Below are 71242 nucleotides of genomic sequence, written 5' to 3'. Positions count from 1 at the left end.
GCAAAAGTCGGATATCCCTCGAGAGACGCTATGCGTGCGCCATCGAGAAAGCTCTCATGGGGAAGACCGTGAGCCTAAGGACAACGGATGTGGTGCTTGCATGAGTGCTATGAAGTCGGGCCAAAGTGACATGGTTAGGGACCTCTCGAGAGGCGCTATGCGTGTGCTGGCTGCACTCCCACCCTGCAATTAAAACACAAAACAAAACACAATAAAAATTTTATATTTTTTTCTTTATTTAGGTGAGAGGTTTATACTCGTCAGTGTACGAGTGCAGTTGTAGTCTAAACTTAAATTTATATTTTCTGAATGAGTACAAGTCGTCCACTGAGAGATTTATTTATGGCAAAATAAAAAGAATGTCACACAAGCACACATGCATTTGGACAAATTGGCAACAAGGTTTTTTATGGTTTTTTAAACAACAGATACTAGGAAATAAATTAAGGCAGTAATTGAAATAAATACTTTAAGTGAGAATATAAAATTGGATAGTACTTGAGTTAAGACAATTTCAGTGCCAACCCGTTGATTCCCAAATTTTAACAGATAAGGTTAGTAACATTAATTTAATTTCAGATATGAAGATTTGTTATTAAATGCAATTAGAGATTATGATAGTTCTAGTTTAAGCAATCCCCATACATGATATGTGAGATTTTAATTTAAGCAACTACTATAAATCCAATTACAATTAATATACAATACAACTAAATTAATCATCTGGGTTTGGGTATGATAGCGTTTCCAGTTCTAGTAACTCTCATACGTGACATGAAAGCTCTAAGTTAGACTTACGCTCCAATCCAAACCTAGTGATTTCTCAATAATTAAGATACACTCATACTGAAATTTAAATTAATGTTACTCATTTGAAGCGCAGCTTTCTTTGGGAATCATTGGCGTTGGACACTGTCATTGCCTTAACCCAAGATTAGATTTAGCTACTCATTTCCATTTAAAAGTTAATTGACATGAATTTAAACGACGTAATTTAAATAATAGAATTTAAATGACAAGAATTAAAATAGCAGAAACTAACCGGCCATTTAAGCGGTGGATAATTAAAAGACAAGAATTAAAATTGCAGAAATTTAAAGGCATAAACTAACCGGCCATTTAGGCGGTGAATAATAAAGTAATAATAAATGACATAAGAATTTAAAAGAAGAAATGAAGAAATAAGATCACAAGAGAAAAAATTAAAGAAAATGAGAGAAAACAAAAGCAATTCTCAAAGAGAGAATTATAAGGAAATAACTAAACTTTGATTCAAGAATAATAATCACACTTACAAATGCAATCAAGTGAGCTATTTATAGGCCACAAGATGTAATACAAACCACACAATTTCAATTATTCAATTAGACATAATTATATCTAATGGGCACTCACACACTTAAAGTTAAATGGATTTTAGCTATAATACACACCTAATATTAAATGAATTTTAGTTAAAATACATACCTAATAAAGCACTCATAAAGTTAAATGGATTTTAACTATAATACCCACCTAATAGTTAAATAAATTTTAGCTAAAAAACACACCTAATAAAGCTCTCACATAAAAAATAAAAATAGATTTCTATAAATTGGTTTTTTAATCTTCATTAGGATTAAAAATAATCCTTGGGCCTTCTCCAAATAATATCTTCCATGGGTTGCTCAAATTGGGCCTTAATTCTTCATGGGCCTGATTTCTTCATGGGTTTGATTTCTTCCATAGGCCTGATTTCTTCATGGGTTTGATTTTTTCATGGATTTGAATTCTTCATGGACTTTAAGTCTTCATGGGCTTGAATTCTTCATGTCTAAAAAAAATAAATAAATAATTTAATGTTATTAATAAATTATATATTATATATATATTACACATGGCACACACATATATATTAGATTATATTATATATATATTACATGCATGCATATAATAATGTATATGTATTATATATAATTTTATATATTATTATTATTTACTTTAGAACTTCATTTCATTCATCTTTCAATTTAAACTTGCATATAACCATAAAATATATATTAATATCTAATTTAAGCCATTTTTAAGATCAAAAGAAGGGTATAATTATAACAAAATTTTTACAAAATTAACCACTAATCATGCGCCATTGAGAAAGCTCTCGTTGGAGGAGGCTGACGTGTTCACGAGTCACTTTAGAGTAGTTCTCCTCGTCTTCTCATACATTTATACCTGATCATGCATCGATATAAACTGTTTTTGGAGTTTCTCAGTAGAAGACTCATCTTCTAATTAGACTATGTCTCTAGAATATTCAAACGTTCCAGGTTCGACGAGCGGCTCTAAGAGAAATGAGGTACCTGAAGAATAAGTTTAGTTTACTGCCTGTAGCATGTTTAACATATTTTTGTTTATGTGCGAACCTATGTAATTTTGGATATGTTTAAGATGTTCAGTTATCGTTTGATGATGTCCATGTAATATATTTTGTAGACATCTTGAACAATTTTATGATAAATAAAGTATTATGGTTGTGAACCATATCAGGTTCGATCTAGCTTTCGCATTCAAGATTTTAACGCCTGTCTTAGCTATTTGATTATTGGTTTGTTAAGTTGAGAATGTGAAAATTAGGGTTTTTGGGATATTGTGTGATGTATAACAGCTATTGTGATATGAAAATTTTTATATTCCCGAAATCCTAAGTTATAACACGCTCAAGAAAATTGGGGTGTTACAGTTGGTATCAGAGCGAACCTAAGAAAAAGTTCGCATGTGGCTAGATGAGTAAAGCCACCGTAAGTTTTGGGAATTAGGTTAGGATTTTTGAAATATTTAGTGGCATACTCTTGTTTCTTATTTAAATTGAACTGTGCCATGCCGTGATGATTTAATAGATCGCCCTGTCTTCTTGCCAGATGGTGAATACAAGAAGGAACAGGCGCGAGAGAGGCAATGGCGAAGAAAGCAACACCAACCCGCACCTAGGAGGTGGTGTGGGAGGTCAAAGAGATGCACGAGCATATCCCGGTGAAGGCTGGATTGATAGGATCGAGAGAATCATAGAAGGCATGGCTGGGCGAATTTTGGAGTTGCAGCCCGAGCAAAGAAGAGTAGATTCCTTGGAAAGGTATCTACGACAAAATCTGCCAGTGTTTTGAGGAAAGCCGGGAGATGACCCCGCAATCAGTGAATACTGGTTGGACTAAATCAAAAAGATCCTACAAAGATTAAGAATCCTGAATGAGGACAAGGTCGAGTGTGCGACCTATATGCTGGAAGAGGAAGCGGCCCAATGGTGGAGGTCTATGCAACAAGCAATACCTAACCGGACAGGATCTCAAGGGTCGGCAACGGATGTAGAATTGGGGGAGGCACCCCAGATGTTGTAGGAACGGTTTAAGGAACTATTCAACTGAAAATTCTTTCCCACTTGCTAGAAGTTGGCTAGAGTTCGAGAGTTTATGAACTTACGTCAAGGACCAAATATGTCTGTGGCCCAATACGAGGCTGAATTTTTGCGATTAATCAAGTATATGCCGCTGTACGGGATTGACGATGTGAAAAAAGGACGAAAATTTTTGCAAGGCTTGCCAATTGAATTTCAACAGTTAATGAGGCTGGTCCATGTGGAGTCTTATGCAGACATAGTTTTTAAGGCTATGATCGCCAAAGAGAATTGTAATAAAAATCAAAATATAATGACTAATTTATTACATAATACAAAATTTAAGAATTAACAATATAATTTATCCTCTATATATAACTAATGAGGATGTAACAAGAACAATATATATGTGTGTGTATGTGTGTGTGTGTGTGTGTGTGTGTGTGTGTGTGTTTGACTTCATTGCTATGCAAGAGGAAGGTGCCAAGGAATTAAAGCCATCTTAATCTTAATCTTAATCTTAATTTTTTTTAAGTAGTAGAATTCTTGTACACATTTTTTTGCCAAAAAATTGTTTCTAAAATTTGCATCGATTTTCCAATGTTATTAATTAATAAAAAGTAAATAGTTTCTATCATATCTTCTCATTAATTAATCCCTCAATTAATCAAAAATAAATATTATTTTTGAGAAATATGAATAGACAACTTAAACTATTAATTAAGTAATAAAAAATCATCCATTTGTATAAAATCTTATCTTTTCTTTATATAATATATTAAATAAACTATAATAATTTGCAAATATTTTTTCCCACCAAAAATTAATCTGCCAAAATATTTTTTGTCTCTAAAATTTGCATATTTTTAAAGCTTTGTTGCCATTGCAAAAATTAAATTTCAATATCAAAAATAAAAAATTTCAAGAGAATAAATAAATGCAAGACTAGTGGATGGGTTTTCAATACTAATTAAGATTTAAGATATCACATTTTTAAGACTAATGCATAGGCTTTCCGATACTAATTAGGATGTAAGATATCACATTTTTAAGATTATGAAAGAAAATTAATGTATAGTGAAAGAAAAATAAGTCAAAGTTCATATTTTTAAAATTTTGTTATTATTACAAAAATTAAATTTCAAAATTAAAAATTAAAAAATTTAAGAGAATTTTTAATTAGTATTAGAAAACTAATATGTTTAGGAATTTTAATTTATATTTATATTTATTATAAATTTATAAATAAATATATAATATAACAAATAATTTTACTTTAATAATTAATTAATCATTACCTTTAATTTAATGCAAGACTAATGCATGAGTTTTTCAATACTAATTAAGATTTAAGATATCACATTTTCAAAACTAATGCATGGCTTTTTCAATACTAATTAAGATTTAATATCATATTTTCAAGATCATAGAAGAAAATTAATGCATTGTGAAAGAAAAATAAGTTAAAATTCATATTTTCAATATTGTTTTGTTATTATTGCATAAATTAACTTTCAAAAGCAGAAATTAAAAATTTCAAGAGTAATTAATTTATAAATAAATATATAATATAAATAAATAATTTTACTTCAATATTTAATTTAATGTAAATATTTAATAATTTTTTGTTCCAATGTAATAGTTTTTGTATATAAATAGGAAGTTCATGTTGATAGATTTGAAATGTCATGGCACATACCAAGAGGGGGGTGAATTGGTATATAAAAATTATTTTTACTTAAAAATTCTTTTGATAAAAAAGAGATGTAGTCTATGAAATTGATATTTTACTCTTAGAAATAAAATGGTTTTGATAATGACTATATGAAAATCAATCTCTACTATATGGATTATATGAATGAGAAAATAAATTTTTCATATATGAATTTTGTAGCAAAGTATGAAAACCTATAGAAGAAATATTGAGTATGGATTGAGTGTGGTTTATTTCAAAATATATTTTTGATAATCTCAACTTGCTTTCAAAAGAATCAAAATGAAGAGTTGTTAAATTTTCATGTTTTCAAAAGAATAGTCGGCTATGTGGTTTAATGCTGTTGACTATGACTGAATATAGTCGACTATGTTATAAGGATAGTCGGCTATACTTGTTAAGTCTGTCGACTATTGATTAGTGGTTAATTTTATAAAAATTTTGTTATAATTATACCCTTCTTTTGATCTTAAAAATAGTTTAAATTAGATATTAATATATATTTTATGGTTATATGCAAGTTTAAATTGAAAAATGAATGAAATGAAATTTTAAAGTAAAATTTAATAATAATAATAATAATATATAAAATTATATATAATACATATACATCATTATATGCATTCATGTAATATATATAATATAATATAATATATATATATATGTGCCATGTGTAATACATATATATAATATATAATTTATTAATAATATTAAATTATTTTTATTTTTTTTAGGCATGAAGAATTAAAGCCCATGAAGACTTAAAGTCCATGAAGACTTAAAGTCCATGAAGAATTCAAGTCCATGAAGAAATCAAACCCATGGAAAAATCAAGCCCATGAAGAATTTAAGTCCATGAAGAAATCAAACCCATGGAAAAATCAAGCCCATGAAGAATTCAAGTCCATGAAGAAATCAAGCCCATGAAGAATTAAGGCCCAATTTGAGCAACCCATGGAAGATATTATTTGGAGAAGGCCCAAGGATTATTTTTAATCCTAATAAAGATTAAAAACCAATTTATAGAAATCTATTTTTATTTTTTATGTGAGAGCTTTATTAGGTGTGTTTTTTAGCTAAAATCCATTTAACTATTAGGTGGATATTATAGCTAAAATCCATTTAACTTTATGAGTGCTTTATTAGGTATGTATTTTAGCTAAAATCCATTTAATATTAGGTGTGTATTATAACTAAAATCCATTTAACTTTAAGTGTGTGAGTGCCCATTAGATATAATTATGTCTAATTGAATAATTGAAATTGTGTGGTTTGTATTGCATCTTGTGGCCTATAAATAGGTCACTTGATTGCATTTGTAAGTGTGATTATTATTCTTGAATAAAAGTTTAGTTGTTTCCTTATAATTCTCTCTTTGAGAATTGTTCTTGTTCTTTCTCATTTTTTTTAGTACTTTCTCTTATAATCTTACTTTTTTCTTTCTTCTTTTAAATTCTTATGTCATTTATTATTACTTTATTATTCACCGCCTAAATGGCCGGTTAATTTGTGCCTTTAAATTTCTGTAATTTTAATTCTTGTCATTTAATTATTCACCGCCTAAATGGCCGGTTAGTTTATGCCTTTAAATTTCTGCAATTTTAATTCTTGTCATTTAATTATCCACCGCCTAAATGGCCGGTTAGTTTATGCTTTTAAATTTCTTGTCATTTAAATTCTGTTATTTAAATTACGTCATTTAAATTTCTGTCAATTAACTTTCAAATAAAAATGAGTAGTTAAATCTAATCTTGGGTTAAGGCAAGGACAGTGTCCAATGCCAATGATTCCCAAAGAAAGCTGCGCTTTAAATAAGTAACATTAATTTAAATTTCAGTATGAGTGTGTATTAATTATTAAAAAATCACTAGGTTTGGATTGGAGCGTAAGCCTAACTTAGAGCTTTCATGCCATGTATGAGAGTTACTAGAACTGGAAACGCTATCATACCTAAACCCAGATGATTAATTTAGTTGTTTTGTGTATTAATTGCAATTGGATTTATGGTGGTTGCTTAAATTAGAATCTCGCATATCATGTATGGGGATTGCTTAACCTAGAACTATCATCATCTCTAATTGCATTTAATAACAAACCTTCATATCTGAAATTAAATTAATGTTGCTAATCTTATATGCTAAAATTTGGGAATCAACGGGTTGGTACTGAAATTGTCTTAACTCAAGCACTATCCAAATTCATATTTTTACGTTTAATGTTTATTTCAATTTTTGCCTTACTTTATTTTCTAGTATCTGTTGTCTAAAAAACAAAACCATAAAAAATCTTGTTGTCAATTTGTCCAAATGCGTGTGCGTGTGTGTGACATTCTTTTTCTTTTGCCATAAATAAATCTCTCAGTGGACGACCTGGATTCATCCAGAAAATATAAATTTAAATTTGGACTACAACTGCACTCGTACACTGGCGAGTATAAACCTCTCACTAAAATAAAAAAAAATATAAAAGTTTTATTATGATTTGTTTTTATTGTGTTTTAATTGCAGGGTGAGAGTGCAGTCAAATTTTGGCGCCGTTGCCGGGGAGATTAAGGCAAAAACAAAAAGAAAAAAATAAAAAAAAAAGAAAAAAAGAATAAGCATCTCTTGATAAAATCGGTAACTCTATTTCTCTTTTACTTTATTTTTGTTTGTGCATTGTATATGAGACTGAGATCAGGTAGAATTTTGAAACAGTATTTTCATATCATTCTGAGTCTTTACCTGCAATTAGATTGTCAACTTTACACTCATGTCTCAAAATTACTACAATCTGTCTGCACAAGATACTTATCATGATGAAAATTATCATTTTGAATCTGATTTGTCTAGACCTCTTAAGGATTATCTATACCCTCTTAGGCAAATCACTTTTGATTTGCAATCAGACACTACCCATTTGTTACCCACTTACCATGAAATTGAGGTTTGGTGTGCTGTGTGTGAGACTTCAGCTCATTTAACGGATGACTGCCCTATAATACCTGCTTTTAAGGAGGTATTGTATGGTCAATCCAGTTACACACACACACACAACTATGAGAGAATGTATTACCAGAACCATGAGGAAAACTACCATTCGGACTTTGATGCATATCACCTTAATTCACACTTTCATCCAAATTTCTCATGGGAAAATGATTTTGTAGCCCAACCACATGAGCACTTCCTTTCCCAGCCTCAATCATTTCAAACTAATGAAGGGTCTACATTCGATGCATATCAACCCCCTCATGGGAGTTCATTAGAAGATACCTTCAATCTATTTATGCAAGGCCAAATGGAAATTTTTACACAAATGTCCAAATGTCAAGAACATACTATTAGAGTTACAGAGGACATTAGGAACCAATTGACACAGCTAACACAGACTTTGAGCATGTCAGAGCCTGTCCATCCCAACTCACTCCAAATCCCATTAATAAAACCCATCATCAAAAGTGAAAGTCAGGAGCAGGACATAGGAGTGACTGTCTTAAGGAATGGAGAAATAATTGAGAAACTTGATGCCCCTAGGACAATACACCCTTTGGTGCAAGAAGAGAGAGTGGTTGATCACAGTGAGGTAGATGTCAATGAAGCCTTGGAGGAAGAAAAAGACCAAAATGATGTAAGAAAAGAAGAAACCTGGGAGGAAGAAGAGGATAAAATTCGAGAGCCAAAATGTGAAAAAATCATAAGTTTATCCACATTTACCCCTCAATTTCTATCTTTTAGGTTAGTCAATATTATTGAGGATCAAATTAAACCAAACACGTGTGAGATGTTTGTGCAAATTAATGTGCCATACGCGGATATAATAAAACCAACACCTCCGGATGATATATTTTCAAAATATATATGTGCATTCATGAGAAAAATCAATTTATATAATTTTGAAAATAACTTTAAAAGTGGTGTAGTGAATGGGAGATATTATACGATTAGGTGGGCAACCACTCATTTGATCCTTAATTGGAAGAAAAGAAAAAAAAAATTCTAAAAAAAAAAATAAATAAATAAAAATATAATAAAATAATTTTATATATATATATATATACATATAAGTTGTTCCTTTTCTTCATTACTTAACTAGTGTTTCTCTATGTGCAGTCTAAATAAAATTTCTCCATACGAGTTTATGTATTGAAGACCGCCAGGTATGCCTATCTTCTATCCTTTTATTGCCAATTGAGGACAATACGCAATTTAAGTTGGGGGGTAAGGTGTCTACAAAATTTTACCTAAAAAAAAAAAAAAATTAAAACAAAATTAATTAAAAAAAAAATTGAATTGAGAGAGACAGAATTGACGCTGGTGGTAGCCATCTTTTCTTGGGCAGTGCAATCACACTGCCCTATAAAGAAAGAAGGCACACTGCCAAATGTTGAAAACAGAGGCGCCGAGCGTTGAAAAAAAAAAAAGGCACACTGCCAAATGTTGAAAAATGAGACGCTAAACGACGTCAAGTCTGACGGTGCAATTATGGCATGCCTCGAGTCGAGTGTAGAATAGTGATGCCCATTGCTCTATAAGAGACTCCATATCTGTATGAGGCAAGTCACCCCTCTTGAGCTCAATCTTCTCTCCTTTGTGTTATTCTCCGATCAGGTACTCTCATCCCTTTTATAAAGTTTATAGTTCTTTACTTTCTTCTTAGTATAATTTTTTTTTTTTTTTTTTTTAAAAAAAATGGATCTTTATCTCTCAAAAATTCACAAGTACTATCCATCTCTCCCGCAGAATGATTTGAAAAAAATTTATGTTGCTAGGTGTGAAAGACTTAGGTTGTTGATGCTTAATAACATCCCTGAAGATATTCGTTGGCTGATCGAAGCAAAAGTTCGATTAGCTGGTGAAACTTCACCTAGTTTTAAGCATTTTCCAGGCTTAGGGAAGAGTAGTTTTGCGAAGAAAAGAAGAGCGAAAAGAGTGAATGGTTGTTACAAATGTGCTCGATGGACCTGTAACACACGATGCAAATCTGTGGGGTTTACGTCCATAAATCGAGAAGATAAAATTAGTTTCATAAAGGATGGACTGAGTAAGGAGTCTCTGGATGATATCCGATTGACTCTTGAGACGCATCCGTGTGGAATAGTGCAAAGAGAACTTCTTGCTTTATGGACCCAGTTCAGAAGTGACCACCAACGCTATAGTCTTGGGAATCTGACTAAAAACGACCCTGTTTGCCAATCTATAAGAAAATTGGATGGGAAGCTTATCCCCACTTCATAGAAAGTGTTTAAGCCGTTTCTGGACGTAAAACCAGAGGAAGATGTGAGCCACAATCACAACTACTTATATATACGCAAGATTTTTGTTTGTATTTATTTCTTGTTGAATTGTTGTATAGCTACTTTTGATCTCCAAACTTCTTTTCAGGACATACAAAAGAAACAAACATGGAAGGGCAGTTCGTTCGTCAAATTAAAACCATATGTGTACTTTGTGGCTCTCAACTTGGGAGTGATATTTGTTACGCACTTGCAGCGAACGAACTTGGTAAAAAATTAGGAGAGAAAAAAATTAATTTGGTATATGGAGGGGGAAGTCGTGGATTGAATGGTTATGTTTCACAAGCTGTACATCTTGGAAATTCATCTGTGGTAGGTATAATGCCAATCCCTTTAGCTGAACCACATATTTCCGGGATTACACGCGGTCAACTTATAGAAACGACTTCTATGTCTGAGCGCATGGCTTGTAAGATTTATCAGTCAGATGCCTTCATTGCTTTACCAGGAGGTTTTGGAACACTTGAAGAAATCTTTTGTATAATCTCCTGGGCCAAGAGTAATCTCCATACCAAACCCATTGGACTTTTAAATGTTAACCATTTTTTCGATGGGTTACTCTCTTTTCTTGATCAGGCTGTGGACCAACAGTTCATTTCTCGTTCAGCAAGAAAGATTCTCATTTCTGCATCCACCATTGATAAGCTGCTAGAGAAATTATATGCTTATGTTCCACAGTACGATCCTCATGAGCCTCGAATAGACTGGTCTAAGGCAATTAGTAACAAGCGCCAAAGGGGTCCGATTAATTTAGATTTATCACTGTGAGAAATGCTCTTTATTAAGATGGCTGAGTAAGGAGTACTTTTTGTACTCTTGAGATGCATCTAGTTATTGTACAACTCGCAGAATTTTTCTTGATTGTGTTCTTTAAAACAAAAAAAAAAAAAAAAAAAAAAAAAAAACAAAACAAAACTGTGGAATGTTGTTAGCAAAGTCTTTGATAAGATGGCTGAGTAAGGAGTACTTTTTGTACTCTTGAGACGCATTTTGCTTATCTTATGACTTGCATAAAATTTTTATTTTGGTGTGAAAATATAAATATATATATATATGGTGTGCTCATTTGTTGTTTAAGTTTTAGCAGTTCACAGCAAATCTATGGACTTGTGGAGTTACAGGTATTCTTAACAACCCTAATTTATTACTGCAATTCAAGTTGGGGGGTATAAGGTTTAGTTATGAATTATTTGGTTCATATTTAACTGTGAGTTTGCTATTGCTAGTTTGTTGTCTTGTGTGAATTGATTATCTTTATCTACTCTTATTAAAAAAAAAAAATTGTGTTTTAAATAATGCTATTCCTAAAGTTTTGAAGTTATGCACTGATAGCCAGTCAAGTTTGCAATACGAAACATGAATGCATTGATTTCTTATTTGAAAACGTATATGCATTAGAATAAGTAATTTGCATTCATCGAGGATTCAAAATTTAAAAATTGATTATCGGTCATAAAGTCAAAGGTAACAGTAATTAGCTGATTAGTACACTGTATGATCCCTCAACAGAAGTGGAGACTATTACCCAAGTGAGTGTTTGAGCCTAATAACCGTTAATTCTAAGTGAAATAACACTTACTCTAAATATGCTTTATTGTTTATCTTATCTTTTCAATGGCTTCAAAACATCAATTTGCTTTGAATGTCTAGTATGATAGCGGATAAGTTTGACTGGTTTCAAACTCTGAATTAGATGACTGAGTATCATCGTTTTGTAGAAGCATGATAGAGGGATCAATTTCTTTCATTTTGAGCTTATTAAACCTTTTTTCTTTCTTTACCTTAACCTCACTTGCTATCCCATTTGAGCCATTTGTAGTATAATTTCTTTCGTTATCCTCGTTTAACCCATAACCATATGAATTTTATCCAACCTGGTGTGATTTTGGGAATTAGTCTGTTTATCTATTTTCATATTTAATGAGAAAAAGAAAAAAAAAGAGAAAAAAAAAAGAGAAAAAAAAAAGAAGAAAAAGAAAAAAAAAAAGGGGGCAAATTCTCTTAGCTATTCAGCATAACTGTTTCAAAATAAATGCTAAAAAAAAAAAAATCCCGACACACCCTTTGCACACTCTACCTTTTCTTTGACAACCCGTATTAACCTTATAGCCCCATTACAACCCATTTTGGTCCCTTTTTGATGCTATAAATCATGTGATCTCAGAATTCGAGTTTGGAGTAGGGAATCATGTTTAAATTCAGAAGTTACTCATCTAGAGCATTATTCCAATCATGAAGCTATGTCAATTTCCTTGTTCTTTCATGAAAATACGTTCCTTGTATTTGGGATGGCACCGAGTTTTGAACTTGTTCTGCATTTACTCTTATAACGGTGCACCCCTTTGTGTGTACACCTGAGGAATCCTTTTTATTGGAGAGAAAATCCATAGTAAGATTTGAAGTCAAAACTTCGAGGGAGTAAGTCTGTGTGTTGGTTATCCTAATTTCCATTCCTGAGATTGTATGACCTTTAACCAAAAATCTGATTTAGAATGCTAAATTATTTATTTAATTTTATGCATTTCGGTTTCGAATTTGAAATTTTTACATTCATACAGTTATTGTGAATAAAGTTTGGCAGGTGTATAATCTGATTGCTAAGGGACTAGCAATGTTTAAGTTGGGGGGTATGATTAGTGGTTAATTTTATAAAAATTTTGTTATAATTATACCCTTCTTTTGATCTTAAAAATAGTTTAAATTAGATATTAATATATATTTTATGGTTATATGCAAGTTTAAATTGAAAAATGAATGAAATGAAATTTTAAAGTAAAATTTAATAATAATAATAATAATATATAAAATTATATATAATACATATACATCATTATATGCATTCATGTAATATATATAATATAATATAATATATATATATATATATGTGCCATGTGTAATACATATATATAATATATAATTTATTAATAATATTAAATTATTTTTATTTTTTTTAGGCATGAAGAATTAAAGCCCATGAAGACTTAAAGCCCATGAAGACTTAAAGTCCATGAAGAATTCAAGTCCATGAAGAAATCAAACCCATGGAAAAATCAAGCCCATGAAGAATTTAAGTCCATGAAGAAATCAAACCCATGGAAAAATCAAGCCCATGAAGAATTCAAGTCCATGAAGAAATCAAGCCCATGAAGAATTAAGGCCCAATTTGAGCAACCCATGGAAGATATTATTTGGAGAAGGCCCAAGGATTATTTTTAATCCTAATAAAGATTAAAAACCAATTTATAGAAATCTATTTTTATTTTTTATGTGAGAGCTTTATTAGGTGTGTTTTTTAGCTAAAATCCATTTAACTATTAGGTGGATATTATAGCTAAAATCCATTTAACTTTATGAGTGCTTTATTAGGTATGTATTTTAGCTAAAATCCATTTAATATTAGGTGTGTATTATAGCTAAAATCCATTTAACTTTAAGTGTGTGAGTACCCATTAGATATAATTATGTCTAATTGAATAATTGAAATTGTGTGGTTTGTATTGCATCTTGTGGCCTATAAATAGGTCACTTGATTGCATTTGTAAGTGTGATTATTATTCTTGAATAAAAGTTTAGTTGTTTCCTTATAATTCTCTCTTTGAGAATTGTTCTTGTTCTTTCTCATTTTTTTTAGTACTTTCTCTTATAATCTTACTTTTTTCTTTCTTCTTTTAAATTCTTATGTCATTTATTATTACTTTATTATTCACCGCCTAAATGGCCGGTTAATTTGTGCCTTTAAATTTCTGTAATTTTAATTCTTGTCATTTAATTATTCACCGCCTAAATGGCCGGTTAGTTTATGTCTTTAAATTTCTGCAATTTTAATTCTTGTCATTTAATTATCCACCGCCTAAATGGCCGGTTAGTTTATGCTTTTAAATTTCTTGTCATTTAAATTCTGTTATTTAAATTACGTCATTTAAATTTCTGTCAATTAACTTTCAAATAAAAATGAGTAGTTAAATCTAATCTTGGGTTAAGGCAAGGACAGTGTCCAATGCCAATGATTCCCAAAGAAAGCTGCGCTTTAAATAAGTAACATTAATTTAAATTTCAGTATGAGTGTGTATTAATTATTAAAAAATCACTAGGTTTGGATTGGAGCGTAAGCCTAACTTAGAGCTTTCATGCCATGTATGAGAGTTACTAGAACTGGAAACGCTATCATACCTAAACCCAGATGATTAATTTAGTTGTTTTGTGTATTAATTGCAATTGGATTTATGGTGGTTGCTTAAATTAGAATCTCGCATATCATGTATGGGGATTGCTTAACCTAGAACTATCATCATCTCTAATTGCATTTAATAACAAACCTTCATATCTGAAATTAAATTAATGTTGCTAATCTTATATGCTAAAATTTGGGAATCAACGGGTTGGTACTGAAATTGTCTTAACTCAAGCACTATCCAAATTCATATTTTTACGTTTAATGTTTATTTCAATTTTTGCCTTACTTTATTTTCTAGTATCTGTTGTCTAAAAAACAAAACCATAAAAAATCTTGTTGTCAATTTGTCCAAATGCGTGTGCGTGTGTGTGACATTCTTTTTCTTTTGCCATAAATAAATCTCTCAGTGGACGACCTGGATTCATCCAGAAAATATAAATTTAAATTTGGACTACAACTGCACTCGTACACTGGCGAGTATAAACCTCTCACTAAAATAAAAAAAAATATAAAAGTTTTATTATGATTTGTTTTTATTGTGTTTTAATTGCAGGGTGAGAGTGCAGTCAACTATATCTTGTATCTATCGATTATTTTTGGATCTGTCGACTATCAATCATGTAAAGATAGTCGACTATGGCTTTTCATCTGTCGACTATTTTTATTTATAAAATTCTAAATCCACTTTATATTTTTATATTTGTCGACTATGTCTATGTATCTGTCGACTATGGGAAATTTGTGTTAGAAATAGTCGATTATTATTTTCTGTCTGTCGACTATGCTCAGTTTTATTTGATGAAATAGTCGACTAATCTATTTTCTCTATCGACTATGTGTTTCACAGAAACTTATAATGGCTAGTTTTTGGCACATTTAATGCTCGCCCAACCACCCACAACCGTCCAAAATTTGAACTTATCCACCATCAACTATAAATAGGTAGTTGAAGACGCATTGAAGGTTGTTAAACACATTGAAGATTTTGAACTACCGAGCTTTCACTATTACATTGAGCATTTAATTTTTCTCTCTATATTTTCATTTAAGAGGCTTTGATATCTCACTGTTCCATTCATTTTAAGCCTCAATCATTCACTTAAAGAGAGAGCTTGTAACTAAGAGTTGTACTCTTAAAATCTCTTTTTCACGATTTCTGTGTTTTTCCTAGCAGAGGCTAGAGGGGCCATTAAATTGGGAGGTTGTATATTACCTAGTCCAGGACTAGAGGACCTGCTCGTATTGAGTAGGGGGTTTGATAGTGAAATTGGCTTTAAAAATCCTTAGTGGGTAGCTAAGGTAGTGGACTAAGCTTAGAAAGCTGAACCACTATAAATCCGTGTCTTCTCTACTTTCCAATTTTTCTTGTTTGTGTTTGCATTTCTGTTCCTACTCACCGTGTTCATTCATTGATAAGATTTCAATTTTATTCTTCACAAAACTAGAGTGTCTTTTACATGGTTAACACCTCATCGTGTCATTTCAAGGTCTTGAGGTTTAACGAATCCGTGGTCTTCATCGACGACATCTCTATTTTTCAAAGAAATTTTAATTATACCAATTCACCCCCTCTTGGTGTGTGCCATATCAGTTCAATTCTATCAGATCACGGCTTCGTTAAACTTCAAGATCTTGAAATGACACGACGAGATATCAACCGTATAAAGACAATCTCGTCTTGACAATGGAGAACACAAGATTGAAAAATATAAAATATTTTTCAATGGAATGTTAAATATATGAATTGTTGGTCCCTTAGGGTATGCCCACTCAAAAAGGGGATAAATTAAGTGATTAAATTTTTTTCTCAATTTTAATAAATATTCTCGATTAATAATTTTATTGCAAAATATATATTTGATAAATATAATAAATTATATTTGAGATTAATAATAAATTATATTTGATATTAATAATAAATGTAAGCCACAAGATATAATAAAAATAAATACAATGAGGCACGAGACAATTTATAGTGGTTCGATGTCTTTACATATACCTAGTCCATTCTCCCAAGGTCTAACCACTATTGGGATTCTACTAAAATAATTTCACCAAAGTTTCCATACTAGCTCACATTGAAAACTAGATACACACATAGATTACAACGGGTTCTAGGAAAACCACCAATACCAAGGAGAAAAGCTTACCTTGGAAACTAGATTCACCTAGATTTTAACGGTTTTAGGAAACCTATACAATCTACAATAGTAATTTAAATATTACAAATAATTTGTCCACACTTGGAAACAAATAAGCAATTAAAAATAAATTATACAAGGTAATAATATTTAAATAAATAAATAAATAAATAGTGACCTCAGTTTGAATGGAGAAAATTGGATTCGGCTTTGCGATCTTTTTTTCTCCTATTGTCTTGTGACTCTTTGGTAGATGAACAATAAATCTTTGAGAGTCTTGGAATGCTTGAAAATTAGCTTGAGAGCTTTTGGAAGGTTTGGATGTACAATATGTGCAATAGATACTCAAAAAATGAGTTTTGGGGGTATTTATAAGCATTTTAGCCACTAAAGAAAGGGATAATATGAAGTTTAAAATTTAAAAAATGTTTAGACTTTCTCAAACAATAAGAAATCATGTCTCATCTTTAATTCAAAATAAATTTACTTTTTACATAAGAAATCAAGATTAGAAAATTCAAATATAAACTTTTGAGACATAAATGATTAAAACAAGAAAACATGTTTAAAAACAATCTATTTTAATTCAAAATAAATTTAATTTTTGCACGAGTAAGAGAAAACATGTTTAAAACTAATTCTCTTTAATTCAAAATAAATTTATTTTTTATATGAGAAAAAGAAAATATGTCTAAGAATAATTTTCCTTTAATTCAAAATAAATATACTTTTTGCATAAGTAATAAAAACATTTATCAATAAATGAAAATTCAAACATAAACTTTTGAAACATAAATGATAAAAAGATGGAAACATATTTAAAGGCAATCCGCCTTTAATTCAAAATAAATTTACTCTTTGTATCCACTTTTAATTCAAAATAAATTTAATTTTTTTATATAAAAAAGAAATACATTTATATTATACAAATATTTTTGTTAATCATTAAAACTTAACTAAGATGAGCAAGTTGGCTCAACATGAATCAGGTGAGGAATATAGAGATGCTTGAAAAGATAAATAAACAAAGAACACAAGCACAAGAGAACACAAAGATTTATAGTGGTTCGCCTTAACGCAAGCCTAATCCACTACCTTAGCTCCTTATTAAGGATTTTGCAAACAATCCACTAAAACCTCCTATCACTTCGAATAGGCCCTCTAGCACCAAGGTAGAAAATACAACATCTTGCTTGAAAAGCAAACCCTCTAGCAATACAAGTTAGGAAAAACAAGAAAGATACAAATGAGAGTTTCTAAGAGTATACACTCTTAGTTACAATGTTTCTCAATAAAGATACAAGGCTTGAATCAAATGAAACAAATTTAGTACAAAGCCCTTGAGAGAAAAATAAAGCACAAACTCTTGTAAGCTTCAAGTAAAATGATTTGCAATCTTTAGATTAACTCATTCCTATCCATTTGCCTCTTCTTGATCATCATTGAGTTGTATTTATAGGCATCTAAAAAGATCTAAGAGAAAACTAGCCGTTTGTGATTGTTGGGTTTTGAAAAACTAGTCGTTATAATTTCTGCAAAAGAAACTTAGTCGACAGCTAAAAATGGTTAGTCGACAGAATCAGGCAAAATAATATGTTTGGTCGACAGACAAAATAGGTTGATCGAGGAAGTCATAAAAACAACAGAACACTTAGTCAACCAAAACATAAATAACCATGGCACTTAGTCAACCAAGGCCATCATTCTATCGACAGACTTAAGAAGTTAGTCGAACAAGTCAGCACATAAGTATTGTTATTCGACAAAGCTTATAACTTAGTTAACCAAGACAAAATCATGCATACTGTTAGTCGATAGAGCCTATAGCTTAGTCGATAGAATGAATGCATTTAGTCGACAGATCATGACCACTTAGTCGACAGATGCTACCAAAATGCTTTTAACTTCATTTTCTAATATTTTAAGATTTAATGCATTATTTTTCCAATCTCCTAAAATCATAAACAACTCATATATATTGGAAAATACTTTGACCACATACATTTGATATTGCTTAAAGTATCATTTAAATTGGAGCATTAAGATAATAAATATTATCAAAATATAATAATTTTTCATCATCAAAACTATATCAAAGGAAAAACATCATATGTCAAGATATTTCATTTTATATAATGCTGTGCAATTTAATAAAAACATTTTTAAAGTAACTTTTCCAAATATGGACATTAAAGGTTCGAGTCGAGAGACTTTGGGAGATTTAATGCTTTAAAGATAAGTTAGAAACTTATAGCATTGCCATTGAGATAATTTTCATGGATGAACAGTTTTTTTTCCCTTATAAATTTATTGTTAATTATTTATATAGATTTTGCCATCAAATTTATAGGGTGGAATGATTGATGTAACAATCAAACGTTAGTTGGTTTGGTGTTTCAAAATATTAATTTGTGAAGGATAATTGTATTTTATGCTCAATTTTATACTTAGATACAACAATATGAAATACAAGACTACAAGTCATAAGTACAAACTAAAGTTAATGTCAAAAACTACTATTGTAGATGTTATAGATAAAAAAATTTCAATTCAAAATTTTATCTTTAGGTCATTTGCTAATATTTTGAATATTTTAAGTGTAGTTGAACTTGACGAATAGGAATTGTTTGGTGAGTATAAAGTTGATTATGCAATTATTTATGCCTTTATAATTGACAATTTTTTTTTTCAATTTTGTTAAAGATATAATTAAAGAGATCGTTGGCAAAGACAATGCTAAGTGTCAAGAATCTTGTGAAAGGACAAGCGAAAAAATGTGATAACCTACTTAATGTGTTAATTATTCTTTAGCACATTGAATGATGGTACATTGAATTAAGGGTGTTTTCTATTAGCATATTGAATAACAAATAATTAATTTAACTTAAACTTTGATAAAATGTTGAGTATTAAGAAAAAAACTATAATTATTGATTCTGCTAGGGTTATTTAAAATAACGAATTTAATTTTTTATTTTTAAATTTATAAATCTATTTTAATTACATTTCCTGTACATCGCACGGGTTTAACACTAGTTATTAATAAATTTTGTTTAAGTCCAAGACTTTCTTTTTTATACTAACAACCAAATTAATTATGATAATATTAATATTATTTTATTTTTATAAATTAGATGACATGATAAATTAATTATTTGGATAAAGAGTTATTTTTAATGTTTGTCTTATTACTCACCTGTAAGGCTTGTTGAAGATCAATAAATAAGGGCTATTATTTGTAAAGTAGATCAAGAGCTCGTCGAAGGCAAAGACTAATCAACCACTTTCATAATAGTCAGGGCCAATTTAAAGCATAGGCCACTAAGGTCTATGCCTAGCTTGGGGGCCTAAAAAATTGAAAATGCCAAGAAGAAACACAAATGATAGGAGATGTCGAAGAAAAAAAGAGACACTAGAAAAGATGTTGAAAGTGTCGTTGTATTTTTTGTATATTAGTTTTAATGATGAAAAACATATATTGGTTTAATTCCTAAGTTATGAGTCAAGACTATGGTTTTCAACATATATCAATTTCAATATCATGTATTTCTTTGTGAAAATGAAATCCAAAAACATTTCAAGTATCAAGATTTCAAAACCCTATTTTTGACTAAGTCTGGAAGGTAACCTTATAATGAGACATATAAAAAAATATTTTCTTTTTAGAAAACTATCTCCCAATATTTTGATATCTAACATTCATTAGTGTTAAAACGATTTTTAATGAATTTTTCATTAAATAGAAAGTATATATTTTGGAGGTGGTAAAATCGCAAAATCTTGAGTTTGTACTAAAACCCAAAATCTACTTTCTTATTGTTTTGGATTTTGATTTTCTAGATATTTTTATTGAATCCAAATAGGGGTATTTCGTTATTTACATTTATGTATTAAAGTAAATGAAAGGTAAAATATAAATAAAATAAAATGAGGACATTTACTTAAATTAAAGAAATGTAAATAAGCTGTGATGTATACATGCTGTGGATTGTGTTGTCATGCAAATGTTTCTGAAAATCTATCGTATTTTTATGCATGTTTTGAAACCCCTTTAAAAAGGTTTTCAATGTTTTCAAGTGCATATACTATTTCGAAACATCTATGTATTAGCATTTGTTTCAGGTTTTGAACTATGTTTCGAAACTTATATATCATGTTTCGAAACCTTATTTTCAGATATGTATGTTTCGAAATCTACGATGGTATGTTTTGAAACTTATGATAATATGTTTCAAAACTTTTGACATTCTATCAGCAGATTTATTCAAAATCGAGATGCATGTGTGTTGCATTTTTGTATGCTTCTCACATTATTTTATTAATGCATTCTCCATGCTATGAGATTCAAATTTGAATTTGAATGTGAGTACTTTTAAAATATTCAAAGTGGGCATAAGAATCTGTCAACCACTCTTTGTTGTTTGTAAGTGCTTTGTCCAGCTGGAAGCTTGTATATATGTTTCGAAATCTGTTGTTTATGTTTCGAAACCTTAGTTATTTCTGTGATGTTTCAAAGCACACTTTGCATATTTCGAAACCTACTTTTCTGTCTTGTCTCTAACGACTATAAACGGTCAGATTTTTATCTTTTGGTATAAATAGCAGGTATTTGAAGACAAGAAGAAATTGATAGAGAGACAACAAGCAAGAATAAGTGAGCACACACTAGAGACATACTCATAAGCACAAGTGATCTAAATCCGTTTGACAAGCTTTCAAGAAGATTTATTCATATGATCCTAGATGTGCATTGTGATGTGAAAAAGGAGAAGCAAGTGCAAACAATGAGTCTCATCTCTCAAGCTCTTCTTACCTCAAGTTAAGAGGTTTATATAACCATTTGGTAAGGCATTTATTGCTCTTTGGGTTGTAAAGATAAATTTCATTATCTTGTTAATGTTGTAAGGTTTGAGTTTAGCCTAAAACTCATTGTGGTGTAAAGGTTTGAGTTGAGCCTAAAACTTATTTTGTTAAAGGTTCGAGTTTAACCTTAAAACTCACTTGGTGTAAGGTTTGAGTTAAGCTTGTAAAAACTCACTTGGTGCTAGATTTGAGTTGAGCCTATAAAAACTCACTTTGTAAGGTTTTAAGGTGAACCGTGGTAAAACCCTTGTTGTGATGATCACTAGGAAAAAGTGATTAGCATTGAAAAATCCTTCAAGTGGGTAAGTTTGAAAGTAGTGGACTAGACTGGGTGCCAGACCACTATATATCTTGTGTGCAAGTGTTCTTTAGCTTTCATATATCATTATTACCTATTGTACATGCTTGCATAAGTTTTGTTATAAAAGACTAAAATAGTTTTCTTGAGAACAAGTTTATACATATACAAAAAAAACATATCTTTGATATACAAACATCTTTGGTATACTCTTAATTACATAAATCATCTTTTCCAAATATTGTTATTTTGAACTACAAGGTAAAAGATTTCAAATCAAGTAAAACAATGAAGTAAATTTCGAAACATACATTTTATATTTCGAAACTTGTAAAACAGTGAGATATATTTCAAAACATATATAGTAGATTTCGAAACTTACTTAACAGAAAGTCTTATTTTGAAACATATCTCATATATTTTGAAACTTAGTATTTTGTCATCAATCAAAATTTTAAATTATCAAAAATTTATACAAATCCCAATTCACCCCCCATCTTGGGATATATTTGTCATCATTAAGAACCAACAGAAAGAAGTGATAGAGATGTCGAACAAGAAATGCTAGATAGAAAGAGAAAAGATATGCCAAACAGGAAATATCGAAGAGAAAGAGAGAAACATCACAAGCAGAAGAGGAGACCGACTACTACCATAAGACACCAATAGGAGATGGGAGGAAACCAAAAGAAACTGACCATTGGAGACTAGGAAACGCAGTCATCAGTCAAGATAGACGATCACATGGTCCAATAGGTATCTTTAAAGACGATAGGGCGATGACATTGTCGAAGATTGAGAATGATGGCATCGTAGGAGGCCAGGAGCGATGACATCTTTAAAAATGGTCACCAGTCACGACGGATGACAGATGTAGTCTCATCGCCAGTTATGTGGTCACACTAAATAGTAGGAAAGTGAGAGAGGGGGAATTGTCTTGTCGCCTATAGCCTCACCAATTCTTAAGCTGATCCTAATAGTAATCTTTATTTCTTCCATGATTACCAAACAATCATCGATCATTGCTATTGACAGAGGTAGAATGTGGTGGTTTAGCTCTAACCTTGGGTAAGCACAAGTAAAATGCATGATTATTTAATCTGTCACAAATATTTTCCCAATGGCTTAGTCTAGGATAAACACAAATAATATGTTATAGGTGTAATAATTTATTTACTATATATAGAATTTTTATTTTATGGGATTGCGACACTTGATTTGAATCGAGCTAAATATCTTTATACCAAGTTATGATCTTTTACCATTTTTTTCTTATTACTAAGGGCAAAGAAAGAAAAATTATAATTGTCAAGGACATGAATGGAAATTTTTACGGGAGAGACTAATGGAGTTACAAAAAAGATAAGGGGTTAAAGTAGAAAACACTCAAACATATGGCACTAAAGTGTAATTTCATAAAACAATAAAGGTGCCGTCATAGCATCCCATGCGTTCTTTTCTACCCCGTTTGGTTCTCAAGGAAGCAGGAAATCTAGCGTTTGCGGAGAACTCTGATCGACTCGGAGCCAAGAGGTGCGAAAATTTTCCCTATTAAACCCTAATTATACTCTTTATGTGGCCGCTTGGAAACCCCAATTTGTGTTTCAAACCGTAAAATTGCGTTCCCCCTTGTTTTCTCAGTCCAAATCCGTCGGTGTCTGAGGATTGAATGCGAAGCTTTGAAGATAGAATTGGTAAAGCTTCAGTGATTTCTCAAAACGGAGAGTAGTTATCTGGCTGATCTCTGAGGAACTCAATTCGTGGTTTGGCGTTCTTGGCGGTGAGATGTGCAAATTTCAAAAAATTTTAAGGTGGTAGTAGATTTGGACCTTTAGGGTGATTGCTGAAATTTTCGAATCGGATTTTGTGGTTTTGGCTGTCTATAGTTTTTTGGAGCCTTTGATCTTTGAGTTCTGGATATTGTGCTTGATCTTGACCGAGTTCTCATGCTTGTAAAAAACTGGAGTATTTTGTGCTTGCTTAAGTGGATTTAGGGATTCTGGAGAGTGTGGAAGAGGGGTTCTAGATGGGTAAGCCGCTGTTTTATGAGATCTTGGAAAAGCCTGCCACAAGTTGTGTTATTGGGATATGTACTGCAATTTGGTTCTACATTCAGAAGAAAAATATTGGGTATTCACATGTGGGCTTGAGTTATGACACCGCCATCGAAGGTCATTATTGGAGGATAATAACATCTGCATTTTCACATATAAGCATCTTGCATCTAGTCTTCAATATGAGTGCACTTTGGAGCCTTGGAGTTGTGGAGCAGTTAGGTCACATTGGACTAGGGGTGGAATTTTATCTTCAATACACACTTGTGCTGGTAGTTTTGTCAGGTATGCTAGTTTTAGGGGCTTACCATGTTTTGATCCAAAAATTCAAGTTAGAGTATTTCCGGAGGGTGACAGCTGTTGGGTACTCCTGTGTCGTTTTTGGCTGGATGACTATTCTTTCGGTGAAGCAACCATCTTCCAAGTTGGAGCTTTTTGGGTTTCTGTCTCTTCCAATCAGTTTTGCACCATTTGAGTCGCTTATATTTACTTCAATAATTGTTCCAAAAGCAAGTTTTCTAGGCCACTTATCTGGAATAATTGTTGGTTATTCCATTGCTTGGGGTTTGATTCATGGGGTGAACAATTACTGGGCTATTTCTATGCTAGGATGGATGGTACTTTTATTTGTGTTGAGTTTGAAGCGTTCTGGTGCATTTGATTTCAACTTTCTTGAGATTGAATCAGTTACAGATCCATCCTTTCCCTCTGTGCGGTTTCTTGGAAATGGTAGGACCTTGCAGATGACTTCGCTACCAGTTGCAGCTGCCGAACTTGTGTGACTCATGGTTAAGCAACAGATGCGTGGTTCACTTTGGGGTCATCCTGTATTTAATCTGCATGTTTTGTTTCCCAAGCCAGTATTTTGTGCTTGGAACTAAGAGAATTCTCTTCGAGCAGAAGTCTTCCGGGTTGCCATTACATGGTGTGATACAGCTTTGCAACTCTCATCTGCACCTTTATCGAATAATGGAATTGTTGGTTGCTTATTACTGTTAAAACACATATCATTTTGTAAGTTTTCTGGTCATTTTTATCACCAATGCTTGGTTTTTGTGCTAGAGAAGTGGTTCAGCTGGTCAGCAAGATCATGTAATCCCGGAATGTTTCATTGCCAAGTGTTTATTCTGCCAATCTTTACTAAGTGGCAATTTGAATTGATTATGACATTAAAAATGCAATTCTGGTTATGTCCCATTATGATCTTGAAAATAATGACAACAGAAATGCGATCTTTATGTCGATCCCTTTTTCTGGTTCTCCCCTTTGCGGTTGTGCAATTGACATCTGCATTTGAAAAATTGACATATGGGAGACTGTTGATCATGACATTAACTTTGCTTCAATAGAGTGAAACAGCATAAAGAAACATCTTTGACTTGATCATGGATTTAATTTTCTTGGGTTTAATATCATAAAGCAAAAAGTTGTTATTTAACTCTATCGAGTAGCTGTTGAGTACATCAGAAGAGGCCAGTAACCTATTCTTCAAGCGTATCTTGTAACAATTGGCATAGGTTATCCTTGTGGATCAATGAATTGACTTTGAGTTCCATCAGATGTACGTCATTTTTAGCATACTTTATAATGAGCATATGCGCGAACAGCTGCAAGGGAATTTGTAAACTAAAGCAGTTCTCAAGCAAAAAAAAAAGTTATTTATGAGAAATGTTTCCTGTTTCCACCCATAGACCTCTTATTGCTGTTAACAAGCATTTAGACATAAGTATCTTCTGGAAGCCTGCTTTGTGATTTCCGTACATGAGACACTGCAATATTAGTTGATTATGGTCAATATTAAAATGGAAATCCTAATTAGGTCCTACTTGTGGCTGTCGTTGTTTTATGTTGGCTATTCTTGAAGAGCTTGATGACTTCTAGGTAGTTCTGTTGCTTAAGTTTGTATTGACATTTACTGTTGTAGTTGCCATATTTTAGCTGTTGTTGGCCTCAGAGAACTGACAAATTCAGCTATATTCTGACGGGTGGATAGATACAAATTTTCCAAGAAGAATCTAGTCAGCAAGGGGTTGAATTGTGTTGCTTCCCGTAGAAAATACTCCTAACATTAGATGAATGCAACTCAAACCCTTCACACTTTCAGTACTCCATGCATTTCTTCTGCATTGCAAGAATGGTGGGTGTTAGCATTGCAGTAAGGACTGTACATCAATAGCTATATGCTGAATGCTGATGAGAAGATGTTTTTTGTCGCAGGTTATTCTTGCCATTCCATTATCCATGCCAAGCCATGGTCTTACTGCATTTTGTCATTCTTACATGGATGAAGAATTTGGTTGGGGAAGATGCCTTCAGTGATACTGTAGAGTTAAATGTGTTATTTGTTTTTCCTCTTTTTTTTTTTTTTTTGGTAGAGATTTCTCACATGGTTATTTATTTATTTTTTCTCCTAGAAACTAGAAATGACTCGTGAATTAGAACCATGCAGAGCCAACCCCAGATCGGGATAAAGGCTCGATATTGTAGTTCTATGTAATGCCAAACTGGCTGAAAATGCTGTGTTCTTGGAATAGAGAGCAAGTTGATCTGGTCACCATTGGAGTAGGGTGGAGATTTAAGATCAACAAATACTTTTATCAAGTAAGATTTAGTCACTGAATAACACAACTGCACAGCAATTTGTTAAATTCTTGTAATCGTAGACAGATTTTCTGGAATTGACAAATGTGATTGGTTCAATGATCATAGAAGCAAGAGTTATTTAAGAATGGTTTCTTTCATTTACAACCATCTGATATGAATGAATGAAGAAAGGAGTTACAGGGGGCTAGTAAGCTGATGCTGCCAAAGCTAGTTGCTCCATTCGTCTATCGATTTTGAAAAATTATATTGAGCTTCAGTAGCTTGATCAACTCTCGGATTGTCGATATCAACCATCATTGCCTGGTTCATCTGTGCCTAATAAAAAAGATACACATGAAAGGCAAGAAAAATTTAGAACTATGATGCAAGAGTAAACAACAATGCACCAAAACTTTATTCTAATCTGTCGATCATTTCTATTTATGATATTATATTTTGCAAGACTCTTATAACAAACTACAACCAAAATGATGTACTACAATAGTGATATTCATATCCATTGACTGCCTTTGTTGATCTGCATAAACCCAAATACTTAGGGGTGTGTAATCGATTATAACCGAATCGAACCGACCAAAAAATACTAACCAAACCGAACCAAATCGCATGTAATAACTGAACCGAAGCGACCGATTAATTCTAACTAACCGAAACCTAAACTAAATTAACCGAACTGATAATCGATTGTGCAAAATCAGTATAGAAACAAACCGATTTGCAAAAATGAAATACAAACCTCACTGAAAATCAAATCAATTTGTGCAAAATCAGTATAGAACAACATCCATTGATACAGAAAAATGCAAAATTATTTAGAGATTGAGATATCACGAATCAATTTGTGCAAAAGAAGGAAATACAAACGAAAAACCCATAATGCAAACGAAGAAATATCAAGAAACTAACCTCACTGAAAGTCAAAAAAAATTGAAAAATTAAAACCCTAACCTAACGTCAATACTAACCTCTATCTGACGGCCAATCATGTTGGTATTGGTTAATCATCCAAGCACAAGGAAAGGAAGAAACAAGGAGACGAAGGGGACAACGATCGGCGAAGGGAAAGGTGTCGGTCTGGGTTCGACTAAAGGGACAACAATTGGCAAAGGGAAAGGCTGGGGCCGGCCGACTGCTGACGGCAAAAGGAAAGGCATCGAAGGTGGAGGCGACAGAGAAGGGTCTCTCTCTCTATCGATCTTGGTCTCTCTTAGAGTCTCGCATCCATCTCGGTCCAGCCTTCCAGTTCCCAGGTGAGCGAGTCTCTACCTCGGGTGTTGCGGCGTCGACCTCGGCATCGGAGGGGGCAATGGTCAGGCTGTGCCAGAGCGTCGAAGAAGATGGAAGGGAGAGAGCGGAGCGAACGGAAGGGTCGGTTCTTCCGCCTTCTAATCGGATCTTCTCTCCTCTCCTCTGAGTCTCTGTTTGTCACTTGGGGTTGGGGATATTTTCATTTGCTTTTATTGTAAACCCAAAACTGTGTCGTTTTTGGAAGTTCGGTTCGGTTCTGATTATTTCGGTTATTTCAAATAAAAAACTGAACCGAACACCGAAAAACGAACTTTTCAAAAAATTTAACTGAACCGAAATTTTGAAAAAAAAATAACCGAACCGAACCAACCGAACTTGTCGGTTCGGTTCGGTTACTTCGGTTTAACCGAAGTTGTGCTCACCCCTACCAATACTGCCAATTGCTAACAGATTGGGCAGTACTTGATGCAGAATAATTAGATCCAATTTTAACGAAGAAGATGATAACATGCCCTTATGGGGGGTTGCTATCCATTTATACAAAGGGGAGACAAAAATAACACTGAAACTACATAATACAGACAGTTTCACTCAAAAGATTTTAAAACCATCGGAATTTGGTTAATTGATTAACCCATTTCAGAAGTTACTATACAAAATAGAAAAGGAAATAAAAAAACAAAATTGGTCTTCCACGATATGTTTCCTCTTTTATAAGCCTAAAAGTCACTCAACTATCGTATTTGCAAATAATCCACATCAAACATAAAGGTGCCAAAGAGAAACAAACCATTGTTATTTCCCTTTCCCATTACAGCTCCCCTCCAATCAGCCACATCATGCAAAACATTACCCAAGTGACTGTCATTGACTGGGGAAACAATTCCCTAAAAACCAAACCCCATTGTATTATCAAGAACTTAACATTGTTGTTGATGGATTAGCCAAGCATGTACAGTTAAGTCTTGGGATTTCTGAGGCTGTAATATATGAAGAATTATCAGGGATTAAAACCATCTGACTCATCTATTAATCTCCCTTTTGATCATTTTTAACTTTTCAATTTGGAGTTTTCTCCTTTATATCTCAGGCCCCATGTGCCATCAGCCTTATCTTAGTTGCTTGTTTTGTTTAAAGAAGCTATTATAAGGGGTTTGGAAACTTTTTCTAAAAAGCAAGCTCTTTTGGACCACAAAAGCACACAAGATAAAAAATAAAAAAGAATAAAAAAGAGGCCTTTATGCTTTCATTTTTCTTACTACATAATTTATGCCTTATTTTAGGATTATTATAGTCATTTTATAAAACATAACTAGAAGCTAGCCTTTTTAAGCAGTTTACTAGACACTCCATCATCCATTTTTTTCTTTAACCTAGTTTCTTTTTCCCACATTTTAATTCAACTTTTGCTAAAAAAAAAGAAAGGTGCTAAATCAAGGGCTAATACTCCCCACTTTGCTTACACATCCAACACCAACTAACAAATATACAGTCTTTATTATAAGAATCAATGGCACAGATTTTATAACATGCTGATATCTGCAGGCAAATAAGGCAAGATAGGCAGAAGCCCTCGGCCATTAAACCCTCTCAGAATGAAAGGAGGGGTATACGAGAAAGGTAATCGTTTCTTGAAAGTCCACTCCAAGTGTGTATAGGCTATGATTACATCTGGATTTACTTGGAGGGCGAACCAAGGGGAAATGCCGCTCTCCCTAGGATTATTCGGACGAAGTTCAAACACCTGGGTCATAAAAAAAAAAAAAAAAAAGAATTGCCAAGACAAGCCAAAGCTTGCTTCATGAAATGGATTAACTTAAAAAGCTTCTTCACCCCATCCTAGTCAAACTCAATATATATTGTCCAAATCCAATGGCATATAGATGGCTGAGGTCATTTGCTAATTCCTTCATCTCCTCATCGTTTACTTCTCTTTTTAAAAGCAATAAAATGGTTCATCACTTCGTTACAAGATAATCACCTATCAATACTCCTCAGCTAAGCACAACATGAAATGGAGGTGGAAAAGTTTCTTGTGATTCGTATACTTGGCTCAATGCACCCCAATGGTGACTCCAGCAATGCACCCTCCGCCATTCCGACCAACAAATCTTGTATTGCCCAAAAATTCATTTGCAATACAAAAATTCATTTGAACCCAATTCATTTGAACCCTGTAGGGTGTGCCTCAGATTTCTGGTATGTGGCAAGGTCGGAAGGTTCATTGGACCACTAGACGCATTTGCCTGAGCGAGGGCCAGGAGCCAACCTCATGAGTTGGCTCACAGAACGCTCACCCCTCCCTTGCTTCTAAGGGATGTGGAATAGGTGTAAGGGGATGGGTGATGAAGATAAGCAAGGAGAAAGAGGGAAGAAGAGAAGAAATAGAACAAAAATAGTAAGGGAAGAAACACTGATGAAGAAATAGAGAAAGAAAGTCCAGTAAGGTAAGAAAAGATGAACGAGGAGTGCACAAAGAAAAGAAGTATGAAAGCATCAATAGAGTGTTTTCATCAGACAATATAGAAAAGTATAAGAAAACAGAGGGGAAGCAGTAGCAGCAGCACCAGCAGAAGGTGATGAGAAGAGAATAAGAGGAGATATCCCAGCAAGAAGAAAAATTCCAGGAAAGAGGAGAAGATAAATTAAGAAAAGATATAGCAGACAAATAATAAAAGATAGTGTGTGTGTGTGTGTGTGTGTGTGTGTGTGTGTGTGTGTGAGAGAGAGAGAGAGAGACAGTTTTTCATTACACGAATAACACAAATTTTTTGGCTTGATAACACTCCTTAAACACCTAATATGGCAACCTAATACTACTCGTACTCTTATGACATAATTTGCTAAAAAGTCCTAATACAACTAAAATACATTAAGATAAAATAAAAAAATCCTAATCATATAAAACCCTGTCAATAAAGTGTTTTCCTAAAATAAACTTTATGTATCTTGCTTTAAAAATAAAAATTAACTTAGTTAACAAGATTTGAACTCAAGACCTCTAAATAATAACTGATTTCTAAAACAACTTTACCACTACACCAAGGCTCAATTTGTTTAAAATTTTGCCTAAAAAAGTTAAAATTTAAACAATTATTGTCAAACACCACCCAATGAACTTTCACTTCAATTTTTTTTCTTGCATGTGCATAGCACAGGTCACTCCTCTAGTGAATCATAAAATTAAGAGTTGGAAGGTGAGGCATTTGAATGATTAGATAAGAAGGTAATAATGAAGACTATTTTAAGGGAATCAAAGGTAGATGCACTTTGCATCCCAAAGACTGAAATGGACGAGGTGGGAGGGATAGGTGAGAAGTATTTGAACATGGATATGAAATATGAATAGATAGAAGGACAGCATATAATCCCAAGATCCTTGATGAAATTTGGATTCTAGATAACTTTGTGAGATCTAGAGGTCTGCTAGATGGGTAGAATTTTCTATCATGGTTAAAAATAAGGAAATGGGAGATTTGCAAATGGAGAAAGAAGTTCAGAGACTTCAGGCCAAAAGATGGAACTGCACATATATTTTAAAGCATGGCTAAAGCCAAGAATCTCATTTGTTAGATTCGGGTGTGGACAGACTTCTTAATGAGAAGGACATTGTAATGTGCATTGCCAGCTTCTATAAGCAGATCCAGTGCCCTAGTCCTTCCTTGGACAGGTTGACATTTAACATATACCTGTGGGAGAGGGCTCTTGTATGAGGAGTCTTTCTTAGAAGGTCATAAATTTGAGTTGTGGAAGTAGCTACTTCACAAGGCAAGGGTAAGGTTGTGTAAAGAAATGGCCCATCCCGTTCCTCACAAAGTGGGGAGCCTCATCCCATGGACACCCTTTAATAATCTCAACAAGGGTAAGAAAATCTTGGTTACTGTTGCATGCGCACATAGTATGGAGTTGACCAACCCTTATTTCATTGCCTTGTTCAAGGCAGTCATGGTCTCTAGTCATTGGCCAATTTGGTATGGTGGGGGTGTTCTCTAGGCAAGCAAAGGATATTGCTTCAGCTTGAAGAGGTGCCTCTATTGGTAAGAGAGGTGGTCTGGTTTTTGATCCCTCTTGCTTTAATGTAGACTATTTGTGAGAGAATAATGAAATTGGAGATACTTTCAAGATCATGAAATCCTGTTGTTTAAGCTAAGACTAGTTTCCTCACGATTTTATTTTGACTAGTTGATTCTCTTGCGGTATTGAACATTATGTAATTTTTTTTCTCTTTTAGAGAATTTTGTTTTTGTATTGCCTCTTCTTTGGTATATGAGTGCTACTTGCCTTGCAAGGTTGGGAGAGTGTCCTCTCCCCCCCCCCCCCCCCCCCCCCCTTCTCTTTTTTTTTTTTTTTTTTCCAAAAAAGGCTACTTTCACAACTCAAATCCACAACCTTTTGGTCACAAAGGAGCAACCTTACCAGTGCTAGCAAGAGTTGCCCTCTTTGTTGATGAAACTCAGTTGTCTTTAAAATGCCTTACCCAACGACACTAAAAGTTACTCAATTGTACATCATGGGGCCTCATAATCTCCTCGATGTACACTTCTACTAGTCTCTCTAAAAGAGCAGGAAATCTTGATAATTGAAAACTGGGCTACCTTTGCAGTTCTATGAGGAGCCTAAATGCCTTAATACTATTTATTATTTTCCCCCTTGACAAGGAACCTTGGCACAACGATAAGATTACTCCCATTGTGACCTGGAGACTGCAGGTTTAAGTACGGAAACAACCCCTTTGCTAATCAAGGGTAAGGCTGCATATAATTGACCTTTCCTAGAGCTCACAATGTGAGAGCCTTGTGCACTGGGTTCACCTTTTTTTCCCTTCACAAGATAGGGATGCTATGGCTTTGAAGAATTTTAGGTTGATAAGCTAAATTAATAATGTTTATAAGATATTCAGCAAGGTCCTGTTTGGGAGACTAGAGGTGCTAGTGCAAAGTCACAAAGGATCTACTTGGAAATGCTTGTGATCATGCTTCAGAGTTTTTGATCTATGTGTTAGAATTAGCTTACTGGTTTGGACTGAAGAACTTTGATCAAGTTTATTTACATGGCAACATTTTTGGTTTCTGTTGGTGGTTTTCAATCTACCAGATTTTTTGTTATATTAGTGGTCTTTCAAAGCGTTTTTCTCATAGTTCAAGAGGCTAGAGGCAAGATATCCTTGTCTCCCTCTTTGTTTAGTTTGTTTATGGAAGCTTTTAGTCTCTTGTGGAAGAGGGTAGAGAGATTGTGATAAGATTGTTAGTTTCTAGGTGGGCAACAGGGAGGTGAAAATGATAAGATTGTTACTCTCATTTGCCTTTTCCCTTTCCTTTTCTGGGATTATAGCCTTCTATAAAGTAACTTTTCATAGGATATATTTGACAAATAGTGAGACTATCCCTCTAGGACTCGTAAAGAAAAAAATGTCCCTCCCCCAAATCTTCTTTATGTGCACTTCTAAAAAAGAAAAAAGGGGGGAGGGGGCAAGGCCTCTTAAGATCATCAAGTTTCATCAACAAATAGGGCAAGACTTGGTAGCAATGATGATGCTGCTCCTATGTGATTGGTAGGTCATGATTCATGAGTTGAAATTATGGAAACAACCTCATTACGAAGCAAGGGTAAAACGCATACAAAACTGACCCTCCCCCGACTCTTGTAAAATGGGAAGCCTTGTGCACTCGGGATGTTCTTTTAAGAATTTCATCTACAGAAGTGTAGATCTCACCTTGCTGAAATTAAGTAGCGACTACAGTTCTGAAATAGTAAACATACTTACCATTTGTAGCTTTGCCACTTTGTTCATGATCAATGCCTCTGTTGACATGTGACGAGCTAGATATGGAGCCACTTTCCTGGGCAGCTGGAATAAGGTTGGAGAAGCCTTGCCCAAGTGATTTCCATAAGCGCATGGAGATAGAAGATTGCAAATTGGCAGTGCTCCCATCAGATGATAGTTCAACTGGCCTAGCTGCAGCAGCATTCAGCTCAGAGAATCTGACAGCTCCCAAAAGTCGTTCTGGCAGTTCTGATTCATTTTGGCTTTCAATGAGAAAAGCAATATCAACCGTAAGTTTTGTAATGTAACCAAAAGCCAGATGAACAATTGCACTTGCAACCATGGAAGATCCAATATCAATATCAACTTCCATAAAATTATCTGCCACACAGTATTTGCAAGTAAGTGCTCGACCAATTATACATATAGCTTGCTCCCCAACTGCTTTTCTCACAATCCAAGGTCCTTTGACAATGTTGGCAATCAATTTAAGCCTTGAATTCCTGAACCCATCATCTCCTTTCAAGAACTGGTCCATCAAAGAACCCTCTGGGATAGGTTCTATGGCTACAAAATATGCAATTGCGCTATAGTTATCTTTGCTTGGAACTTGAAGATTGAATGCCCAGACAAAAGGCTTACAATCTGATGGCAATTCATCCTTGAGAGCCTTCCTAACACGGTTTTTTGGATTCTTTAAGACATCTGAAACCTTTGTAGAACCTTTGACCCAATCAAAGCCAAGTGGCTGCAGAAGATACTCACCACCAGGAATTTTAACCCTGGTTGTTAAGTACTCTGGACCACGGACCATGAAAGTGTCTCCAGGGGGAGTAGCCCAACCATTTGGACAGTTATCTGGTTCAAGAAGTGGAACAGAACCTCCTCCTTTCACCCTCTCTATCCATTCATGATCCTTTTTATCATAAGGGCTGGCCATAACCAATCAAAATCACCTGTTCAGCAACAACATATTATAGTAAAGTTGTATTGTAAAAGGAAGACAGAAAAATACGAATGCTGCTGTTCAACATAGGCTTCTATATTTTTATTGACATCAATTTAGGTTCCATAATGAATAAACAGAAACAAAGATCTGCATCTTTTTTGCTCAAGTAGCAAGAAAGAATAGCCAATGCTACTATGGCAAAAACACATCCTTCACCAACAAGCTCAGTATAGATGTACCATAGAAGCCATTTTTCTGGAAGCAAAGGATAATTTGTTTATAGCCGAGGTCCCCCCAAGAAACGACTAATTGAAAGAATCAAAGACACAATCGGGACACACTCAAAAGGGCAGTTCTTAATAATAATGTTGTAGACACATATTTTCCATATGGTTTTAACTCCCACTATTATTTGGATTCCAGTGCTTGATAATATACCATTGGCTAAGTTATTTTCTCTTTGTAAAGACAAAACCTCTTTCTAGAAATTCATTTATGGAGTTTCCACAAATTTATCAGATACAAATAAAAATGGGGGAAAAGGGAAAAAAAGAAGCAAAAAGTACAGATAAATGCAGAAGAATCCTTCACCAAGATCGGTCAGATCATAGTGTGATTGACAGGTACTTCATGAATAATCGTAATTCATAAACAAGAGATCAGTTCCTCTGTTGCCAGCTCTGATATTTTCTAGTGTGATCGATGAGCTCATTAGCCGTGTACTACCTCATTCGTGTGGAAAAAACACACTATCCTTCCTAAAGTACGCATGCAGTAAACAATAAGGAATTACAGGACTTGGTTAGTAGTTTTGGGTGTTAAAACTGCAAGAGTGTCAAAGAACTCCACCAGTGTATTTCAATTATGCCGATTGCTTCTCCATAACAACATTTCTTAAGGGGAAAAGGCAGTATTTTCTTTATAACTAATTGGCAGAGCACCAAATCTTTGAAGAATCACTTCGGACTTGGATGCGTTAAGGTTCAGAGGTCCCCCGAAGCAGCCCTCAGCTGATGAACCTTGCAAATCGAGGACATTTGTGAAAGGCAGCCTCAAATTTGCAAGTTCGATACACCCTAAGAATGGCAAACACAGCTGCCATGAAATGGCTAGAAATTCTAAAACAGTCTGCTTTTTCCCCTTCCTGAGCATATGCTTTGCCTCTTCAGCTAGTTTATCCCCACCTGTTTAGCTTTTGTTTTCCATTTTTTTCTTTTTTCTTATCTTGTTCCCGGTTCTCCAAACAATTAAAAAGCACCATCAAATAGCACAAAATGGGATGCAGTCTCGGTGCATATATCTCTTCAACTGTGCCTTTAAACCCTAGCAATGGGAAAATTTTCTCAGCACAAATTTTCTCTCCAAACAAAAGCTACAATTCCTTCAACTTCACTGAAATTTCATTAAGAAGGTAAATGATCAAGCCCCAGTCGACATTATTAAGTTCGAACTCCATTTCCCAGAAGCAGAATCGATCGAATATTGAATTTAACCAAAAAACCCACAACACAAACAAAACGCAGACAGCCATAGATACAAAATACAGAAAACCCATAACCTAAATAAATGAATAATTAACAAATCAGATTAAGAAACGCTTTTTTACCTCTATCTCTACCTGGAAAACCCGGAAACTGAAGTTGGTCTGAACTGAGACGAGAAAATGCAAAGAACCTTTGAAGCTATGGGAGTTCGTTTGTCCAATGCGGCTTAATATTTGGATTTTTGAACGGTTGCTTGGGAAACTATTCCTACCTCTTCTTTTCCTTTCTTTACTCTCTCCTATTCATTTATTTATATATAAAAATGAATTCTATAAACCTTTTTGCACAAATAAAGGCAGAGCCTTTACATACATCTGCTGCTGATTGGCTGATCCAAGGAAGGTGGCAACAGTTGCACCGCTTTTGGTACGAGGATCAAACAAGGAAAGGTTAGGACAGAGATTTTAAAAAATATTATAATTTTTAAAATAATTTAATAAAATATTATATATATATATATTTAAATTATTTAACAAACTAGTACGCTTCTTTACATGTTATGTTAAAACGTAAGTCATTTTTGGTGAGTTGAACTTGTTAACAGGAGTAGCAAATTTAATTCAGAATGATTTTTGTTCTTACGCAATATTTTCTTACACTTTTCATTTGATACTTAAAAATAAAATTTTAAATTTTCTTAAACTCATTACTAGCACAGTAACAAGATACAATGAAACATGTTATTCCCAATAACAAGTTTAAGAAAACTAAAAAATTCGTTGAAGTGTCGAGCAATAAATATAAAAAATATGTAGATAAAGAGAAAAACTAAGATAAATTAAACTCACTATTAAAAATAACAAATTTTGTTGTTTTTCGCTACTCTAAATAGTGAATTTGACTAGCCAAAACACCCGCGTTCCAAACATGTTGAGTTAGAAGAAATATAGTAATTTATTAAATAGTTTAAAAAGTGCTTTGTTAAAATGTCTAAAAATTATAATATTTTTAAAAATTTCTCCAAGTTAGGATAATGATTTTTGCTCTTAATTTGGATGGAAAACTTTGGGTCCAATGAGAAATTTATTTTGCTTGGTCCGTTGTATTTAGTTTGAATTCAGATTAAATATTATTATTTTTACTATTTTGTTTCTCTCTCGTTTGGACGTGAGTGAGAAGAGTCTAATCGATAATTTTAAATTTAATTTATTTTTACAAAAACCTCTATGTAATTTGGTTTAGGTAATTTTTTATTTTTTAATTCATGTATTTTGGATCTATTTTGTTTACGATTTTTTCAGAATGTCCTTTATTTGGACAAGAGTTCAAAGGGGTAAAATATCATATTTAAATTATGAGAACTGTAAGTAAATCCCGTCGATGTAAAATAATATGAGACCAAAGAAGAGGGCTTGAGCTCGTTGAGAGAGTCATTTAAAATAAATAAATTATAAAGACCTATTTCTTAGCTGCCATGAGAGGAAATTTGGGTGAAAATCTGCATTTTCTTTAATGAATTGGACACAAATGACAAAAATAGAGCCATGTTTCTTGTTTTTCCCTTTTGTTAATTCCCAATCATGGCAGCTAAGAGGAAGAGAAGTGCACCTATTTTGTGATGAGTTATTGTAAATTAGTGCAGGAGACGACTAGACTATAATACCCTGGAGTACTATAATATAACAATAAGAGATTGATAAAAATAATATAAAAACAATAAAGGAGGTGCCATATAATTTAAATGAAATACAGTTGAAAAGAATAGGTACTGATACCCTGAAAGAACCCTAAAATTGCCCATTACTGCAAACCATTTATAACCTGCAATTGTGCAATTGTTGCCAAATGAGCAGCAGGGCAAATCCCCCAGGCCTTCTCACTGCTGAATAATCAATTGTATGTCACATCATCAGCATTCTTAATAGGCACTAAGCTGCAAAGAGATATGATATATGACAGGAGAAGTGTATTACAAATCATTAGTGCACGTGTTGTTCATATCACTCTTTACAGTATACAGAAACCTTTGGAATTTCCTAGCACCCTATTGATAAGGGTGTGGAAAGTTGTATAGTTGCTGTCAAGAACTTGGGGTGGTTTTTTACTACCCTGAAACATAAGCAAGTCTTAACATCACCTTTCCAATCCTCGGCTGCTACATTTTCCCATCTGAGCTCATGCAATTTATGCACCTCTAGAAATAGACCTCGTTTTCCAAGGAGTAGAACAGAGGGGTTCTGCAAAAGATTTTGGTATTGAGGGGGGGGGAGAGCATCAATTATTGATATCAAACCCCCCATTAGAACAGAGGATTCTGCAAAACAAGTAAAACATCTGATTGACAACTGAAGTATATGAAAGAATTCACCCCACATTTCAACCACGAATTAAAGTCCAATACAAGGGCAAAGAAACTGAACAACCACCCCAGTGCTCAATCCTGAACCGAAATCCACCAATATGAACTGCCTGCAAAATAGTTGTACAGATGCATCTACTCACTAACAACAAACAAAGAAAAGTTGACCTATCTCACAGCATACTAGAACCAAAGATTTGGACAATCCCTTTGAAAGCTTTAGACAAACTGCTTGTCTCTATCCCCCTATCATTCCTTTGACGAAGAAGCGTTGGCGTCTGAGGAATTCTCTTTTTGGCTTGGAGATGGCATGGAACCTCGCATTTTCAAATCCCCAGTTTGCTGCTGTTGCTGCTCCTGCTGTGGCTGCTGCTGATGCTGCACCTGTTGCTGCTGAAACGGGTGTAGCTGATGCTGCTGGAATGGGTGCTGTTGCTTCTGCGAGTGAATTTGGAGTTGTTGAAACTGCTGTGCAGTTAAGAGGGTATGCATGGCATGGTTGTTGGGATAAAATTGCTGGTTAGCTCCAAAGGACGAAGGAAAGTTCATCATCGGTCCATTTGGAATAGCTTGGCCAGTCAGCATTTTCAAATGCTGAATTTCTTCTTTCAGGGCCTCATTTAATGCTGCATTAGATAAAAATTGAAAGACAAACAGCATAATTAGCACAACACCGCCAAACAATTAGGAAGATAAAACAGCAATTCTACAACCGTATGTGCTAAACCTGATCTACACTGTTTCACAAATCCTATCTTCAACCACTCAGGATGAACAAATCCTTGTTACATAGCAAATTAATCAGACCTAAAAACTAGATTCGATGTGGTGAAAGCTGGTCATAGATGCAGAATTTGTACAACAAATCAATAAGGCATGCTTCAGAGGAAAACCCTGAGCATATAATGATCTAAACAGTGGAAAATCCCGCAAAGCTGTACAATTGAAGAATGAAGAATTAGGAGCAAATAGTGCTGGTAATTAAAGTACACCTCCAAATTCTCCTAGTCCTAGATAAAACATAACGATTCCATTTCTGTAATTAAACATTTAAAGAAAGTATTTAATGCAATTTCAGACTTCATTTATGCAGCAATGCTTCTATAGATAACAATTCCACTGGCACAAAAAAAACTGCTGATGTGCTTGTCTCCTATCATCCAAAATATACAGGGCAAGACAGATGTCTGCTTGTCCATGCCCCCATATATTACTAAACTATGGTAAAATGCCTAAAATTTATTCTTAATAAGGCTTGGAAGGAGCTTCAGAAAAACTCTTACCATCTTGCAAGTGAACTTGTTGCTCCATCGTCTGTAACCGCAGTTTCAATTCACTATTTTCTGCAGTCAGACCATTTGTATCTCTCTGAGTGTAAGAAATAGCAGCAAATTAGTCATATAGTCTTACCAACATACATATGGACATCTGCAAACAGAAATTCTCCCATTTTTGAGGTTTTTTCTGTTAGTAACACAGATTCATTTGAAGATGTCAAAAAACAAGAGAACAGATATTCAGGTTAATCAGCTTCAGAAAAATTATTAAAACATATGGCCCATCACCAAAACCAAAGTTTTAAATGCATTATTAAAAGAAATGCATTGAGGTATTACAGAACCGACCTGCAACAGGGTTAATTGAGCAGACAATGAAGTTGCTTCAGTTTGCAGTGTTTGAACCTTCCTCTCCAGCTCAGCTATGTATCTCATCTTCCTTTCCTTTGATCTAGCAGCTGACTGCCTATTCGCCCAAATCCTATATACGGCAAGTTACAAATTCAAAAATGTCAAATGATGTGAATAATCATCAGAAGACACACACTAAGGAGAATGACTTGGGAATAAAAATACAAAAACAGAACAAAGCAAATGCAACTAATTTTACCAATAATACAATTTGTATTCTAATTTGCCACAGATTCAACAGCATGAAGGACAAATTGAAACTTATTATCTAGAGGAGCAAAAATTGAAAGCATAAGTACTAATAAAAACACATCATGAACACAAAGATATTCCTGTTATGTTGGATACATCACAAACATATATTGAACACTACGGAAATTTTAAATGAAAATTACTAAGGTAGCTAGTGATGTTAATGCATATTTTGAGTAAAAATATTGCATCTGCTACCAGTATGTGCCATGTGGGAAGCAGATTCAAGCAGCCAAAATATTAACAAATTCGAAGACAAACCTAACTTTACAACTGCACCAATGATATTCCAATGTATCCTACAGCAAGATGGAAACAGCATTTAGTTACCAACCAAACAAATGTTAATAAAGCCCATATTCACCAATGTAATACAGGGGAAAAAATTAGAGAGTAAAGGGTGACTTTTATAAACTACAAGAAAAGGATCACAACAATGGCCTCTTTTAGAGATTCAACAATATCTGCCTTTCTATACCAATAAAGGTCTCATATTCCACCAGCAGCAAATGCACCAAACAACCAACTAAAAACCAGGTGGCCACCCAGGACTACACAGACAAAAAATGCCACCCTGTAAGACCAACAAATTCATCAATAATTCCAACAGCAACCCCTATAGGCAAACATAGCACAAATAAAACTATGAAGTAATATGTCTATTGATTCCCTCTCCTTATTACCCAACCAAATTAACAGGGGACAAAATATCTGGCAGTTCCAAACAATGCTGCCCTAGGAGGAGCTTTCAGTTTCCACAAGTCATTCAATCAGAAGTTGCCTTCATATAGAGGACAAAATAAAACAAGCATTTTTAGGCTCTTGATGGAGACCAAACCCATTTGCACAACCATGCCTGGCCCAAAGACAATTGTGCAAATTGCAAAGGCATGGTCACGAAGTTGATTCCCAATTCTACAGATTACCTATACTTAGGGGGATGACAACAATAGCATCAAAATAGAAGGACAAGCACACAATGCTTGCTTATCCCTTACAAGGTGCTAGAGACTAGAAATCTCCCTAAAGCAGTTTGTCACACAGCATCAAAAGTGGATCTCATTGAAATCCCCAAATAAGTAGCTAACAAGGAACCAAACCTAAAACCAAGTCAGCTGTCATGTCATTTAGGGATCATCTCGCCATTTGTCAAATGTACCCTATGAAAAGATAGTTTGTAGAAGGCGGCTTGAGTTCCAGAAAAGACAAGTGTTTCATGGGGAAAAAAAAATGAGATACACATGACATCCACCTCCCAACCTAGACACTAACAATTTTATCACAATCTCCCTACCTTCTTCCACAAGGGACTAAAAGCTTCCACAACCAAGCTAAATTAAAAAGAGACGGGGGTTATCTTGCCTCAATCCTCTTGAACTACAAGAAGAATGATTTGGAAAACCATTAGTAAAACAAAAATATGGCCAATCAAAACACAAAATTTGATCCAAGTTCTCCATTCCAAACCAATAAGATTGATCACAAAACTTGATCCAAGTTCTAATCTGGTCCAAGATGTCTACAGAAAATCCCTTTTGGAAAACCACTAACAGAAAGTAAAAATATGGCCATGTAATGTAAGTACAAAACTCGATGTCACACACGGCGATACCCCTCCTAATTTCCTTTCATTGCATTCTGTCATGACTTTCTTTAGATTCTGTTATTTGTTTTAATTTCCAGCTGTATCAGTTTGTTAGAAAGAATATTCCAAAAGCAGCCCAGATGTAAAGGGTGTGAATAGGACAAGATAGGTTGTTATAACTGTTTAGGGAAGGAATCCTCGGGTATGCAGAGGCCTATATATCCTTCTTAGACCTTTTGGTCCATTAACGAGATTATCAATTAACTTCAGATTTCTTTCCTTCTCTCTATACTTGTCTGTCTCCCTTGCTATCTCTTCCTTTCTTTCTCCCTACCCGACTTACCATTTCTATTGCTGATTAACTCCCAATCAGTTAGCCAATCCGAGCCCAAGCCGTGACAATTTGGTATCAGAGCCTCAGTCTTGGCTGGATTAGCGGAGCATTCATCCATGGCGGATGGTACCCGCATGAAGAGCTTCGAGGCGCAACTACAACAGCTCAGCTCGACGGTGGCAAGCTTCCAGAGTAGTCACGTAGATCAGTTAGAGCGAGGATCGGAGCGAAATCATGAGGCGATTTTAACGCTGGACCGCCGAATGGAAAGTTCAGTAGGTGAACTGGAGAGAAGGCTCGACAGGGCTCTGTCTCAAATGCAGGAAGATAATGCGCAAATGAGAGCAGAGCTGGGAGCCCAACTCCAACAGTTTATGGTTATGTTCACTCGCCAAAATGCTGTGAGATTGGCCCCTGAGTTTCCTCCTAGAAATAGAACAGAGCCATTAATACCAGATGTCAGGAGGGACAGAGTAGCGGGCGATGAGGGAACAGGAGTGGAACCGGAGGGGGATATAAGGAATGTGATGGAGGGTGAACACGAAGGACATAATCGTCCACAGCAACCGGGGTTCCCGACACCCAGGTTGGAGATTCCGGTGTTTGATGGGAATAATCCCCGGTGGTGGGTGAGAAAATGTGAGCGCATGTTTGACTGGTACAACGTACCTGAGGAAAGGAGGGTGGCCTTGGCCTCGGCCTCGGCCTACTTTGATGACCTGGTAGACGCTTGGTATCAGGGGTGGATTAGGGTCAGGAACAACCCAACCTGGGTGGAGTTCACGGGGAGGTTATGCGAGAGGTTCGGAGAAAAAAGTAGGTCGGACGTCATTGAAGAATTCAACAAATTAAAGCAGGTAGGAGACGTGAATGCCTACCTGAGAAGGTTCGAAGAACTGAGGTCATTGATGATCAACAACGACCCCCACCTCTCAAAAGCCTATTTTGTCTCTAGTTTCTTGAGTGGGCTCAACGATGATTTGAGGCCTATGGTTAAAATGATCCGACCTAGAACAGTGGAGCAAGCGGCAGAAAGCGCTAGACTACAAGAAATGGTGGTCGAGGCCTTAATGAGGAAGCAGAGACAACAGCACCAGGTGGTCACGGGAAACTCAGCCCATCCAGGCGATAAGGTACATAACCGAGATTGGGGTAGAGTCGGCCAAGGTGTTAGGAATACAGGAGGGCCCAGCTCAGGGGGAAAATATAACGACCCGAGGAGGCAGCCTGGGTTGTGCTTCAAATGCGGGGATAAATACTATCCTGGGCATCAATGTAAGCGATAGCTGTTGTTATTAGAAGGGGACCTGAAGGAGAAAGCAGAAGCAGAAGAAGATGAAAGAGAAGAGGACGATGAGCTCAGGGAAGAAGACACAGGTGAGATTTCACTCCATGCGTTGAAGGGGGTGACCAATAACAAGATCATTAAGGTGGAAGGGAAGGTGAAGAATGACAGCTTGTTAATCTTAATTGACAGTGGAAGCACGCATAGCTTCCTGGATGAAGGGTCGGCAAAAAGATTGAAGTGTTCCCTCAAGGAAACTCAACCCCTCAGTGTGATGGTGGCTAATGGGAATAGAGTGATCAGTGAATCGGTATGCCGGGGGTTTAATTGGGAGATGCAAGGGGAGAAGTTTGAAGCGGACCTGAGGCTGCTACAGTTAGGGGGCTGCGATGTGGTACTAGGGGTTGACTGGATGAGAGACGTGAGCCCCATAAGCTTTGATTTCAATAGGATGGGGGTATCCATTGATAAAGAAGGGAGAAGAATGACTCTCATGGGAGGAAGAGAGTTTGGGACTTGCCGAATGATAACTGGAAAGAGGCTTCACCGGGTGTTCAGGAGTAAGTGGAACCAACTGGCTCAACTGTTCTCCCTTACAGTAGTGGAAGAAGGGGACAAGCAGAAGCTGTATGGGGAATTATGCTTGACTGTCAACAGCCAGCGATGTGATCTTGACCAGGTACACTTTCAGGCCCCTATTGATGAATTGCTATTAGAATTTAAGGATTTATTTACTGAACCAGATATTCTACCTCCATCCCGAGCCTTGGACCATTCAATCCACCTAAAGCCCAATACTGAACCCATAAACATCAGATCCTACCGTTATTCTCCCATCCAGAAAACCGAAATTGAGAAAATGGTGAAGGAAATGCTAAAACAATCATTCATAAGACCCAGCCAGAGCCCTTTCGCGTCACCAGTCCTCCTTGTTAAAAAGAAGGATGGATCTTGGCATTTTTGTGTGGATTACCGACAATTAAATACCCTAACTATCAAAGACAAGTATCCTATACCCTTGATAGAAGACCTAATGGATGAGCTACACAATGCCAAAAAAATTTCAAAGCTAGACCTTTGTTCAGGATACCACCAAATAAGAATGAAACCTGATGATGTCCATAAAACAGTCTTTAGAACCCAACATGGACATTTTGAATTCTTGGTGATGCCATTTGGATTCACCAATGCCCCAGCCACTTTTCAAGCCCTAATGAACCAAATCTTCGAACCCTATTTAAGGAAATTCATATTAGTATTCTTCGATGATATCCTTGTCTATAGCCCAAACATTAACCAGCATTTACAACACCTCAAAACCACCCTAGAAGTCCTTAGATCTAATCAGCTCTTCATCAAAAGGTCGAAATGTTCCTTTGGGCAAGATCAGGTTGAGTATTTGGGCCATTTGATATCAAAAGAAGGAGTTAGGACTGATCCCAAAAAGGTGGAAGCCATGATAGCTTGGCCACGTCCAACAACAGTAAGGGCTTTACGAGGATTTCTTGGCCTTACCGGTTACTATCGCCGGTTTGTGAGAGGATATGGAGTGGTGAGTAAACCACTTACCAACCTACTTAAGAAGGGTTCATTCAGTTGGGGAGAAGAGGCTGAGGAAGCCTTCGAGAAGCTAAAGATTGAGATGAGCAGGGTGCCTGCTTTGGGCCTGCCCGATTTTTCTACACCTTTCATGCTGGAGACAGACGCCTACGGCGGGGGGGGCGGGCATAGGGGCTGTGTTGTCACAAGGAGGAAGGCCCTTGGCATTTCTAAGCCAAGCATTAAGGCCCAGGCATTTGGGATTAAGCATCTATGAAAAGGAATTCTTGGCGGTGCTTATGGCAGTAGAAAAGTGGCGGCATTACTTAGAGAATGGGAAGTTTATAATTAGAACAGATCATGAGAGCTTGAAACATTTGTTGCAGCAAAAATTGCAAACTCAACTGCAACGAAAGGGAATGGCAAAATTGATGGGATTGGACTACATAATTCAGTATAGAAAGGGCAAGGAGAACGTTGCTGCTGATGCCCTTTCAAGGTGCCAAGAAGAAGGAAGTCTGAATGCCATCACTACCGTAATTCCAGCATGGTATCAAGAAGTTGTCGACAACTATGAAGAGGACGAACAGGTGAGGGGAATACTGGAGAAGCTAGCAATGGGAGTTACTGATGCTAGAGGTTATGCCTTACAGGAAGGGTTGATCAGACTTCATGGCAGGATTGTTGTTGGTGATAAGGGGAGTCTCAAGAAAAAGATCATGCAATCCTTGCCTGAATCACCTTTGGGAGGGCATTCAGGAGTTCAAAATACTTACCTTAGGGTAAAGCAGCTGTTCCAATGGCCCAAGTTAAAGACTGATGTCCAGAAATTCATTTTGGCCTGCGACACTTGCAGGCGATGCAAACATGAGAATATACCCTACCCTGGCCTCCTTCAACCCCTGCCTATTCCGGGCCAAGCATGGACTAGTGTCTCTATGGATTTTATAGAAGGATTGCCTAAACCCGAAGGGAAGGATAGTGTGTTGGTGGTCGTTGATAGGTTGACAAAATTCGCCCATTTCATAGGTTTGTCTCACCCTTTTACAGCGCAGGAGGTAGCAAGGTCCTTTGTGGACAGAGTAGTGGCGCTACATGGAGTTCCAAGCACAATCATCTCGAATAGGGATAAGATTTTCACAAGTGAGTTTTGGCAAGGCCTGATGAAGTCTATGGGGGCCAAACTTAATATGTCGACAGCTTATCACCCGCAATCGGACGGCCAGACGGAGAGGGTCAATCAAAGCCTAGAAACATACCTGCGGTGTATGTGCATTCGACAACCCAAGAGCTGGCATCGGTGGTTAGCATTGGCCCAATGGTGGTATAACTCTAATTACCACACAGCCTTGAAAATGTCTCCTTTCGAGGCCAACTTTGGGTACAAACCTCCCATTTTACCCGCCTTACAAGGACAGGTGACTGCAACCGTTGTGGAAGAATATATGCAGCAAAGAAGGATGGTTTTGCAACAGCTTAAGCAAGAGCTAGCCTCAGCCCAAAATAGGATGAAGCAGTATGCGAACAAGAAAAGAAGTGAGAGGGAGTTTGATGTGGGCAAAAGAGTGTATCTCCGGTTGAAGTATCCTCATCTGAAGACCCTTACCCAAGGACCGGTGTCCAAATTGAGCCCCAAATACTTTGGTCCCTATCCCATCCTCACTCGGGTCGGGAAGGTGGCATACCGACTACAACTTCCCCAGGGAACCCACATTCAACCAGTTTTCCATGTTTCATTATTGAAGAAATCAGCTGGGACTGAGCCAGTGGATACTGCACTGCCCACCAATCCAAAGGAAAAGGAGACTTCAAAGAAGCCTGAGGCCATTCTCGACAAAAGAGTGATCTACCGCCAGGGAGTACCCCTCATCCAAGTGTTGGTAAAGTGGCAACACGAAGAACAAGGAAGCAACACGTGGGAGTACCTACCAACTCTTCTCCAACAGTTTCCCACGACTGCCAGCCTACTTAACATTTCTTGAGGACAAGAAATGATTTAAAGAGGAGGGAATTGTCACACACGGCGATACCCCTCCTAATTTCCTTTCATTGCATTCTATTATTACTTTCTTTAGATTCTATTATTTGTTTTAATTTCCAGCTGTATCAGTTTGTTATAAAGAATATTCCAAAAGCAGCCCAAGTGTAAAGGGTGTGAATAGGACGAGATAGGTTGTTATAACTGTTTAGGGAAGGAATCCTCGGGTATGCAGAGGCCTATATATCCTTCTTAGACCTTTTGGTCCATTAACGAGATTATCAATCAACTTCAGATTTCTTTCCTTCTCTCTATACCTGTATGTCTCCCTTGCTATCTCTTCCTTTCTTTCTCCCTGCCCGACTTACCATTTCTATTGCTGATTAACTCCCAATCAGTTAGCCAATACGAGCCCAAGCCGTGACACTCGATCAGAAAGTTCTCCAGTCCAAACCAATAAACTAATTCTTTCTAAGACGTAGATCAAACACTCCAAAGCATGATCACAAGCGTCCACATCCAGCCTAAAAATTAAATTTGATCTTTCTTGACAATTGAGATTACCCTATTTAACTCCTAGACCCAATTATGGCCCACCCCTGTTTACCCATTTATCACTCCTTTCAGTCATCTGCCTAATCCATTCCTTTTACCCATCAACTCCTCCGACCACCTGACTTAAAATTTGTTCCAGCTAAACTGCCATACTTTATATTATTTAATTAATTTCCTGTTTTTCACCTTCAAACTTTTAGTAGGTCAATTCCACTGTACATAAAATATAGAAACACTGAAATAGTTAAAAGTATTTCACATGACTAGTTATCATTAACTTTAAAAAATTCAAAAGATGTTGCATAAATACAAATATATATATATATATATCATCCATTTGAGATAAAAAAACCACAACTTACATTGCTTAATTTCCATTAATCACCACATTTAAGTAAAATTTAAATACGCAATATTATAAAATTAAGAAAAAAAAAACTAACCATTTCAACCTTGTTGATTTTTGTAAACTACTTTTCTTGATGCATTCACTAATACAAATCCGGTTGAAACATAAACATTGATACAAGTTGCAAATTATATATCAAAATCTCTAAATAAAAAGAACTGTATGACAATTTCCCACATCAAAATCTTAACCTCAAAATCCTTTCTTCCTATCAAGAATCCTACCAAAAAAACAGAAAACAGATTAAGATTTCTTTTTAAGAACATGGTTTCAATAAAGAAAATAAGTAAATATAAAATAATATCCCCCATAAGGGAAAATAAAAAGTTTCCTCCAGAATGAATAATATCAAAAAAATATCTTCAAATATGATTACATTTCATATCTAAATAAAAAATAATTGCATAAAATCTGTCAAATAAATGAGACCAAATAATAGCAACCATGATATAAAAGAACAGTTTACAAATCATACATTTACATATAACACATGGATATAAAAAAAATTCTACGCAACACATATCAAAAAAGAATATATCCCATTAACATCCAGTATCTTAAATATTCCTTTTGTGAAGAACAATTTCTTTGTTTCTCCCTTATCATATTCAGGGTTCTTTTTCACTTGTTCCCCATTTCAATTGCTGGGTGATGATTACTATGATATAATATATTAATTTCTCTTATAAAGATTATTAGATTCAATTTCAGCTTTTCCATCAAATCCGTCGTGCACTTGAAAGCAAAATAGCAAAGACTCTAAAGGCTAAACCATTAAGCTAGAGGACAACCAACAATAAAATTATAAGCACATAAAAATCCAAATTGGCATTGTCTTTCATGCCTTCAATTGAGCTTATTCTCTATCTTTTTCCTTTCTTGTCTTTGTTTTGAGTCTATACTTTAGAAGAAAATAAAGTCATTCCTTGTTGTAAGATAAAAATAAAAAGACAAATGCACAGCCCAGATGTGAAAATGAGTAGATACTAAGATTGGAAACAAATAAAACAAAAAAGTGTTCAACCAAGATATAGGAATGACCGAATGAGCAGATCTAATGACAATAAAATAAAATAATACTTAACTTAGATCTAAGGAGGACATATATTAAGATAAAAAAGGAAAATGTTCTCACACTACATCTATAGATTTGGGACAGATATAATCTTTCTAGATGTGTAGTTTCCATCTACAAAAACACAATGGCAACATTTTTTATTACCTTGATTCTTCTTGGATAATCCAATGTGAATGGAGGGAAATCAAGTGTTGACATCGGTGGCCATGGTTGAATCCTCAGCAAAGAATGATGGTAGCTGAGGATTCAACTGATGGCAGCCAATGATGACGACGGTCAAAATAATGGTCATGGATACAAATGAGACAGAAAAGAGTTGCAGAAGAGAGATCAAAGCAAAGAGAATGGGAGGATTTCTAAACCATAAAAATTCAGGTTATTCTCAAAACTGAAGCCATGGACAGGTAAAATGGGGTTCCCAAAAATTAATAGGTTGGCACCAATTTTCGCCCAAACCAATTTATATCCCATTAAAAGGCTTAAATTGGGCCAAATTCAGCCGTCCCTACCAAAAAAATTGCACCCAATGGCCATTTGTTGTAGCACAACTTCTGGTACAGTGAAAGCTCTCAAGTATAGAGTAAGGAAGTGAGTGAAAATAAACAGTTGAAGGAGATTCTGTTGAAAGTCTTGAAGAGCAGGGGCATTGACTAAGGTAAGTGTATGGTTATGGTGTATAGCTTGGACATGGCAATCAGGTCGTCATGTTGGTGTAGCCAGCATGTCGGACACACCCATGTGGCTTTTTGACACTTTCTTCTTATTTTTCAAGGGGACATGTGATGGACAAATCAGAGACATGAAGAATAGCAGCTGTTTCGTTTCCATACCTTGATTCATGCATGACTCAAGGTTAAATTTCCAGATTCTTCAATATCTTTCCTATTCGCGTTATATTCCCCGTGTCCGTGTTCGTGCTTCATAGGTACTTGTATATTGGCATTATGCACAATGGCAGCTTGTTGAGTTTATGCATGTAAAAGCCATGATTTTTCATGTATCCATGTGGTAGGTGTTAAGTCATTTGTACTAGACTAGGACTTTATTAGTAAACGGATGTTTTGTATGCTTGCATTTTATGTTTTTTTCTGCTTTAGGTTAGTATGAATATTCTAGAAGGCCAGTTTGACCGAGTTTGTTATTTCCGGTCAGGCAGTTAGCAGTTGTAAACTCTCGTCCCTATGGTCTATAAATAGGGATCGTGGGGTAGGCGAGAGATAGCTTCATTCTGAGAGGTATTTTCTGTTTCTATCTTGTGGGTTGGGATCGATTGAGTGACTGAGAGTAAGGCTGGGGATAGGCTTTGTAATCTCAAGGATTCTGATTGGCTTTCAGGGTATATGGGCTGGGCAAGGATTCAGGTTTTCTCTTTAATCATCCTAAGGATTGCTTCAAGATAGTGGATTGAAAAGAGGCTACTCCAGTCTGGACGTAGGTCCCATATTTTTGGGATTGAACCAGGATAAATCATTGTGTTCATTATTATTTTTGTTTATTCATTTTATTCTCTTATATTGTTTGTATTCTTGGAGGTGTTGAGTGATTTTGGTGAGTTATTGAGTTGAGAGAATTGTGAGGGATTGTTGTGTGCTTACTCTAACAACGTGGTATCAGAGCTAAGAAGGCCTCTAAGGCGATCAAGATTTTCAAGAAACTCAAGGAGAAGGAATCAACTCCAGAATCGATATGGCACCAACTGCCTCAAGATATGATATTGACAAATTCGATGGGACAAACAATTTCGGCTTGTGGAGGATCATGATGGAAGCTCTTCTCTACACTCAAGGATTGGAGGGAGCTTTGGAACAAGAGGATACAATAGTTGACACGACAACTGGGAAAGCAGTACCAGCGATGACTGAAGAGCAGAAAAAGACTCTGAAGGAAATCAACAAGAAAGCTTATAGCATGCTGATTCTAAGTCTAGGAGACCAAGTGCTTAGAGAAGCCTCGAGGTTGAAGTCAGTGGCAGAAATATGGAAGAAACTTGAAGGCCTATACTTCAAGAAGACCCTTTCCAGTCACCTATTCTTAAAGGCCAGGTTCTTTAATTTTAAAATGCAAGAACACCAGAAATTGCATGAACACAGACGAATTTAATAAATTGTGCCTAGACTTAGAAAATATAGAAGTGAAATATGAAGATGAGGATAGGGCTTTAGTTCTTCTATATTCATTGCCTAAGTCCTATGAGAATTTCGTAGATATACTACAACATGGCAGAAAAAAGCTTTCGTTAGAAGATGTCATAAGTGCATTAAATTCAAAAGAATTGAGATTTAAGATGAATGACAAATCTACTCCTGGAGAGGTGTTAACAGTTAGGTCAAGAAGCTCTAAATAAGACCAGAAAAAATAGGGGTAAATCCAGGTCAAAATCTAAGATAGGAAGGGGTTCTATTAAATGCTATTACTGTCAATAAGAATGTCACATTAAGCGGCAGTGTCCAAAAAGAAATAAGGACTTAGCCGAGAAGGAAAATTCAGGAGGAGGGGTAAACTTCTGTGATTCAAGTTATGATAGTTCTGAGGCCTTAATTGTTAGTGAAAGTGTAGAAAGCCAATAGTGGGTCTTGGACTCTGGCTACTCCTTTCACATGACCCCAAAGAAACATTGGTTACAAAATTTTAAGGAAATCAATGAAGGAAAGGTCTTGCTTGGCAATGACCATGAATGCAAAGTTCAAGGGGTAGGAGATGTTAGGTTCAAGCTTCACGATGGCTCCCTTAGAACTCTCATATCAATAAGATATGTCCTTGAATTAAAGAGAAATTTGATTTCTCTCGGTGAACTAGACAAGAATGGCCTTAAGTTTAAGGGTGAGGGTGGAGCTGTCCAGATATCAAAATGATCCCTAATATGTATGAGAGTTGTTTTAAAGAATGACATCTATCTCCTGCAGGGCGCCACATTATGTGGTGAAGCTGCAACAGTTAATTCTAACCCTAAGTCCAAGGCAAGCTTGTGGCATTTAAGAATGTCACACATCAGTGAGCAAGGGCTCAAAGAACTTGCAAGTCAGGGTATTTTGGATTTAGGGCAATCCTTAGAATTAAGCAAGTGTGAATCTTGCATTTTTGGGAAGGCATCTAAGGTTAAATTCAATAAAAAAACAATTCACTCATCAGAAGCACCCCTAGATTATATACATTCAGACTTATGGGGTCCAGCTCAGTCATTAACTCATGAGGGCTCTCGTTATTTCCTATCAATAATAGATGATTTTTCAAGAATGCTGGGAGTATATGTCCTAAAATCTAAAGATAATACTTTTGAAACATTTAGGACATGGAAAAATATGGTAGAAAATCAAAAGGGTAGATTAATTAAGGTTATAAGAACAGATAACAGGTTGGAGTTTTGTAATAAGGAGTTTAATCAAATGTGTAAGGATGGTGGGATCATTAGGCACCTTACAGCTCCCGGAAACCCCAAGCAAAATGGGGTAGCCAAGAGGATAAATAGAACCCTCTTGGAAAGAGTAAGATGCATGTTTTTCCATGCAAAATTACCCAAGTCTTTTTGGGGGGAGGCAGTTGTAGTTGCAGCCCATGTTCTTAACAAGACGCCCTCCAAAGCTATAAACCTCCAAACCCCTTATGAAAGATGGACAGCACATAAACCAAGTCTATACCATCTTAGAGTGTTCGGATGCCTAGCCTATGTTCATGTGAAGCATGAAGCAAGGCAAATTAGAGCCTAGGGCCAAGAAATGCTTGTTTATTTTATTGGTTACCCATCTGGTGTTAAAGGCTACAAATTATGGAACTTAGAACCAGAAGGATCGAGAACCATAGTCGGTAGAGATGTGACATTTGATGAAGAGTCTACCATAAAATTAGAAAATAATGAATCTCAACCCGACCAGGAAGAAAATAGAGAGACTGTTCAGGTGGAGATCACTGGAATTAACCCTAATTCACCTCAAGATGCTCTTGAAATTGAGCATGATTTACCTTAATCTAAGCAAGTAGATGGCCATGACCAGGACCATGAATCTTCCCAATTTGAAGGGGAAGATGATGGCAGAGATGCAGATTCCAACCTAGGGGATCACCCTAATCCTAATAGTTATGGTGTGGCAGGGGACCGGCAGTCTAGAACCTCATAGGCCACCTCAAAGGTATGGTTACTCAGACCTAGTGGCATATGCCCTTACTAGTACAGTAGAAGTTATAGGAGAGGAACCCCTTACCTATGAAGAGGCAATGACCTCAAAGGATGCTGACAAGTGTCAGGCAGCCATGAGGTCAAAGATTGCATTCCTCAAGAAGAACCATACTTGGGAGTTGGTCAAAAGACCAAAAGGGCAACAAATGGTTGTACAAAATTAAAGAGGGAGCAGGAGAAAATACTAAGCCTAGGTTTAAGGCAAGACTGGTTGCTAGAGGCTTCACTCAAGTGCCAAGTATTGATTTTAAAGAGATGTTCTCCTCAGTTGTGAGACACACCTCCATAAGGATTCTATTAGCTATCACTGCTCAATTAGATCTAAATCTTGAGCAGATGGATGTCACAATCACATTGTTTCATGGGGACCTGGAGGAGAGGATTCTAATGGAACAACAAAAGGGTTTTGAAGCCAAGGGAGAGGTGGAGAAGGTATGCCTTCTTAGAAAGTCCCTTTATGGGCTTAAACAATCCCCAAGGCAGTGGTACCGAAAGTTTGATTCGGTTATGTTAAGCCAAGGGTACTCTAGAAGCTCCTATGATTGTTGTATCTATTTTAAACATATCTCTCCTAGCATTTTCATATACTTATTGCTCAATGTGGATGACATGCTTATAGCAAGTCAGTCCACACAAGAAATCCAGCTACTCAAGAAAAGGCTGAGGGCTGAACATGAAATGAAGGAGCTCGGGGAAGCTAGAAAAATTATAGGAATGGAAATCACTAGGGATAAGCATCATAAGAAGATATATCTCTCACAAAAATCCTACTTAGCAAAGCTATTATCTAGATTTGGAATGTCTGATGCAAAGGTAGTTAGTTTGCCATTTGCTTCTCATTTTAAACTATCCTCATATCAGTCCCCTAAAAATGATGAAGAGAGAAGGAGATGGAGCACATCCCTTATTCAAGTGTAGTGGGCAGCATCATGTATAGCATGGTGTGCACTTGACCCAACTTAACACATGGAATGAATGTCATCAGTCAATTTATGGCCAATCCAAGAAAGCCCCAATAGATGGAAGTCAAGTGGATATTTAGATATATTAAAGGATCTATAAATAATGCTTTGTCCTATGGTGGAGCAAGAGTAGGAGAGCAAGCTAGTATCCTAGGATTCTCGGATGCTGACTATGCTATCGACATAGATAAAAGAAGATCCACAACCAATTATGTCTTTAGGCTGTGGAACTCAACAATTAGTTAGAAGTCTAGTTTCCAACATGTGGTAGCATTGTTAACAATCGAGATTGAATACATAGCAATTTCAGAGACAATTAAGGAAGCTATGTGGCTTAAGGGTCTAGTGAGTGAGCTCCTAAGGGTAGAAGTCAAGGCCACTTTGATGTGTGATAGTCAAAGTGCAATTCACTTGTCTAAAAACCAAGCATATCATGAAAGGACTAAGCATATAGATGTAAGACACCACTTTATAAGGCAAATTATTGAAGATAAATCTGTAATTCTAACCAAGGTTGCAGGGGAAGACAATGCAGCAAACATGTTTGCTAAATCCGTGCCTACAACAAAGTTGAAACACTGCATCAAGATTCTGCAGATTGATCTAGGAGGAATTTGAAGATGCAGGGCAGTAAATGATGGTGCAGGGTCGAGAAGAAGCCTAATCAAATTCAAATGGGTGGAGAATTTGTTATGTCATTTGTATTAGATTAGGACTTTATTAGTAAGCGGATATTTTGTATTGTTATTTGAGTTTTGCATTTGAGTGGCCGAATAATCTAGAAGATCTCGGCAATGTTAGATTATTTTTCAACAGTAGCAAATTGGGAATAAAAGTCTAATTAGCATGTATTTAAGCGAGGGGTAGATGGGGTATTTTATTCCGGGTTCTCTCTCTCTTGTAACTACCGCCTCTTATGTCTATAAATAGAAGGCGATAGGTAGACTGTCGAATGACTGGAAATTTGATCATTCTCATTGAGTCGAGTGTTGTACTGTTAGAGGAAAGTTTGAGAGAAAGTTCTGTAATCTGCAGTGAGGGTTCTTGAGTGTATCAGTAAGGGTTGCGGGGATGTGCAAGTGATAGATTGTACTATTCTTCATCAAGATTATAGTGGATTGCTCTCTCTTTTAAAGGCTGGATGTAGGATTGATGTAAATCAGTCCGAACCAGGATAACTTCTTGCGCCTGCTATTTGGTTTGATGTTTCTTACTTAATTTCTTTTACTGTTCTTGCATTTACAGTTTACATTTTCTGTTGTGGATGTTTTCTTTGGTGAGGGTGTGAGAATTGACAAGAACCGATCCTTTTGTACTCCTAATTTCTAACATGTATGCTTGCATTTTATGTTTTTTTCTGCTTTAGGTTAGTATGAATATTCTAGAAGGGCGGTCTGACCGAGTTTGTATCTGGTTAGGCAGTTAGCAGTTGTAAACTCCCGTCCCTATGGTCTATAAATAGGGATCGTGGGGTAGGCGAGAAATAGCTTAATTCCGAGAGGTATTTTCTGTTTCTATCTTGTGGGTTGGGATCAATTGAGTGACTGAGAGTAAGGCTGGTGATAGGCTTTGTAATCTCAGGGAATCCGGTTAGCTTTCAGGGTATATGGGCTGGGCAAGGATTCAGGTTTTCTCTTTAATCATCCTAAGGATTGCTTCAAGATAGTGGATTGGAAAGAGGCTACTCCAGTCTGGACGTAGGTCCCATATTTTTGGGACTGAACCAGGATAAATCACTGTGTTCATTACTGTTTTTGTTTATTCATGTTATTCTCTTATATCGTTTGTATTCTTGGAGGTGTTGAGTGATTTCAGTGAGTTATTGGGTTGAGAGAATTGTGAGGGATTGCCGTGTGCTTACTCTAACAATAGGTGTTTCATGGCTAATGTGGCTCTTCTTATTTATTAAGATAACAGGCAAGCCTTAAATTCATTTAAGGTTCTTATCTTGTCTTTTTTCTGAACAATTTTAACTCTGTATTTAGCATCCCTAACTAAATTTTATTCTCTTAATAATTGAAGAAACTACCAGTTAAAATGGTTCAAATAAATAATTCAGTTTTTCAAGAATGAAGAAACTACCAAAAAAACATTTATTTGGAGTTTAAAAGTGCAAATAAAAAAGAACAGGAAGAGGAACAAACCAAACTGGGCGTGGATTAATTAAAATGTACCTCTTTGCACGCTTTGGATCAATAAGAGCAAGCTCAGCAAGCTTAGCAGCAGAAATAGCTTTCTTAGAATCAGCTGCAGAAGACTCCTCTGTACCGGACATGAGCATCTCAGGCTTAATTGTAGTTGACCCATCCATAGACTGGCTGTGCTGATGCCTGACTCTGGGCCTCTCATTAGACCCACTGCCCATGGGATCAACTGGAGGCGTTGAAGCAGGAGTCAAGGCAGATGCTGAAGCTGCTGCCGCAGAAGATGGCCCTCCAACTTGGAAACCCGATGTTGCAGAGGATGAATTAAATTTATCCATGTCAAGATACATTGAAAGAAAATCTTCTTCGGTCTCATCAGACAAAGAAGGCCCATCCAAACCACCCACGACACCCAGATCACTGTCAAAGCTGATGTCATCCGGAAGAGTAAGAATCTCAGAGTGGGCTCGTCGGTGTCCCAAATTCTTTGGTGGGTTATCAGGCATTCGGCTAATATCATGGCTAAAGTGGCTAGAATCAGAAGACATGCCATGGCCAAAATGACTTGACTCTGAACTACCCCCAGGACCCAGTGGAGGCAATGTCGATGCTGAAGCTTCCGATTTCATACTGAAAACCGAATAGCGTCCGGATGGAGGGAGCAAACCCCCACCATGGTTCGGGGAGGACTTGTCTCTCTCCATCTATCAAAATCTCCAAACCCTTAGAAAGACTATATCGACAAAATTTAACCAATCCAAACGCGACGAAAGTGGAGCAAATCCAAAGGACAAACTACATAAATTCAGGGGTTTCACAAAGATTATATAACACCGGGAAGACAAGTGAAACTTCCTTTGAATCTATAAATAGATATCCAGATTCAGCTAAAACAAGCACAAGAAAGCCCTCGGATTAAAAAATGCAATTTACCCAAAACCCAGAACTGAAGGCACCTCTGCAATCAAAGCAAAACCCTAGAAATAACCTGCCATATTCGGGGACCTCGCAAAGATTAACACAGAAAAAAACAGGTAATTTCCCCCCGTTCCTAACGAGCATTCAGATAAAGGAATAACAGATTGCGTACAAACCCTAGCCTCAAACTCGGGAGACAGGAAATTCAAGCGTGGCCCAAAATCAGAACACCACCGAACAGCATTGCAATCAAAACGGGACAGAAAACGATACCCGAAGAATCGAAGGAAACGACCGCAACCGGTACAGCACTTCACGTGATGTGAGGCATCAGGGAAAGCGGAGAGAAATGCGAGGGTTTATTTGACTTGGGATTTGATTGACTTTTGTGCGCTTTCGGTTGGATCTCCGTCTGCGAGATGATAAAAATGGCAGGGGATGCCGGTGGAAGAAAGCGAAAGCGATCTCGAAAGCGAAAGAGAAAGAGAGAATGAACACGAGAACGGGGCCTTTTACGCGAATAGAAAATTCACCGAATCACGTGTCCAAGTCCATGGCGGTGGAGAAAGAGAGAGAGAGAGAAATGGGAAGCTTCCTGAAGACGTGAAAAATCACCATGTTCGTTCTCTTATATAGGCCTTATCGGGGACGGTAACAGAGAGTGAGGGAGAGAAGTGTGTTTTGGGGGCCATGTGTGGCCCGCATGGAATCATTTATTTAATTCTTTTAAGAGTCGTGCTACAGTACCTAAATAATTGACGCACGAGATGACCGAACGAAATAAAATTCACTTGACCAAGGTCCACTATTATGCGGGCGGGCTTCATCCGCCCAGCAGCCTGCCACTACTGGGCGAGCGGGCTTCATCAATGAAGCTCGCCCGTTCAATTTGGGCGGATTTCATCATGGATGAAGTCTGCTCGACTTTTATTTTGACGTGTATTTGAAGGTGAAGCAACAGTTTCGAAAATGAGGATATTTTTGTCTTTTAATGTCTTTAGTCATCCTATACGTCAATCAATTCGGGCAAAGTAGCATTATTTTTCTTTTAATCTTAAAAGTAACACCGTTAGATATTTTGATAAGTTTAAGGTAATTACCATAATTATTCCAAGAAAAATATAATAAATATTTTTAAAATTTTAATGATGTGTTGTAATTTTCTTTACGTAGTTAGTTAAATTTAATTAAATATTTGTATATAACTAAATAATTCTTATATTTAAAATATTTGTTTTCACTCTCTAAATTTTTTCTAAAGTGGAAGTAGTTATCGTTGTCACTATCATTAGCTAAAAAGTTGATAGCTTACTTTCTACATATCCAATGGTCAATACTATTATTATTGTCAATAAATTTGTCTTTTACTCAATCACGTCTAGGTTTCATTAATTGAATTTAGATGTAAGAAGACACGAACTTAGTAGTTGTTGATGGTCAAAGTCACTTATTATTTATATTTTTTTGGGTCTAAATTTAGATGTAAGAGAAAAAAATATATAAAAAAATAGAGATAATAAAAGGTAAAATAATTATTTTATAAACAAGTAGCAAAAAATATATATATATTTTCACAAATTTATAAATTTATCAAAAAGTTTCAATTTTTACAATTGTATTCTAATCGACTCAATTGAGCACAATTTTATCTAATACCTAAAATCAAATTATGAGACATGTGTCATTATTAATATGACACGTGTAAATATGAATGAAACTCACATGTACATATAAAAAAAAAAAAATTATACATGTAAATTGTATTCTTAGGGTGTGTTTGATTAGGGGATGGAAAGTGGGGCAGAATTTTATGGAATTCCAATTCTTATCTCACCATTAAGAATTTCAATTCATTGATTTTAAGGAAAATCTTTATTTTTTGAACTATTTGATGAAATTTCCTAGAATTTAGATAGAAAATGAATTTCACCCCTATTTTTCGCCTCTATCAAACGCACCCTTATATATATACATATAAATCTCACTCTTATATTTTTGTTATGATAGATGACTTGTCACGCCAATAACAACACGTCTCCTAAATTAATTTTAAATATTAAATAAAATTACACTCAATTGAAATATAACTAATAAAATTAAAAAACTTAGAAACTAACAAAAAAATTAAGTTTTTTTTTTTTTTTTTGCTACTTGCCTTTATTTTATCTATTTATTTAACAAGAAAGATTATTATTATTTTTTAAAATGTGAAATGTGTTATTGCGACTATGATAAACATATCAATGGCTATTACAATTTAACCCATTAATTAATTATGCAAAAAACTAATTTAATAATAAATTTGCGATTTGTTAATTTTTAAAAACCCTAATTTTTATGCCAAACAAAATTAGCTTCTGTTAAGAATGTTCTGTTTGAAGGTGTCATGGAATTATTGCATATTTGATACAAAATTAAAAGTTAATTTATCCTTATTAAGATTAATAATGTGTGTGTGTATACTTTTAAGTACATTTTGAATCTACAGAGGTGACTGTTCCACCCAAATTTATTAAATTTTATATTACCAAAAAGAATTATATTTTATAATTATCATTGACATTTGGGTCCATAGAGTTGTGAATTTGTTAGTAATAATAGTTGGGTCAGGATTTGAAATATTTAACTTTGATTTTGTAAGTTGTATTTACTTGAATGATCGATTATCTTACATTCTACAAACAACAATAAAATCAAAAGAAGTGATGAAACTCCCTTCTAAATATCATGGATGATTAAATTTGAATCCGAGAATTCAAAAGATAACAAGTGAATCACTATATACTAAAAAAATAAGAAAAACGACTCAACAAACTAAGCCAACCCCTTATAGCCTAGGCGTCAACACGACACAACCAAGCTTGAACAATACAAACCAACCTGTGCTGTTCAAACCACCACGGCTGACAACTCTATAGTTGTTGCCTCGCAAGTCTCTCCCCACCTAAACCTTGGTCGCTATGGCATAAGAGCATCCCGACAGTCACATCTCGCGTCTCAATTCAAGCCTACAATCTTGGACTCGAAAAGTGATGAACCCATCTCCTTCTTACCACTAAACTACCACCATTGGTGGCAATTCGACATCTTTCTAAGGGCAACAGTCCAACCATTCCATATCAAAATATGCATGTCATGTCAAAGGCAAGTTTAGTCAGCTTTGAGAAATCACTAATCTTTGCACATCACAAGCTCCCTTCAGCCCTAAGATTATAAGAAGTTACATAGACATTGCACGTAGGGAAGACAACGTAGGATGCAAAATAAACACAGAGCAACCAAACATTCAACCAGCTGATGATACTCTAATTTCGACTAAATAGATCTTGCAGAACAGTCAGCATCGGATTAGTATATGTAGTCTGGTAACTGGAGGGGAAAACGAGCTACTGAAACGCCAAAAAGGCTAGCCTTTTGGATCTGCCAAGCTAGAAAACCAACAAGAACTTATCGGTCAGTAAAACGAGAAATTGCATCCACAAGTTACCTCGATGGAAAGAGAAACAGTTTCTGCAGAAAACCGGTCCAAATGAAAATGTCAAATACAAAGAAGTGGAATGTCTAAGCACAGACAAGGCTTGCATTTACAAATTGGGTTTCACAACCCTAGTGCATGAGATAAAGCCACCAAACAACCATTCAATCAGAAGAACATACCTTTCTTCTTGTTTCCCTTTTCTTCGGTGGATTGCAGTACAAATAAATACCCGTAGAAGCATACAAAGAGCCAAAATAAAGAGAGAGAACCATACTTGTTTTTTTTTTAACCTTTTTTTTTTTGTCATCTTAGCACATAAAGTAGATAAAATTCCTAAACAAGGCTAACAAATCTGATGAACTTTTCTTGGTCACTCTGGTATTAGGTAGTGGCAGAAGGCTTCATCCCTCTGAATAAAATAATCAACCAATTGATCAGCAAATCAAAGCACAAAAATTTATAAAAAGGGCAAGTTACTATGACCTGATGATACAAATGTGAATAAGTATGCATAGACAAACAGCAATTTCTTAACCCAAAAAAAAAGGGGTAATTCTGCTGATAAACAAGAAACTCACATAACCCACATTAGTGCAGGGGTGTAGTAAAAAACAAAGGGAAAACAAGATTATATAGGTGAAATAGTAGGAGATAATACTAGAGTACATCCAGAGTCTATGATTCAAAACCAGAGTTTTTAGAACTAGCAGGTTTATACGCCCTACCTGTCAGGGACAAAAGTGAAGGACCCCTCAATGGAGCCCAAAGAGGATGGTGAAAGTCTGCAACTCTCATAGACAGATTCTCTCTCACCCGGACATAAAAGGGGGAACTGCAAATAAGCAAAAAGGAAACATGTCACAAAATCACACCAACCGTGCTCCCCCATACAAAGATCTCATTTGTGGGGTCTCTTTTGAGAGTGATATATTGTTAAAGCTTTCACTCTGAGAAGATAGTGTCTCTTATCATGCTACAAGACACCCACGTCTGCTCTGACATCACAGCATATTATAAAGAGAACTAAAAAAGAACATACCCAATATGCATGTAACTCCGGGGCATGTGACTAATGGCAACATGTAGAGAAACCATATAAAGTAGCTTCATGATCTTCTAGTATTGCTATACCATGCAGGTCTCATGACAGAAGTGGAGATGTGTAGACTTGATGGGCCTGTTTATTTTAACCACAACCTTTTCTGAATGCACAGCCTCTTGGTGCCAACTAACGAATACCCATGCAAGGCAAGCTTGTTAAAGCACATCTAAGGAAAAATATTGCCCTTGCTTGTCCAAACCAGATTAGGTCTATGCACACAGAAGGACATTGATATATGCTTTTTGAATGATTTCGCAGGTAGCAGAATCTGGAGTAGTCACAGCTAAAAGATAAGACTTAAGTGTGAAAGCACAAAAATTGTTAAAGGGTGTCCTCACTGCACCAGACTCCAACACATTGAGGGTCAAGAGAGGGTTATATTCTGATGCTTGAAAATCTCACTGGAAGGAAGCATGTCACTGTTAGCTGGTGTTGTACATGCAAAACCCATGAACCATCTTCTTGTCCAGTATCCCACTGCCAAGGAGTTACAGATCCTCAAATTTGGCTTGTTGGAAGTAGCTAGGATGTTTCCATGCAACCGATAGACTTTGGGCTTGGAGATGTACTTTAGTTTGTGAAAAACAAGATGAGGAAAACTCCACTTCTATGTTTGGGTTTTATGGAATCTTGAGGAATTGCATTAAGGATCTTTGCATTTTCTGTTTTCTATTGCACAAAGGTTGGTAACTCCTTAGTCCCCTTTTTGAATATACATGCTCTCATTCATCACAAAGGGAAATATGGGCGTGCCTTATTATAATGGAGGTTTTGAATATTAAGAGAATACTTACAAGAGGAATGTTGTTATTTCGGACTGTAAATCGAAGATCAAAACCAAAGAGAATTCCACTTGAATTCTTGCACACTCACAGAATCTCAGAAACCAATTAAGAAAACAGACAAAAATAGAATGGAACAGAAAATACAGAAAGATAAACAACAAACCAACAAGAGCCGAGAATTATCCTGGTTCGGAATGCCTTTGGCAAACCTACATCCAGCAATCAACACCCACACAGAGCAGCCTTTTATTAGGGTGAAACCGATCAGTACATCAAGTCTCTAAACCCTCATCTATATCCCCGAGTACATGCACACATTCTCCCAAGAATACACAAGACAAAAAACCCGCCTTTCTCTTCTCAAGAATGGAAACCCAGTACTCGATTATAGACAATATTAGAAGCTCTCTCAGAATCAATTTCGACTGCCTTCCCTACCCTCTTATTTATAGAAAGGGTGGACATCCCAAATGTAACTAAATATTATTGGGATATTACAATTAGGCCCTCTAATTTACTAAGTAATTACACTTGGTATTTTAGCCCTCATTATTCTAATCTTCCAGCCAACAATCTTCAACACTTTACTGATCTTCTACCGCACAAACTCTAGGCAAACTCAACAAGGAAGAATGGAAAAAAGTTACGTTTTTTATTAACATGATTCTTATAAATCTATGAGTGGACAAAAAATAAGTTAATAGATGAAATAGAAAAACAATTAAAACTTAATGCTTCCCTGGTCAAGCACCCAACAATAAAAAGTTCTCCGTAGAGTACTAGTTTCTTGAATACTTCTACACCAGCACCTAGCAGAAAGTAAAGAAAAGGATAACTACCTCAAGTTAATGCTCACAATTAATGCATCCACAAATTCGTGTGTTCCAATACCGAACAATTTGAAGCCATCTCAAAACCAGATGTCCCCATCAAATGAACTTCATGTTAGTTCTAGGGGACTTCAGTTGGTTATTTACAAGAAAGGTCACTTGCCAAAAATGTATCACCCTACTAGGATTGACAATTCAATTACAAATTTGGCTACAAAAGTAAAATCTACTATAATGGCCTTATGAAGCTACCAATGATAACAGAGTTCTAGGTACCACACAGTCAACTAATGACAAAGAACCTTTTTGCTCTTGGGCATTTGTCTGTTGAGAGTAAGGTTGCTCCCTCGTGACTGGAAGCTCATAAGTTCAAGTTGTGAAAACAATCTCTTTGCAAAAACAGCAAGGGGAAGGCTGCATACAAATACAACCCTCCCCCAACTCTCACAAAATGGCAAGCCTCATACAGCAAGGACACCCTTTTTATGTGTGATATAGAGTGGTAGCATTTTGAATAACCACAAAGTTAAGGTTGGACTTGAAATTGCACCCAAACAACAGTAGAATACAGAATACATAATCATGTCTCACTTGAGACATCCGACCTGACACAAAAGTAACTTCCAGTTGGCTTATATACTAGCATGCATATGAGCAGAATGCTATGAGAATCAGCCCCAAGAGACCATGAGAGACAAAACCAAAGGCTTTTTGAACCAAAGGTAATTGGTGGATTACCTTAACACAGTTTCTTACAGCAGTAGTACAATAAGGAGCTTCCTCTGGAAACAGATTGATGCTTCTAATCTTCCTCCTTCACGAACTTTAATAATGCCATCATGCAAGCAGCGACCATGTTCTTCTAGCCATAGTAGCATGCCATCCTGTTGTTGATTGCCTCCTTCAGACAAATTTATAAATGAATTAGGCACACAAGGTATCATTTCCCTGTCCACTCTAAGATACCGGGTACCAACATTTAGTTCACCATTGGCACAATGAAGGAAGAAAATTTTGTCACTGTATGCGGACGAAACTGCCACAACAATAATCTTGGATCTACTGCTAAATCCAAGCTGGTCTACGACATCCCTTGTTTTATTGGTTCACGTAAAGGTAACAAATACACATTCACTACGTGGTCATAAAAGGAGTAGCCACCAATAAGGCCCGAGGGACTTCCTAGCATACTTTCACTAAATTCTTCACAATTTACTGCCTGACCATCGCAGAACCGGTACAAAATCCTTGTAGGAAGAGGAAGCTTTATTCTCAAACACTCTTCCAATTCCTTTATTTGGTCCTCAGTTGCACCGTTACGTAGTGTAGCCAAGGCCTCAGGGAAATTAACTGACAATCAGCTTTTAAGTTTGTCCCAACATCTTTTAACTCGTCTAACAAGAGACCAAGGATACATAGCAAAAGTTTCACGCCATATTTGATAGGCTTCCTGTATATATAGAGAGATAAGAAGGGAGGGGGCATTGTAGTTAGCAAGTCTTGCATCTAAAAAAAAAAAAAAATCATAAACTAAAAGATAAATTTCAATAAAAGGAAGGAAAAAGACAAAAAACACAAGCTGATATCAAGTAAATTATCAAATGGAAATGACAAGGTTGAAAAATTAGCTACAACTATAGATGAGAATGTAGCTAATTATTCAACCTTGTCATTTCCATTTGATAATTTACTTGATATCAGCTTGTGTTTTTGGGCTTTTTCCTTCCTTTTATTGAAATTTATCTTTTAGCTTATGATTTCTTTTTTTAGATGCAAGACTTGCTAACTACAATGCCCCCCCCCCCCCCCCCTCTTCTATCTCTCTATATATACAGGAAGCCTATCAAATATGGCGTGAAACTTTTGCCATGTATCCTTGGCCTCTTGTTAGACAAGTTAAAAGATGTTGGGACAAACTTAAAAGCTGGTTGTTAGTTAATTTCCCTGAGGCCTTGGCTACACTACGTAACGGTGCAACTGAGGACCAAATAAAGGAATTGGAAGATTGTTTGAGAATAAAGCTTCCTCTTCCTACAAGGATTCTGTATCAGTTTTGCAATGGTCAAGCAGTAAACCGTGAAGAATTTGGTGAAAGTATGCCAGGAAGTCCCTTGGGCCTTATTGGTGGCTACTCCTTTTATGACCAAGTAGTGCATGTGTATTTGTTACCTTTACATGAAGTAATCAATGAAACAAGGGATGTCATAGACCAACTTGGATTTAGTAGCAGATCCAAGATTATTGTTGTGGCAGCTTCTTCCGCATGCATTGACAAAATTAGCAATCCTTGATTGTGCCAATGGTTGACTATATGTTGGTACCTAGAATCTTACAGTGGGCAGGGAAATGATGCCTTGTGTGCCAAATTCATTTATAAATTTGTCTGAAAGAGGCAATCAACAACAGGATGGTATGTTACTACGGCTAGAAGAACATGGTTGCCGCTTGCATGATGGCATTATTAAAGTTCGTGAAGGAAGAGGAGTTAGAAGCATCAATCTGTTTCACTTAGTTGGGTTAAGACTTGACCCAAGTTTTCAGACTAATTAATGTTGTTTATTATTGAAAATTGAGACATTTATAAGTTGAAGTATAAAAATAAAATTTTTACAATAATGTTTACTGTAAATATACCTTTTACCATAAAGTTTATTAATTAATAATAATGTGTCACTAAAAAATAAACTTTTGTTTAAAAATTTGTATAGAAAGTTCTTATTCAAACTATTGTTTAATATACTTAAATTTACGGTCACTAAAATATAATATTTATTTAATTTTTGCCTACATAATATAATAACTAAACGAAAATTGGCAATTGTCATTCAATGAATTTTTATTAATTAATGATAAATGTAACTATTAAAAATCACTTAATAAACTTTTATTTAAAATTTTGGCTACCCCTTCTTCACCCGAATTGTCCCTTTCAACCAGATCACCAACTCAGAATCACAGCAACCCATTTCACCAGATCAAATGCATCTCCAACCCAATTGTTCAGTCACTTGATTCCACTAGATCTCGCTTCCAATTTTCCTCCCCTTTCCTTCTCACTATGTACCAATTGGATATTGCAGCCATCGGTGGAAAGAGCAGGAGGGAAAGAGATGGATTTTGATGGATACGAGAGTTTGGCAATTGACGAGATTTTGTCGAAGTTGGGTCCAGAGGACATCGTGTTGGTAGCGTGTGTGAGCAAGAAGTTCAAGGACGTGGCTGCCGCCAACTCTCTCTGGTAAAAAATCTGCACCGACGAGCTACAAAGTACTCCCACCTCCACTTTCAAGGTACTCACCAGATTCCCTAATTCCTGCTCTTGTCTTTTTCTAGAAGTCGAGGGACACACAAAGCGTAAGGACCGTGTTTTAGCCCCTACCCATCTAGGAAGATAGGCCTCAACAGGGTTGTCAGCATATCGACCAGATTTTGCTTCCACTGGATTCCAATGCCATCCAATAAATTAAACAGTATTTTTATTAGGGTTAACATCATAAATTCCCTTGCTCTTAAACCTCAAACTTGCTTAGGGAAGTCAAATATGCGACCTCCTGGAAGCATTTGTGTCCTTAATCTAAGTGGAAAAACGTGTTCCCCCATTTCAATTGCTGGGTGATGATTACTATGATATAATATATTAATTTCTCTTATTAAGATTATTAGATTCAATTTCAGCTTTTCCATCAAATCCATCGAGCACTAGAAAGCAAAATAACAAAGACTCCAAAGGCCAAACCCCTAAGCTAGAGGACAACCAACAATAAAATTATAAGCACATAAAAATCCAAATTGGCATTGTCTTTCATGCCTTCAATTGAACTTATTCTCTATCCTTTTCCTTTCTTTTCTTTTCTTTTCTTTGTTTTGAGGTCTATACTTTAGAAGAAAATAAAGTCATTCCTCGTTGTAAGATAAAAATAAAAATACAAATGCACAGCCCAGATGTGAAAAAGGGTAAGGAAATGAGTGAAAATAAACAGTTGAAGAAGATTCTGTTCAAAGCCTTGAAGAGCTGGGGCATTGACTGAGGTAAGTGTATGGTAATGGTACTTACCTGCATAGCATGGACATGGCAATCAGGTCGTCATGTTGGTGGAGCCGACATGTCGGACACACCCATATGGCTTTTCGACACTTTCTTCTTGGTTTTCAAGGGGACACATGAGGGGACATGTGATGGACACGTCAGAGACATGAAGAATAGCAGCTGTCTTGTTTCCATACCTTGTGCATGACTCAAGGTTCAATTTCCGGATTCTTCAATATCCTTCCTATTCAGGTTATATTCCCCGTGTGCCCGTGTCCGTGTTTGTGCTTCATAGGTAATTATATATTGGCATTATGCACAATGGCAGCTTGTTGAGTTTATGCATGTAAAATCCATGATTTGCCATGTATCCATGTGGCAGGTGTTGCATGGCTAATGTGGCTCTTCTTATTTATTAAGATAACAGGCAAGCCTTAAATTCATTTTAGGTTCTTATCTTGTGTTTTTTCTGAAGAAATTTTAACTCTGCATTTAGCATTATTACTTCACCTAACTAAATTTTATTCTCTTCATAATTGAAGAAACTACCAGTTAAAATGGTTCGAATAAATAATTCAGTTTTTCAAGAATGAAGAAACTGCCAAAAAAAACATTTATTTGGAGTTTAAAAGCGCAAATAAAAAAAAAAAAAAAAGGAAGAGAGGAACAACCCAAACAGGGCATGGATTAATTAAAATGTACCTCTTTGCACGCATTGGATCAATACGAGCAGCAGAAATAGCTTTCTTAGAATCAGCTGCAGAAGACTCCTCTGTACCGGACATGAGCATCTCAGGCTTAATTGTAGTTGACCCATCCATAGACTGGCTATGCTGATGCCTGACTCTGGGCCTCTCATTAGACCCACTGCCCATGGGAACAACTGGAGGCGTTGAAGCAGGATTCAAGGCAGATGCTGAACCTGCTGCAGAAGATGGCCCTCCAACTAGGAAAGCCGATGTTGCAGAGGATGAATTGAATTTATCCATGTCAAGATATATTGAAAGAAAATCTTCTTCGGTCTCATCAGACAAAGAAGGCCCATCCAAACCACCCACGACACCAAGATCACTATCAAAGCTGATGTCATCTGGAAGAGTAAGAATCTCAGAGTGGGCTCGTCGGTGTCCCAAATTATTTCGTGGGTTATCAGGCATTCAGCTAATATCATGGCTAAAGTGGCTAGAATCATAAGACATGCCATGGCCAAAATGACTTGACTCTGAACTACCCCCAGGACCCAGTGGAGGCAATGTCGATGCTGAAGCTTCCGATTTCATACTGAAAACCGAATAGCGTCCGGATGGAGGGAGCAAACCCCCACCATGGTTCGGGGAGGACTTGTCTCTGATCTATCAAAAACTCCAAACCCTTAGAAAGACTATATTGACAAAATTTAACCAATCCAGACGTGACGAAAGTGGAGCAAATCCAAAAGACAAAACTATATAAATTCAGGGGTTTCACAGAGATTATATAACACCGGGAAGACAAGTGAAACTTACTTTGAGTCTATAAATAGATATTCAGATTCAGCTAAAACAAGCACAAAAAAGCCCTCGGATTAAAAAATGCAATTTACCCAAAACCCAGAACTGAAGGCACCTCTGCAATCAAAGCAAAACCCTAGATATAACCTACCATATTCGGGGACCTCGCAAAGATAAACGCGGGAAAAAAAAAACAGGCAATTTTCCCCCCTTCCTAACGAGCATTCAGATAAAGGAAAAACAGATTGCGCACAAACCCTAGTCTCAAACTCGGAAGACAGGAAATTCAAGCGTGGCCCCTAAAATCAGAACACCACCGAGCAGCATTGCAATCAAAACGGGACAAAAAGCGATACCCGAAGAATCGAAGGTAACAACCGCAACCGGAACAGCACTTCACGTGATGTGAGGCATCAGGGAAAGCGGAAAGAAATGCGAGAGGTGATTCGACTTGGGGATTTGATTGACTTTTGTGTGCCTTTGGTTGGATCTCCGTCTGCGAGATGAGGAAAATGGAAGGGGGTGCCGGTGGAAGAAAGCGAAAGCGATCTCGAAAGCGAAAGAGAGAATGGACAGAAGAACAAGGCCTTTTAAGCGAATAGAAAATTCACCGAATCACCCGTCCCTGTCCATGGCGGTGGGGGGGAGAGAGAGAGATGGGAAGCTTCCTGGCCATCTCCAATGGACACGGCAAAACATCACACCATTTTGGTGTGATGGCGTCCCACTAGCAACTAGGGATGGCCATTGTAACCGAAATCATGGGGAATCGAATCAAAATTGAACTGGTCAACGCGGTTAAAAATTGTTTGACTGGGTAATAATTTGGTTTGGAGAAAAATCGAACATTGTTTCAATGGGTATGGTTTGATTATGGTTTTCACTAAAACCAAACCAAAACCCGAATCGAATAGTGGGTAATCGAACCAAATCGAACCGAATATATTATATATATAATAAAATAGGTATAATATATATATAATATATGTATTATATAAAAATTCAACCCAGCCCACCCAAGCCCAATCCACCCGCGCCCACCCCAGCCCAACCCACCCGCGCGCAACCTACCCCAGCCCACCCCATCTGGCCTTCTTTCTCCCCCTTCCCTTCTCCCTTTCTCTTCTCCTTCCTCTCTGGATCTGGCTCTCGCTCTATCTCATCCGCGCACCCTAGCTCTCCGCATCTCTCTTGCTCTCGCTCGATCTCTCTTGCTAGGGCTCGACTCGGCCTTTCTTGCTCTCGGCTCTCGCTCACCCTCGCTCGATCTCTCTTGCTAGGGCTCAGCTCGGCCTCTCTTGCTCTCGGTCGCCCTCGATCTCTCTCACCCTCGCGTCTCCTTTCTCTTGCTCGTCGGCGGGAGCTCGCCTTCACTCTCTGCCTCTCTATTTCTCTCGCTCGCCATCGCTGGCCCTCTCTTGCTCTCGGCCCCTCTTGCCCTCGTTCGCCCTAGCTCTCTGCCATTCTTGCTCTCGCTTGCCTTCCGACCTCTCGCTCAACCCCTCTCGCCCTCACTCGCCCTTGTTGCCTCTTGGTTCTCGCCCTCTGCCTCTCAGCTCTCGCCCTCTCCCCCACGCTTGCTCGAGGGCTCGGCCAGTCAGCCTCGCCCGCCCTTGCTCGCCTTCTGCCGGCCTCTCGGCTCTCATATAACTGGTTATTGGTATGGTTTTTTTTTTTTTCCGGTCATATTTTGTTTACTTATTTATGCTTGATTTGTTGTTGAGGTTGTTGTATTTTTTGTGTAAATTTTTACAGAATATGGCATGCTCGCAAAGTGGTAGCACACAACAATGTTTTGCGAGCGGATCTTCGTCTGGTGAACAAACTCATCAATCAATATCGGTGGAGAGTTCTCAAGACGTAAATGTTTCTGATAAGGAAATTGGTGGTAGGACTAGAAGTGATGTATGGAAACATTTTCAAAGAGTGGTCATTAATAAAGAAATTAAGTCTCAATGCAACTATTGTAAGAAATTACTTGCGGGTAAATCAACAAATGGTACATCAACTATGAAGCAACATCTCAATAGGTGTCCTAAGAGAAGATTGGTAGGAGATATAAGGCAAATGTTTATAAAATCTGATTTGAAAAGAGAGATCTCTTCCGGTCCATATGATGAAAGAAAAGAAATAGGGAAATTAGGAAAGATGATCATTATGCATGATTATCCTCTTTCGATGGTGGAGCATAGTGGATTCAAAGATTTCACAAGTACCATTCAACCTCTTTTCAAGTGTCCTTCTCATAATACTTTGAAGAATGATATCTTGAGGATTTACGCTGAAGAAATGGATAAAGTGATGAGTTTGATTGAAAACATTGACAGTAGGGTGGCTA

General features: G+C 36.1%; 4 protein-coding genes across 9 annotated transcripts; 1 reads left to right on the top strand and 3 right to left on the bottom strand.

Annotated features, from left to right (window-relative positions):
• The first annotated feature begins 23250 nt into the window (after positions 1–23250).
• Positions 23251–26586, top strand: LOC127811770 (RHOMBOID-like protein 13). Of its 3 annotated transcripts, none has more exons than XM_052351939.1 (2): positions 23251–23365; positions 23474–24961. In XM_052351939.1, exon 2 carries the CDS (start codon positions 23859–23861, stop codon positions 24666–24668), a length of 810 nt encoding a protein of 269 aa, XP_052207899.1. In that variant the 5' UTR covers positions 23251–23365; positions 23474–23858; the 3' UTR covers positions 24669–24961. The 3 variants fall into 3 exon arrangements, 1 of the variants encoding a protein (XP_052207899.1); XR_008025782.1 differs by adding an exon at positions 26104–26586 and having other exon boundaries at positions 23302–24811; XR_008025781.1 differs by adding an exon at positions 26104–26586 and having other exon boundaries at positions 23302–24900.
• Positions 26587–26656: 70 nt separating this feature from the next.
• LOC127811769 (protein ENHANCED DISEASE RESISTANCE 2-like) lies at positions 26657–36258 on the bottom strand. 2 transcript variants are annotated; one of them, XM_052351937.1, is made up of 3 exons: positions 36070–36258; positions 33503–34458; positions 26657–26805 (listed from the first exon to the last, which is right to left on the bottom strand). In XM_052351937.1, the coding sequence occupies exons 2-3, from the start codon at positions 34440–34442 to the stop codon at positions 26777–26779; spliced, it is 969 nt and encodes a 322-aa protein (XP_052207897.1). In that variant the 5' UTR covers positions 34443–34458; positions 36070–36258; the 3' UTR covers positions 26657–26776. The 2 variants fall into 2 exon arrangements, with proteins under 2 accessions (XP_052207897.1, XP_052207896.1); XM_052351936.1 differs by having other exon boundaries at positions 36058–36253.
• A 1912-nt stretch (positions 36259–38170) lies between these two features.
• On the bottom strand, positions 38171–57802 carry LOC127811596 (probable transcription factor PosF21). 2 transcript variants are annotated; one of them, XM_052351599.1, is made up of 5 exons: positions 57466–57802; positions 56305–56978; positions 39920–40052; positions 39578–39662; positions 38171–38920 (listed from the first exon to the last, which is right to left on the bottom strand). In XM_052351599.1, exons 2-5 carry the CDS (start codon positions 56976–56978, stop codon positions 38544–38546), a joined length of 1269 nt encoding a protein of 422 aa, XP_052207559.1. In that variant the 5' UTR covers positions 57466–57802; the 3' UTR covers positions 38171–38543. The 2 variants fall into 2 exon arrangements, with proteins under 2 accessions (XP_052207559.1, XP_052207558.1); XM_052351598.1 differs by having other exon boundaries at positions 56305–57802.
• Positions 57803–60280: 2478 nt separating this feature from the next.
• On the bottom strand, positions 60281–69633 carry LOC127811598 (probable transcription factor PosF21). 2 transcript variants are annotated; one of them, XM_052351601.1, is made up of 4 exons: positions 69261–69633; positions 68117–68766; positions 61396–61502; positions 60281–60620 (listed from the first exon to the last, which is right to left on the bottom strand). In XM_052351601.1, the coding sequence occupies exons 2-4, from the start codon at positions 68569–68571 to the stop codon at positions 60541–60543; spliced, it is 642 nt and encodes a 213-aa protein (XP_052207561.1). In that variant the 5' UTR covers positions 68572–68766; positions 69261–69633; the 3' UTR covers positions 60281–60540. The 2 variants fall into 2 exon arrangements, with proteins under 2 accessions (XP_052207561.1, XP_052207562.1); XM_052351602.1 differs by having other exon boundaries at positions 68117–68761.
• Between the last annotated feature and the right edge of the window lie 1609 nt (positions 69634–71242).

The sequence above is a fragment of the Diospyros lotus genome, chromosome 10 (genome assembly GCF_014633365.1).
Source record: "Diospyros lotus cultivar Yz01 chromosome 10, ASM1463336v1, whole genome shotgun sequence".
Classification (NCBI taxonomy): Eukaryota; Viridiplantae; Streptophyta; class Magnoliopsida; order Ericales; family Ebenaceae; genus Diospyros; species Diospyros lotus.
This window is presented reverse-complemented; position numbering and strand designations above follow the sequence as displayed.

Excerpts from the sequence above, each read along its gene's own strand:
- LOC127811770 (XM_052351939.1), top strand. The coding sequence starts at position 23,859 with ATGGGTAAGCCGCTGTTTTATGAGATCTTGGAAAAGCCTGCCACAAGT.
- LOC127811769 (XM_052351937.1), bottom strand. The coding sequence starts at position 34,442 with ATGGCCAGCCCTTATGATAAAAAGGATCATGAATGGATAGAGAGGGTG. Across the intron at positions 26,806-33,502 it reads AAGTGGCAAAGCTACAAATG|GCACAGATGAACCAGGCAAT; the intron begins GTAAGTATGTTT and ends CTTTTTTATTAG.
- LOC127811598 (XM_052351601.1), bottom strand. The coding sequence starts at position 68,571 with ATGCCTGATAACCCACGAAATAATTTGGGACACCGACGAGCCCACTCT. Across the intron at positions 61,503-68,116 it reads GATCCAATGCGTGCAAAGAG|TTCCCCCTTTTATGTCCGGG; the intron begins GTACATTTTAAT and ends GCTTATTTGCAG. Across the intron at positions 60,621-61,395 it reads TTCACTTTTGTCCCTGACAG|CTTGGCAGATCCAAAAGGCT; the intron begins GTAGGGCGTATA and ends TTGGTTTTCTAG.
- LOC127811596 (XM_052351598.1), bottom strand. The coding sequence starts at position 56,978 with ATGGAGAGAGACAAGTCCTCCCCGAACCATGGTGGGGGTTTGCTCCCT. Across the intron at positions 40,053-56,304 it reads GATCCAAAGCGTGCAAAGAG|GATTTGGGCGAATAGGCAGT; the intron begins GTACATTTTAAT and ends TGCCGTATATAG. Across the intron at positions 39,663-39,919 it reads CTCAATTAACCCTGTTGCAG|AGAGATACAAATGGTCTGAC; the intron begins GTCGGTTCTGTA and ends TCTTACACTCAG.